Below are 72,089 nucleotides of genomic sequence, written 5' to 3'. Positions count from 1 at the left end.
AAAATAAATCATAAACTAGCACATGTTTCTGAGAGAAATATTAGAAGATATTAGTCTAATGAGTGGTCACCAACCATTCATATTACACAAAAACAGGGCACAAAAACTGATGTTCTTCCAAAGACACCAACAGCTCTACCTTTTAAATGGTTAACAGACAAGCCTGTATGGGTTCATCAATGGCCTTTAACAACAGAGAAACTCCAGGCTTTAGAATAACTGGTAGAAGAACAGTTAAATGCTCAGCATATTGAAGAATCTACTAGCCCATGGAATTCTCCTGTATTTGTTATTAAAATGAAATCTGGTAAATGGAGAATGGTAATAGACCTTAGAGCAATTAACAAAGTAATTCAGCCAATGGGCTCTCTCCAATCTGGAATTCCTTTGCCTACTCTGTTACCTAAAGGATGGCCTCTCATAGTTATCAATTTAAAAGACTGTTTCTTTTCAATACCCTTACAAGAAAAAGACAGAGAAAGATTTGCTTTCATGGTGCCTACTTACAATAATTCTCAACCAGTTAGAAGATTTCAATGGAGAGTCCGCCCACAGGGAATGTTGATAGTCCAACCATGTGCCAATATTTTGTACAACAGCCCTTGGAAGTGATATGTAAAAAATTTCCTAAATCTATAATTTATCATTATATTGATGATATTTTACTAGCTGACTCAAATGCAGATACTTTAGAAAGAATGTTTGAAGAAGTAAAGAAAATATTGCCTTGCTGGGGATTACAAATTGCTCCTAAAAAGATACAAAGAGGAGATTCTATTAATTATTTAGGATATAAAATAGAGCTACAAAAAATTAGACCTCAAAGGGTGCAAATTAGGAGACATTGCCTACAGACTCTTAATGACTAACAAAGATTATTTGGGGACAATTCTCATCTATGAACTATTGTTGGGGTAAAAAATGATGAACTAAATAAGTTGTTCAAAACCTTAGAAGGTGACAAGGACTTAAATAGTCCAAGAGAATTATCACCTGAAGCTGAGAAAGAATTGGTCTTGGTAGAAAAAAAAGTACATGAAGGACATGTGGATCGTATTGATCCAAAGCTGGATTGCATTTTGGTTATTTTACCGTCTAGGCATTCTCCTACAGGAATATTAATGCAGAGAGAAGATATTATATTGGAATGGATATTTTTACCAAATAAACCAAATAAAAAATTAAAAACTTATGTGGAAAAAAATCTCTGTCTTAATTTTGAGAGGAAAATTGAGACTTGATCAATTAGCAGGAATAGACCCAGCAGAAATTGTTGTACCTTTAACTAAAGAGGACATTGAAAAATTATGGACAGAAAGTGAACCTTGGCAAAGAGCTTGCAGTAAATTTTGGGAGAAATCAACAGCAAATATCCTAAAAGCAATAGAATTGATCTTATAAAGAGAGCTGATTGGATCTTGCCTCGAATTGTACATGAAAAACCCATATCTGGAGTTCGGACATTTTATACAGATGCCAACAAACAAGGAAAGGCAGGTTACAAATCAGAAAATTTAAGTAAAGTGATTTAAAGTCCTTACAAATCAGTTCAAAAATCAGAATTGTATGCTATTCTGTTGGTAGCAATGGATTTTTCAGAACCTCTCAACGTAGTTACTGACTCTCAGTATGCTGAAAGAGTGGTATTACATATTTAGACTGCAGAATTTATGCCTGATGTTTCAGAATTAACTTCACTATTTATTCAATTACAAGATACAATCAGGGAAAGGAGTTATCCTTTATATATAACTCACATCTGATCCCATACTGGTCTGCCAAGCCCTCTAGCACAAGGTAATGATGAGATTGATAAATTATTGATAGGAAATGTGCTGGAGGCCTCAGAATTTCATAAGAAGCATCATGTCAATAGTAAAGATTTAAAAAAGGATTTTTCCATAAACTGGCAACAAGCCAAGGAAATTGTAAAGAAGTGTTCTACTTGTTCCTTCTACAATCAGACACCATTAACAGCACGATGTAACCCAAAGGGTACTCAGAGGAATGAAATCTGGCAGATGGATGTGTTTCACTTTGCAGAATTTGGAAAATTGAAATATGTACACCATACTATCGATACTTATTAAGGATTTCAATGGGCGACTGCTTTGAGTTCTGAAAAAGCTGATTCTGTAATCACTCATTTGCAAGAAGTTATGGCCATCATGGGTATACCTGCACAAATTAAAACTGACAATGCTCCAGCATATGTCTCTATTAAAATGAAACAGTTTTTTGCTTATTATAATATAAAGCATATTACAGGTATACCACATAATCCTACAGACCAAGCACTTATAGAAAGATCCAACAGAACTCTAAAGGACATGATAAATAAACAGAAAGGGGTAACAAAAACCCCCAGAAATAGACTGCACAATGCTCTATTAACTTTGAATTTTCTCAATGCTAATGAGAAAGGAACAACAGCTTCAGAGAGACATTGGTTGATAGAAAAAACTAAAGAATTAAATCAGCCTATATACTTAAAGGATGTGCTGACCTCAGAATGGAAACCAGGGTATGTGTTACATTGGGGATGAGGTTTTGCTTTTGTTTCTGCAGGAGAAGTTAAGCTGTGGGAACCATCAAAATTGATTAAAGTTCGATTTGAACAAGAGAGACCCCTTAATTAGAGGAGGTGATAGTTCATCAACCAACATGACCATCCAGTTTAAACTCACTTATACCATTAATACATGCCTTTTCATTAAATCAGATGTAACTTGCCAAAAGGGAACCTCCCCAAAATTAGTCTTGGGGAAAGGTTATTGTTTTTGTCTTTTAGGAGAATGAAGGTTAAGGAATCTGAAGAACACTGGACAAATGAGACAACTGAAGAAAAAGAACAAATCATCTGTCCCAGGAAAAAGAGTAAAATGTCCTAATGGTATATTATTTACAAAATTTCACAAATCTTCCTAAATGTTTGTTTCTGCTCTTCTCTAAAAAATTAATACTATTGGTCTTCTTGTAGTCCCAGTTCAATTACAGTTTAAAGCTGACTTTTGAGTTGGAGAATGGCTCTCTCCTCCTTTAAACTCAAGCATGTTGTTAAAAGGAAAATGAAAACCCCCTGTATCATACCAGAAGAAAGAGCCATCTTCTGACATGGGACAGGAGAAAAACCAAATTAATTAAGGGACTATTCTATTACTAATCTCAATTCTTTGATTCTATTCTGATTCTTTAAACTTTTCTTAAAGTATGAATTTTATATCAAAATTTACAAGAATATATATAAGTATATATATATTAAACTTTGTTAAGATAATGATGGTCATATAGAGTACTAATTAATTCTAGAGAAAAGCCTTTGATTAGCTGCTTATATATGTTTTTGTGTTTGAGTCTCTTTTCAGTTTTCTGCAGGAAATCATGGCCAGGCCTAACATCAACTGAAATCTCCAGGAAGAAGATGGGGCCCCACAACGACAATTCCATGTGGAAAATAATATCACTAAGCTGACAAACACCATCTACAGATCAGCTTTGGACTACAAAGTGCTTAGAGCAATTCTGAGATAGCTAACTGAGATGATCCAGTTTCAAAGACTACTTGAATAAGGACTTGAGTTTAACCCTGAACTTTGACATTATGGATAACAAAGAATATAGTTACCTTTCCTACAATTTGTCAATTAACCTAAAATTTTTCTTTTCAGAATAAAGATAGCTTCACCCATACTCAGCAGGAAGCAATTTTAAGAATATGACACCCACATTCCCAAAGGGGTGGTGTGGGGTGGGTGGTTTTTTGGTCTTTTTGTGGGTTTTGGATCTGGGATAGTCTTCATTGTTTAGGAAGGTTGGTTACAAGTTGTTGATAAGGGTTAGGAAAAGGGCTAGGCGAAAGGTGCTTGTTTAAAAACAAAAAGAAGAAAAAAGAAAAAGACAATTACTAGTTTTAAATACTTTACATTGGATTGGATTGTTTTATATTGTATACAAATTATTATTATTATTGAGATTGAGATTGTTAGAATATACCATACACATATTTCTAATCTTGCAGGAGATATTATATTTATACCATTCATTTAACAATGTAATGCAATTTGCTAATCCTTGAATGTTAGTATTACCAACTATTAGAATGTATAGAAATGAAGGTTAGTGGTTAGACATTACAATTGAACTTGTAGTCATATTAGGTGTGTTTTCAAGATCAAACATATGTTTTAGATAGACAGGTCATCTTCAAACCCTTCAGAGATCTACAGAGTATGACATTTACAATGTTTTAATAACTTAGGAATTTTTCTTTTTTGCTATGACTATGAGACATGACGGCTCCTGGCAATACCAATCTACTTCAGAGAAAATATGGGCATTGAAGAAACTGCATATGGAGTTAACTTTCATTGTGGCAAAAATTAGCCATTGGACAACAAAGTAGCCTCGAATCAACTGCTGACAAACAGGACAGACAGGACATGAAACAAAGCCAAAACAAGTGTGGTTGTGGCTTTAACAAAAGGCATCTTCTGAAGCCAGGACAATATGGCACCATCCCTGGAGTGAGTAGCCTTTGCAATCTGTAAAAGGTACCATGCCCTTTTCTTCAAAGGCAGCTGAACAGGGAGTGGGCCGATGGCTTCTGATGTGCAATGGAACAGCAGATGAAACAGTTATTCTTGAAGAATAACTAAGCTCACCCCTCTCAATAGTAGACTTACATTTAATAGCGGGATGTGGAGAAGAACAGGATGCTGAGATGAAGCCACATATACACAGCCAAGGAAAATGGACAGCTGAATTGAAAAAACATCAATAATTTCCAGAATTTAAAATCCTGAATCATGACATGACACTAATGGAATTCAGGTGTTTCTGGTACATGGACTGCTCTCACCAAATGTGAGGTCAAACTGTTGATCTTGTATACATCCTAGTTCACAAAAGAGTCTGTCAGATACACCAAGCCTATAGGCTGAAGATGATGCCCCAACACTCGGAGAAACCTCAGGTGACTGTCCAGGCAGCTGGCTGTTTCTGTCAACTCACATTTTCTTTCTTTTTTTTTTTTTTTTTTTTTTTGGAAGCTGCTTGCATGCACTTCCTGTTTTTATTTTTTATTAGGTAGTATTATTTCCTTCTTGGGTCTCCGAGGGAGTTGAAGATCAGCTAGTTATAGTTATAATTATCTCTGTTAAGGATTTCAGAAAAACTCATTACGAGCTGTAAGTGTATAAATTTGAAAGACGTTATAAGACAGTTCAGTTAGCAATATAAGTTAGGGATAGAAAGTGAATCAGGTACATTTTGGACTTACCAAAATAGGATAGATAATGGAATTATTTTCTCTGAATTTGTCAAATGCAAATGGACTAGACATTGTTTAGGTATTTATTGTTTGTATATATGGTATATATAGTTATTGTACTTTTGTATATAGTTTTTCTTATATTATAACTTTTTCCTTTTTTTTCTTTTTATTAAAATAGAAAAGGGGAAATATAGTGATATTTTATTTGTATTGAAATGTGATTTCATTTGTATGTTAATAAAGTTGCCTTGAGGTCAGAGCAAGCCAGAGCAGAAGCTGGGTGGTAGTGGTGCACGCCTTTAATCCCAGCACTTGGGAGGCAGAGCTAGGTAGATCTCTGTGTGTTCAAGGACACAGCCAGCATGGCAGACACACACTTTTAATCTCAATAGCAACCATAGAAGACCTGGAGGTCTGTACAAACAGGCAGTGACGTGGAGGTCATGTGGCTGGGTTTACAACCAATGAGAAAACAGAACAGAAAGGCTATAAAAAAAAGATAGGACACACAGAGGTAGCTCTCTGGCGGAGAGGAAGAACAGCAGAAGCAGTGAAGGGTAAGGTTTTCTGCTCTTGCTCTGACCTCGCGGTTTTTAACTCTGCAGTTGTTTCTCTGTTTCTTATTTAACAAGCTGGTTACATCTACAGATGTGCTAACATCAAAGGAGGATATCTCATCCCTAGACAAAGATTGCTAAGAATTGGAGAAATACTGTTCCCCAAAGAAGACTCCTACAAAATGGTTATCTAATTCCAAATAGTCAGTCCTAAAATCATGTGTGTGTGTGTGTGTGTGTGTGTGTGTGTGTGTGTATGTGTGCACGTGTAGATGAATTTCTACATGGTCTTATTAAATAAAAAACACAGAGCCAAATATAGGGATGAAATCCTTAGAGAGATCAGGGAAATATGGAAAGCCACCAGCCAACCTCACCTCACCAACTCTGCAGCTTCCAAATGTGAGTTAACTTCCTGTCTACCCACACACATATGCCTTGTTGTTGTGCCATCTGATTTGCTCTCTGTTCAGCTACATCACTTCCTCTTCCTGCCCAGCTATGTCACTTCCTGTCTATCTGTACATACCTCCATAGTTAACCAGTGTTTGGAATTAAGGCATATATCATGCATCTCAGACCACAAGCAGGATGGTAGTGACATAACTAGGAATGGTCCCAGTCTGCTGAAACTTGGGAGATATATATATCAGGTTGTATTGATCTATGCAGGATCTTTATATGAATATAGAATCAGAATATAGGCTTTGAGAGCTCAAGGGTTGTGCATGAGATAGACTGGAGGGAGGAAAGGAAGGGCAAAACAATGTAACTATATTTTAATTTCAAAAGTTAAAAAAACATATTTAAAAGATTTTGAGCTTCTCTTTTTCAGTTGGAAGACTTCAAGAATACTTTAATTTTTTTTAATTCATTTTACATACCAACCACAGATTCCCACTCTCATCCCTCCTCCTCCTCACACCCCCACTGCCACCCCTGCCTTCTCCCCTACCCGCCTTCTCCAACAGGTTAAGTTCCCCCATGGGGGAGGCAGCTAAGCCTGGCACATTCAGTTGAGGCAGGACCAAAACACTCCCTTCTTTATGAGGGGTGAGCAAGGTGTCCGACCATAGGTAATGGGATCCAGAAAGCTTGCTCATGTACCAGGAATAGATCCCGATCACATGGAATGTCTCCCGTATGCAGAGGGTCTAGTCTGGTCCCATGCAGGTTCCACAGCTGTGGCTCAGACATTAAAGGCTGGGCTCACAACAACAACAAAAAAAAAAAAAAAAGAGAGAGAGAGAGAGAGACTTTGGACTTTTAAATAGTATTGATATTGAAAGACGAAGGTGACTTCTGGGGGTGGACTAAATGCACTTTGCATCATAATATAGCCATCAGACTTTGGGGGCCAAAGAATAGAATGTAGTGTTTGGAATGAGATGCCCCCATAAGTCTCAGACATGAATATTTGGACCTCAGTTGTATCTCTGTTTCAGGAGGCTTTGCAGGGAGGAAGTGTTTCACAGCGGGAAGAGGATTTGAAGTTTCAGCAGACTCATTCAGACGGCCCATTCCCAGTTATGTCACTTGTGTCCTGCTTGTGGTCTGAGATGCATGCTTTCTTTCTGTTGCTGGCCCAAATCCGGCTGTCCACTCCCTCAGCCATGCCATTGTGGACTGGAACCCTTCTAGAATCATATGCCAAACAGACCCTTTCTTCTTAAAGCTGCCTTGGCCTTTAAGTTTCATTAGAGCAATAGAAAAGTAACTAAGAAAATATGTAAAACCACCCTTCCAAAATATTTTACACGAATTTGCAAAATATGGGGTGTTTTGTTTTTGTTTTTGTTTGTTTGTTGTTAGAAACACACTTGTTTGGAATAAATCTATGTCTGAGCTAGGAGAAGATCAGTGTTTGTACTCCTGTATATAAAGGGCTGATTTAGATGTCAGACAGCACCACTTCTATGTGCTGACAATCACACTGGTATGAACTTTGTAGGAAAGACTATGAGTACCCTCTAAAAAGAATCTGAGTCAGAGAAATTTAGAAAGCTTTAATGATTTAAGACATTCAAATCTATCTTCTAATGAGTGAATCGTGGGAGGTGGAATCTATATAAGAGAAAGGATGAGTGTGAACTAAGGAAAATAATGATAATTAAAATTTGAGGGTTGATTTTCATAAAAATTGGTACCGCGTGAGTCATATTATGAAGCAAATATATATATGTATACGCATAAATATATTTGCATATATACATATACATGTGTATTATACAAATTGGAGTGCTTTATTCTACACACACATACACTACATACATACAACAATGTAGCTCATAATTACTTATATGTGAGCACAAACAACATGGAAGGAGAAAACAGGAAGTGAGTTACCTAGGTCTGGTGAGCAGCAATTAGGATTTTAGGAAGTGGTGTGTGCATGACTCATGATAAACACATGGACAGAACTGCATGGGGAAGCTATAAAATGAAACTGTGAGTTCCACATTGGCTGAGACACTGCAACTGTGAGGTCATAAAATAGCCAAGGAAACTAAAGAGTCCGAAATTGGAATTCAAATGGAGAAGTTGCAGTTCCAAAAACTGTGTTCACGTGGGGCAGACTCAAGTAACGGTAAATGGGAGGGAGGCTGTGTTAGAAGCAGTTTGAGATAGGGATATCTACCTCAAAGGAGAAAGCCATAACTCTGTCTGCCCAGGCAGGTCAACTTCTTTTTGCCTGTCCATAAAACAGCAGCTACTATTGCAATGATGTTAGTGTAGGAAGCCGTTATTTTGGGTAAACTCTTGATTTTTATATGTCTTTATTCAGAAGCAAAACTTTGTTATGGGGGTGGGAATGATATTTTAGTTCTTCCTGAAATAAAAATAGTAAACTTATAGATGTTAAAATAATTGTATGAATCTAGAAAAGCAATACAAAACAAATCAAATGCTTGAACTTGGCCATGCGACACCTGTAAATACTAATGCACACAATGGGCATCTCATTCTAATCTTCAGTAAAAAGTCTTGGACAACAGGCATAGAACAATTGAACAGTTTTACCTGTCATCTATGATTTTCCAAGTCTGAGACTAGAGCTGTTCTGCTGTTTGACTTTATCAGTCACAGCTGCAAGAGAAACGCTGTCACATTCCTTCTAAATCACTGCATCTAAGATTATCATAATGGACAGATACTGCACTCTGGAGTAAACTCACCCACAGTGAGCATTTTGAATCTGGCCATTAGTATATTTGTCATGGGGATATAAGAAAAATGACAAGTAACATAGCTTAGTTATACTTACACATTCACATTCGCTTACAATCAGAAAATTCACATGAATGTTTAGTAAAGACTTAATGGAAAATAGGGTGACAATAGAATCCCCTGTTTATCTTTAGCAAATCTTCATGTTATCAAATAAGAAGTTTCATTGTGAGAACATGTCCTTTATAAATGTAGGGCTTTCTCTAAGAAAGCTTGCATTGGGATCATTTCTTTTTGAGTGTGACTATAGCTACTTTTAAATTCCATTTTATAAAAGTTTGCAAATCTCTTATTATAATAAAATATAATCCAGTAAATGGAGCATTCTAGGATACTATTATGTAAAGTCATATTGAAACATCAATTCAAACACAGAAGTGAATAAAGAAAGATGGAAAAATACCATTAGGGATTGTTTTTTAAAATAAAGATTCTGAATATATTAATTTTTCCAAAATTACTACAAGCTGATGAATATAAGAATGGAAAAATATTCCACATATTTGAACATAATATTTTTAAAACAAAACATAATATATCTTCTATTTCATTTTCCACTATATTCTTATAACCAGCATTTTGCTAACTTATGGCCTATTTTTATTTCCTTGTGTATAGTGTCAATGTAACAAAGATATGAACTAAAATTTTCCCAATTCATGTGGAATGTCCATTTATCTCATATGTTGGTCCTTTTCATCTACATAATTACTATTCTTTAAAACTCTGAAAATCTAATTGCATATTTCCAGGTCCTCCCTCCTAGTGGGATGCCTATAAACATAGTTTGAACACTCAAAATGTCCCCAATTAAACAATTCAGAGCCATCATAATTGTTGGCATCCTGTTTTCACACATTCTATTTGAATAAAATATGAATGCAATTATGACATTTGCTATAGTTGATCAAGGTTTGTTTTCGGATGACTGTGGCAGAAAATTAGTAGGATACAGACAGAAAAGCAAAGTACTTCATTGAAACATGCAGAAAAAGAGATGGAATTCTTTATATATTCCTTAGTTTATTTTTGCTTATTTTTATTTTGTAACTGAAACAGTCACAGTTGTAACTGTGAGGGCTGCACTATGCACAAGATATAAAGTCTATGGCATGGAAGGACTGGTAAGTAGCCAGAAAACAGAGTACAGCTTTATTCTGTGTATTCTTCATCCACCGGGGACTGTTATCCGTCATAGTTTATTCTGCTGTTTTTTGTTTTGTTTTTGTTTTTGTTTTTTCCATTTGGAGATCATCTCAGAGTTATGCTTGGATTTTATTACAGAAGCTCACTGCCCTTCCCTAAACGGAAGAAAAACCAAATAGTTTCTACGATCAAGTATAATATTTAACATTTCTCTTTCTAGGGTTTGCATCACTTTTATTTTCTCCCATAAAATAATGGTCATTATTTAGTAAGGACAGAAGAACCTCATGAAATTTGACAAAGCTCTATGGGTCATATTGACCTCTTTTTGAGCTCATTTTCCCTTACAGTCCTCAGCTTCATCACACACTGGCTTCAGTTTCTATTTACCTCTGCCCTTTGCATCTGTTTGATATTAAAGGGAAGGACCAGGCCTTGACCACATATTCTGGCAGCTAGCAAAACTATATACACTCTGATTAAATGAGTTGCCCTCCATCATGCCTTAACATTTTTTAAAGCATTGAAAATGCTAAGCAATTTCGATGAGATTCTCACTGTTCTTTTTCTCCTCTTAGACGGTAATAAATGCCACTGATGGGAAGCTCTGAAGGCTCCCTGTCTACTCTTTGCCCGTGAACTGGACCTGATGCATTAGCAAAGCTGTTCAGATAGCCGAGGTAGTTTTAGAAAGATATTATTTGGTCTTCTGCCTTTATGATCCCGCTATTAAGGCTAACCTTGTTATCCACTTCATTCCCATTCCTTTCCACTCTTTTCACAAAGACTTTAAAAGCATGCTCACATTCCCCCTAATGTATCCTAAGGGGTTAGCACTTATTTCCCCTTTTCGCACTTCTCTCCAATAGTTCATCAATGTTTTAAGGAGATAATTTATGGAAAATTTTGTGTGCAATGATGGACTCATTGCTGGACTCAAATTAAATAGTTTGTAGCACCATTTATGTTATACTAAGTATGATAACAAGTGCAGTTTACTGAAGCTTTATACATCAAAAGCATTCCAACCAGCTACAGTTTTAACTCTCGATCTCTTGCAGCAGTAAGAGGATCGTTAAAGAAATAAACAGATGACTGGATTAAAGTGCAAAGCACCAAGGCTGGGCAGCTTCTATTTCAGTGCTTATCACAGCATATAAACACAATAAAACACTGTCTGTTGATGATGAACTTTCTAAACAACAAATACTCCATGGTGTAAATGCTAGAAAATCCCGAACAATGATCCTCTAAAGGACACACTTAGCTTATAAGAACTACTGAAGTGACTCTGAATTATTATTTTTAGTGAAGGCCTTCATAGTTCTTATGGTATTTCAGGATAAATATTACAACTTCATGTGCAGCATATCTTTTTCCAAGTGAAGATATGCATTATGACTTATAATTGAGTCAGTAAATTTTATTCTTGAATTTGAAATTTTACATACATAGCCTGAAGTCTCATAATTTTTATATAATTATAAAATTAGATACATTTATCAGAATATGCTATCTAAAGACATGATCCACATCATTCCCTGGAGTTTAATGTCAAAGTGGTAATCTGATTATCTGAGAAACATTCAGCTCTCAGGAGACAAGCCTACATGGTTTCAAAGATGAAAAAAATTGCAATTCTGACTTCATAATACTACTGAAGGTGCTCATGTACATTGGGATATTACTGGAAGTATTTCAATGTGTGTGTGTGTGTGTGTGTGTGTGTGTGTGTGTGTGTGTGTGTTGCACGTGAATACAGATGTGGTATCAGGCATGCACATGATTAGGCAGGTTTGTGACAGCTTTGTAAATGCAGAGACCATATGAGGATGTATACATTTCTACTCTATCACTATCTGCCTTATTTCCTTGAGACAGGGTTTTTCACAAAATCAAATGTTTCACCATTTTTTGTTAGGTTAGTCGGTCAGTAAGTCCCAGACATTCTTGTGCCTCTCTTGCCCATGCACTGGTATTTCAGGGACACACTTTTTTTTTTTTTAATTTGATTACTGGGATGAGAACTTGAGTCCTTATGCCTGTGTAGAAAGTGTTGCTAGGTAACTATATCTCCCCCCTAGCATTACTGTTGAGTTTTGAATATTCATCTTAATAGGTACTATTTTGAATTTCCAAATAAACAGGTCTGGGTTAGAAACAGATTAATTAATAAATTAATTAGTAAGGGACTGCATACCTGGACCTTCCTCTCACACCTGCCTATTTTCCTCATGTGCTAGCCTGAGTCAGTGACAAAGATACAAACAGGTGACACACAAAGGAAACTGCTTTGTTTCGAGTAGTTGATGAAACAGAGACATCTACAACTGTGTGTAATAGGATATCCACAGGAATATAATAAATCTGAGCTCTAACTACAGGCTGTCATGGTAAATTGAGCTTCTCCAGGTTCAGATAGCTGCAAGAGATTCAGCTTTCAAGTATTCCTGTCCAGAGTGCCATCGCTTTCAACTCTCAAATACCTATGAAGACAGTGATCTAGCCTTGAGTCTCCCAGGATCTAGTCCATCCTAGAAGCATATGGCCCCATCAGAAAAATAGTTTGATTTCTCTCTCAGTCATACCCATGATGACAGTTACTGTTAGATCTTGTGAAGAGGCTGTGAAAGACAAGAATTTCACAGGAATATCCAGAAATCCTTGTTTCTCCATAATATCCCTTATTATTAACAAACCATATTTAATAGACCTAACTCTATTAGAGTAACTAGTGACAGCTATTCTTATTTACTTAAATCACTTCATGCACACATTTAAAAACAAGTCAGTTAAATATAAGAGGAATTCAACTTTTGTACTGAGGGATCCTTCCAAGAACTTCTGTAGTTTTAGCCAATATGAAATTAAACATAATAAAGTCATATTAATGTCACTCCTACCCTATTTTTGAAATATTATACTAGCTTTTTATTATACATGAATTTTTCCATTTTATTAGTTCATATTACAAATCTACATCTTTACAGAAAGAATAACAATAACTATGCTGTGGATATTGCTCTGTGTAAATAAAGTTCTGATTGGCCAGTGGCCAGGCAGGAAGTATAGGTGGGACAAGAGAGAAGAGAATGCTAGGAAGTAGAAGGTTGGAGAGACCACCTACCGCCGCCATGAAAAGCAACATGTAAAGACACTGGTAAGCCACAAGCCATGTGGCAAAGTATAGACTAACAAAAATGGGTTAATTTAAGATAGAAAAGGTAGATAACAAGAGGCCTGCCACGGCCATATAGTTTGTAAGCAATATAAGTTTTTGTGTGCTTTCTTGGTTGGGTCTGAGCGACTGTGGGACTGGCGGGTAAGAGATTTGTCCTGACTGGGCCAGGCAGGAAAACTCTAACTACAAATGGTGTCCAACGTGTTGGCAAGAATTTCCACCTAAAACCTGAGAAAAAAGATTCTAAAACAGAGCTAAAAACAGCTTCCTAGTTGTCTCTCTCAAGTTAGCGGCAGCCTGCCTGTTTGAGCTACTCTGGCAGGTTCCTGGCGTGTGTGTCTGACCTGCAGTGTGGCGGGAATGAGGAATCTACAAGCAGCACTTTACTCTGCTGCATGGTGGATTTAGCCTTTGGTAGTTAAAAAAAAAAAGTTTCTGGATTATGCACTGCTTTGATAGAACTGCTTCTGAGAGTTGATGGTACACATGGCTCCAGACCCAGAGCCAGAGCTGGTGGTAAACTATACCACCGCCATGTTGCAAAGCTGAGGTGGGCGGAGCCAGCAGCCACAGTGGAGTTTCAGTCTTACAAAGATGGATATTACACAGAGAATCTGGTTTGTCTTGTCTTTGGGATTTTTAACTGCAAAAAAAGATTTAACCGTAAAAGCTGTTGAGTTAAACAAATATGTAAATTTTAAAGGTACCTTGACTTCAAAATTTGGATATAAGGATATGTTGCTTTGGAAAAGAGTCTCTGCTTTTGTTTCCACAGAAAGCCAGAGGCTGTGGATTTGTTCCAGATTAAGATACATCAGGTTTGATCAGCCAAGACCACCTGAAAGGTCTCCGATGACACCATGGCCCAGATGATCTGACATCCAGAATGGTTTCAAGGCAACTGGATCAGAGGTTCACCCTAATGGACTACTCTATAATCCTAAAATTTTCTTTGTATCCCCATAAGATACAGCGCCCCCCTCCAGCAGGAAGTAGTAAGAGAAACTACGCCCACATTCCCAAAATTATCAAGCTGGCTTTGGAGATGGAATTGGCTCACTCCTTCTCTAAACCCAGACATATTGCTAAAAGGAAAGGTTAAGCGATTCTTGTGTCCCAAATCAGAAGAGCCCTCTGGTGTGGGACAGACAAAAAACAATATTTTTCTTTAAAACAGGTGTATTATAAATGTGATCTCTTTCTAAAGAAAAAGAGGGGATATGATATAGATATAATAGGATAAAAGGGTAGATTAAGGAACTTACTTCTAAAGAGCAACAACTTGTTTAAAATGTTTTACATTGGTATAGATTTTAGTTTATTGATACAAACTTAAAGTTAATTTTGTTATACTGTGTGTATATTTCTAATCGTGTTTAAGGTATTATGTTTGTATAGCTCATTTTAAATTAAAATGGATAATTAAAAATAGATTAATAATTAGTCATCTATGATAATTATACTCATAGCCATGTTAGTTAAGTCTTCTAGATATACATAGACATATTTCAGATAGATAGGTAATCTTCAAATACTTCAAAGACATACAGAATATGGCATTTAAAATACTTTTAAAATTTAGACTTTCTGGACAGTGAGACATGTCTGCTCCTGGCAGCACTGATTTACTTCAGAGAGGAGGATGGGCATTGAAGATATTTCATATGGAGTTTATCTTCACCTTGGCAAAAATAGCCATTTGGGCAAGAAACTGTTCTTGCCTGGACTGCTTGATCAACTAGACATACAGGACCCATAAAAAGATGACCACTAAACTTTACTTGACAAAATGGTCCTTCAGGTTCCTGCTTCACAGAGGAAACTGCCAGACATTCTACAGGACACTGAGAGAAGTGACCGAGAGACTCTAGCCCTGTGGGCTAAAGAGAAATGTGCCAACTTTACAAAGGATCATTAGGTGACTGTCCAGGCTGCCAGCTGTCTCTGTCTACACTTGCAAGACTCCTAAAAAATGCTTACATCCTTCTCCTGGTTCTCAGGTAATATTATATCCTTCTGAGGTCTTTGATGTGGTTGAAGACGAGATAGTTATAATTTCCTCAGTTATGATAAAAGATAAGTTAGATATAAAACCTTAGACTCACAAATATAAGATAGGTAGGATATCTTCTTTAATAATGTAACTGTAATTCTTGCTTGATAATTGTTTTGTTATATGTAATTGTACTATGTAAAAGTTAAAACCTTCCTAAAAAAAAAAAAAAAAAAGAAAAGGGGAAGTGCTGTGGATATTGCTCTGTGTAAATAAAGTTCTGATTGGCCAGTGGCCAGGCAGGAAGTATAGGCGGGACAAGAGAGAAGAGAATGCTAGGAAGTAGAAGGTTGGAGAGACCGCCTACCGCCGCCATGAAAAGCAACATGTAAAGACACTGGTAAGCCACAAGCCATGTGGCAAAGTATAGACTAACAAAAATGGGTTAATTTAAGATAGAAAAGGTAGATAACAAGAGGCCTGCCACGGCCATATAGTTTGTAAGCAATATAAGTTTTTGTGTGCTTTCTTGGTTGGGTCTGAGCGACTGTGGGACTGGCGGGTAAGAGATTTGTCCTGACTGGGCCAGGCAGGAAAACTCTAACTACATAACTATGTGGTGAGTATAATGTAAGTACAGAGTGTTTAATGTGCTTTCTACATTAATTAGAACAAAATCTGGAGGAGTATGATAAGGATTCCAGTAAGTACCCCATCAAATGTCCTGAGCACTATGCTCAAGTTTCAGGCAGATGCTTTGCTTTGCCAGTGGCAGCACAAACACCTATGGTTGATCACAGAGATCAATAGTTTACAAGATACACACTCACATCTCTCACTAAGCTCAAACTCCTAACATTACAAGTTATTCTGTGCTCTTTGGCAGCATGCCTCATTATTAGAGATAATATATGTGGAGCCATTGCATCGTGCCTGGCATATCATTAACACATAATAAATTGCAGCGTCTGTTAACGTATTGTTTGCTCATATCCTCTACAAATGTCAGGGGAAAATGAAGCCATTTGCAGAAAAAGGAATGTTTCTTTGCTGGAGAAAACATAGCTTAGGGTCCTAATGATATATCATCTAATTAGGTGAGTCATTAACACCTCATGGTTCTAAGACTTACCTACATAAGTGTTAAATGCATCTTAAAAATATCAGGGCACTGTTCCTGTATAGTAAGGTAAGATAAAGAAGAAAACAGTTCAGAGTTGCCACATTCTAAAAGTATCCTTAGTTGCTAAGTGGGGTATGGAAAATTACCTGGGAATTCAGGAACAGTGTATCTGAAAACAGTGAACATGCTCTGAAGGGGGAGGGAGAGGGAATACAGAAGGGCAATTGGGAAGAAAGACATATTTCAAATATTCTTTTATATACAGGACCTATCTATCATATATCCTCTTGTCTGCCTATCTTTAATCTGTCCATCTAGCTGTCTCCTACAGAAGTAAAAGGATTGGGGAACAGGAAAAAAATGGAGAGCGGGACAAGCATGAGCAATGGGGTATAAATATGAACAAAGTATAATGATACAAATATATATAAAGAATCATAATGGAGCCCAACATTCTGCACTAATTGAAACAAAAAAATTATGCCAGCTAATGAACATAGGTTGAGTTTTCACTCTTTATTTTCATTTATTTATTGAGACAGGTTGAGACAGAATTTTCCTATGTAGCCTTGGCTGTCCTGAACCTCACTCTGTAGACCAGGATGGCTTCAAACTCTCTGCCTGTCTCACAGATGCTTGGATTAAAGACATGCCACCACTGCCCAGCTGTGTTTGCACTCTTAACCTATTACTGCCTACAGACTGAACTTTGCTGTTTGAGACATATATTCCTTACTGCACTACAGATTGCTCTTCTGACTCTAGATCTCACTGAACTCATTTAGAAATAAATATTTAATGAAGGCTTCAATGAGTTATGTGTGTTATTAATGACCATTTTCAAGAAGGTATTATATATTACCTAGGAATTTGGCTTTTCCTAATTTAGAATCACAAATTCCAAACATACATAGTTTTGTTTGTTTGTTTGTTTGTTTTTGTTTTTGTTGGGGGGGGTTGTTTAACTACACAGACACTTCAAAGGTGTTTTTGGTGCTTAGAAATGCCCAGTTCACCCACCCACACCCACCCCACCCAGAGGTCACTGTTACAAAACTGGGTTAAATGCTACTAGAAAGAATTGTGAATTGTTCTAATTGAAGATAGCACATTGAGGCAAAATCCACTGTAGAAATAGACTTCACACCTGTGCATGTTATTATACTATGTCACACTTACCTTTCTTTTTGCCATAATAAAATATCCAACAAAAGTAATTGCAGAAAGGAAGGGCTTATTTCGGCACCCAGGCCCACAGTTTGAGAATAGCAGGAGGTTGTGTGGCTGGTCACATTGCATCCAAGAGAGTAGTAACTGCTTAGCTAGCTTTCTCCTTTTTACCTATTCCAAGACCCAGACTGGGATGGTACCTGTGGTAATATTGTGTTCCCCAAAATATTGTGCACCCTAATAAACTTATCTGGGGTCAGAGAACAGAACAGCCACTAGATACAGAAGCCAAAATTGGTGGCACACACACCTTTAATCCTAGCATTCCGAAGACAGGGATCCATCTGGATCTCTGTAAGTTCAAAGCCATACTGGAAACAGCCAGGCATGGTGACTCATATCCTTTAATCCCAGGAAGTGATGGCAGGAAGCAGAAAGGTATATAAGGCATTAAAACCAGGAACTAGAGCTGGTTAAGCTTTTAGGCTTTTGAGCAGCATTTCTGCTGAGATCCATCTGGAGGAAGACTCAGAGGTTTCCTCAGAGGTCTGAGGAAACAGGATCAGATGAGGAATTGGCAAGGTGAGGTAGGTAGCTGTGGCTTATGTTCTGGTTCTCTGATCTTCCAGCATTCACACCAATACTTGGCTTCAGATTTGATTTTATTAATAAGATCTTTTAAGATTCGTACTATAGCACCACCCTCATGTGAATATTCCCATCTGATTAAGCCAATTTAGAAAGTTTCTCAGACAGGGCCCAGAGGCTTGTCTCTCTGGTGGTTCTAGACACTGTCACATTTACAATCAATCCTAACCCACCACATATCCAGGTTTTCTGCAGACTAGTCCACCACACACTGACATTTTTCATTTCTATAGCACTTCTATATTACTAAAAGTGGGAGGAAGGAGGTTTACCTTCCAGGATGGGGTTTCCAGGAGCCGCCCCCCTCCACAAAAAAAAAAAAAGAAACACTGTGAGTATCTGTCCACTGATTAATGCTCCAAGAAAATGTTTCCATTCATTTTAAGAAAGAGAAAATTTAGGCAATGCCACCCAAAGGGAATTGTTTTAATACCACATATTAGTTACATGCCCTAGTGGAATTTGGGGCTCCTGGTTTCTTGTTAGCAATTCTTCAACCAGGGAGCACAAGGAGCATCTCCCCTTCACATTATTCCCTTCTAAGAGTAATCAGCATCAGAAAATATGGTGTGGGGACCTATCAAAGACAAAGACTAGTTAGTGGTGTAAGCTTCCTTCGCAGAGATTAAGCAGATCTGCATAAGGAGGTGTGTCCTCGTTAGCATGACATCACATAAGGGTCATATGACAAGGATATCACCATCTAAGACAAGCTGACGAAAGGTGAGATGTCTATATGTCAACGGTATTTGATAAGTACAGAGGTCCAAGAGTTCAGGAAAATACATGAAAATTTAAAAAAAATAGATTGTGCTACTTTTAAAACTAGTTGTATAAAAATTAAACCTTGAGCTGAGCAGTGGTGGCACACACCTGTAATCCCAGCACTTGATAAGCAGAGCCAGGCGGATCTCTGTGAGTTCGAGGCCAGTCTGGGCTACCAAGTGAGTTCCAGGAAAGGCACAAAGCTACACAGGGAAACCTGTCTTGAAAAACCAAAACCAAAACAAACAAACAAAAAATTAAACTTTGGTATGTTTGGATTTTTCATTTTTAAATTATTGCTATTGTTTTTTATGTGCACTGATATTTTGCCATGGGTGTTGGTTCCCTAGAACTGGAGTTACATACCGTATTCAACTGTTTTGTGGGTTCTGGGACTTGAACTGGATCCTCTGGAAGAGCAGTCAATTCTTTAAGCCTCTGAGCCATTTCTCCAGCCCTGTATTTTTTCATTAAAAAAATATTTTTTGATTGAAAAGAGTCTATTCTCTATCTCACAGGATACACCCCAAGCACAGCTTCTTCTCCCTCCCACCCCTTTGATTTTTCATTCTTAAAATCTGCTCTGAATCTAAGCATGGTTGTTCATGGCTGAGACAGGAGGATTACCACCCCAAAGTCACCTTGTGATATAGTCTTATTTGGTCTCAAGAAAAAGATTCTGGAGCTGGAGAGATATCTCAGTAATTAAGAAAACATACTGAACTTGCAGAGGACTAGAATTGTGTTCCTAGGACCCATATCCACATCCAGTGGCTCACAACCATATGTAGCAGCAGCTCTGGAGGGATCTGATGCTTCTAGCCTCCATGGGCACCTGCTCACTCACACACATACACACACACACACACACACACACACACACACACACACACACACACACACACACACACACATGCACACATGATTTAAAATAAATTTAAAGTCAAACAAAATGTCTATGAAAATATTAAAGAAAATCATTGATGGGCAAATGTGTTTAGTTGTGTGCCACTGGTATTGCAAGCTGCATTCTCAAAATGAGAATGGCCTTGTCATAGTTTCACTGGGGGCTTTGCAGTGATAAAATAATGAAAATGATTCTTTCAAACTAGGAGGAAATAGATATGTTCTGTGTTTTCTTAATGCCAACAAGTAAAACACTAGCCAAAATTGAGTATTAAAATTATAGCATATCTATTTTTTATTTTTAAGTTATTTATTGTCCTTTTGATAGTTCCAGAAATCAGAATAAGTTTATGTTTCATATAACATTATGATGCTTTATTTGAAACCTGTGTAAGCTACATGAAGGAAATTCTGATGAGCTAAAAACAGCAGTGTGTGTTGGACATGGTTTTGTGTCTATACAAGTTTTAAGCTATATGTTGTATATATAATAGAATGATTTATGCTTGATTACATGTTTACTTCTTTGTAAAAAATGATCTTTTTAGGGATGTGAGCAATTTCTTAAATGTCTTTCAGCCATTTGAACTTCCTCTGTTGAGAATTCTGTATAGTTCTATAGCCCATTTCTTCCCCCCCCCCCCTTTTAAAATTATATTTGTGTTTTAACTTTACACATCCGCCATGGGTTCCCCTGTCCTCCACCCTCCCGCACCCACCCCCACCTTCCCCCATCCTCTCCCCTCCATTCCTGTCTCCTCCAGGACCAAGACTCCCCTGGGGATTCATTTAAACCTGGTGGATTCAGTACAGGCAGGTCCAGTCCCCTCCTTCCAGGCTGAGCAAAGTGTCCCCATGTAAGCCCAAGGTTCCAAACAGCCAGCTCATGCACTAAGGACAGGTCCAGGTCCCACAGCCTGGATGCCTCCCAAACAGTCCAAGCCACTCAACTGTCTCACTTATCCAGAGGGCCTGATCCAGCTGGGGGCTCCACAGCCTTTGATTGGGTGTATACCCAAGGAATGGTCAATCATACCACAAGGGCATTTGCTCAGCTATGTTCATATTATCATTGTTTGTAATAGCCAGAACATGGAAACAACCTAGATGCCCTTCAACTGAAGAATGGATAAAGAAAATATGGTACATATACACAAAGGAGTACTACTCAGCAAAGAAAAAACAATGACATCATGAGGTTTGCAGGTAAATGGATGGATCTAGAAAAAATCATCCTGAGTGAGGTAACCCAGACTCAGAAGGACAAACATGGTGTGTACTCAGTCATAGGAGGATACTAGATGCAAAACAAAGATGACTAGACTATAGCCCATTTCTTAATTGGACTGTTGGGCATTTTGTTGTCTAATTTCTTGAGTTCTTTATATATTCTAGATATAAGCCCTCTGTGTGATGTGGGGTTGGTGAAGACCTTTTCCCATTCTGTAGGCTGTCGCTTTGTCTTGTTGACCATGTCCTTTGCTCTACAAAAGCTTCTCAGTTTCAACAGGTCCCATTGATTGATTGTTTCTCTCAGTGTCTGTGCTACTGTGTTATATTTAGAAAGTGCTCTCCGGTGCCAATGCATTCAACACTACTTCCTACTTTCTCTTCTATCAGGTTCAGAGTAACTGGATTTATGTTGAGGTCTTTGATCCACTTGGACTTAAGTTTTGTGCATGGTGATAGATATGGATCTATTTGCAGCCGTCTACACATTGGCATCCAGTTATGCCAGCACCATTTGTTGAAGATGCTTTCTTTTTTCCATTGTACATTTTTGGCTTCTTTGTCAAAAATTATATGTTCATAGGTATGTGGGTTAATGTCAGGGTCTCTAATTTGATTCCATTGGTCTACATGTCGATTTTTATGCCAGTCCCAGCTGTTTTTATTATGGTAGCTCTATAGTATAGCTTGAGGTCGGGGATTGTGATATCTCCAGAGGTTGTTTTATTGTACAGGATTCTTTTGGCTATCCTGGGTTTTTTGTTTTTCCATATGAAGTTGAGTATTATTCTTTCCAGGTCAGTGAAGAATTGTGTTAGTATGGAGATTGCGTTGCATCTGTAGATTGCTTTTGGTAAGATTGCCATTTTTACTATGTTAATCCTGCCTATCCATGAGCATGGGAGGTCTTTCCATTTTCTGACATCTTCTTCAATTTCTTTTTTCAGGGACTTAAAGTTCTTATCATAGAGGTCCTTCACATGCTTAGTCAGAGTAACCCCAAGGTATTTTATATCATTTGTGGCTATTGTAAAGGGTAATGTATCTCTGATTTCCTTCTCATCCTGTTTGTTTATTGTATATAGGAGGGCTACTGATATTTTGAGTTGATCTTGTATCCTGCAATGTTGCTGAAGGTTTTTATTAGCTGTATCAGTTCCTTGGTTGAATTTTTGGGGTCACTCATGTATACTATCATGTCATCTGCAAATAGGGAAAGCTTGACTCCTTTCTTTTCAATTTCTATCCCCTTAATCTCCTTATGTTGTCTTATAGATCTGACTAGAACTTCAAGTACTATATTGAATAAGTATGGGGAGAGGGGACAGCCTTGTCTTATTCCTGATTTTAGTGGTATTGCTTTGAGTTTCTCTCCATTTAATTTGATGTTGGCTGGGAAATGCAAATCAAAATGACTCTAAGATACCACCTTATACCTGTCAGAGTGGCTAAGATCAAAAACACAGAAGACAGCTTATGCTGGAGAGGATGTGGAGCAAGGGGAACTCTCCTCCACTGCTGGTGGGAATGCAAGCTTGTACAGCCACTTTGGAAATCAATATGGCACTTCCTTAGAAAATTGGCAACCCATCTCCCCCAAGACCCAGCTGTAGCACTCTTGGGTATATACCCAAGGAATGGTCAATCATACCACAAGGGCATTTGCTCAGCTATACTCATATCATCATTGTTTGTAATAGCCAGAACATGGAAACAACCTAGATGCCCTTCAACTGAAGAATGGATAAAGAAAATATGGAACATATACACAATGGAGTACTACTCAGCAGAGAAAAACAATGACATCATGAGGTTTGCAGGCAAATGGATGGATCTAGAAAAAATCCTCCTGAGTGAGGTAACCCAGACTCAGAAGGACAAACATGGTATGTACTCACTCATAGGAGGATACTAGATGTAAAACAAAGATGACTAGACTGCTTCACAACTCCAGGGAGGCTACCTAGAAAACGGGACCCTAGGAAAGACACAGGGATCACCCAATGACAAAGAAATAGATGAGATCTACATGAACAACCTGGATGACAGTGTGAGTAATGAAGGGCAATATTTGAGGGAAAGAAAGTTTAGGGGAGCAGGAGATCCCAGCTGGATCAAGAACAGAAAGGGAGAACAAGGAATAACAGACCATGATAAATGATGACCACATGAGTACAGGAATAGGCAGAGTGCTGGAGAGGTCCCCTTAAATCCACAATGATAATCCTCTGTAGAGTGTCTGGCAATGGTTGAGAGAAAGCCAATTGTTGAGAAAGAGGAGGGACTGTAAGACTGTGAATTGTTGAGCCCAAGATTGGAAAAAAAATAAAAAGCACAGGGACAAATAGCCAAATGAATGGAAGCACATGAATTATGTACCAACGTCTGTGGAGCCCCAGCTGGATCAGGCCCTCTGGATAAGTGAGACAACTGAATAGCTTGAACTGTTTGGGAGGCACCCAGGCTGTGGGACCAGGACCTGTCCTTAGTGCGTGAGCTGGCTGTTTGGAACCTTGGGCTTACACAGGGACACTTTGCTCAGCCTGGAAGGAGGGGACAGGACCTGCCTGTACTGAATCCACCAGGTTTAAATGAATCCCCAGGGGAGTCTTGACCCTGGAAGAGATGGGAATAGAGGGGAAAAGATGGGGGGAAGGTGGGGAGAAAAATAAATTAAAAAAAGAAAAAAAATGATCTTTTTAAATTGTGTGTATGGTTGGGGCAGGGAAGCGCCTAAGAGTTCAGGTGTATGTGAATCCAGAGGCTAAGGGCACTGCTTTCCTGGAGCTGGAGTTACAGGCAGTTGTGTGCCAACAGATGAGACTCTGGGAGCTGAACTTGGATCCTCTGCAAGAGGAGCATAAGCTCTTAACCATTGAACAATCTCTCCAGCCCCCAATTGTAGTTCATAAAATTGGAACGAACTGACTATTGGGCAAAGTTAGAATTTGTATATTGTGTGTGTGTGTGTGTGTGTGTGTGTGTGTGTGTGTGTGTGTGTGTTGTAGTTTGGGTATTTCCACCAAAACTCATATTGAAATATAATCTCTGTTATGATGGGCTTATAATACACAAGAGGTTATGAGGTCATGGGGCCTCTGTCACCAGGAATTGATGATTTCATGTATAAATGAAATGATTAGTGGTTAGTAGGATAATGAGTTATTTCAATATGGGGCCTATTATCAAAGTCAATTGGAGTGTTTCTTATTTGGGACTCTGTAGAAAATTTCCTTCAATATGAAAACCCCACTTATACCTGACCACATGGCTTCTAGCCTCTTGAACTAGGTAAAGTAAATCTTTGTTCTATACAAACCTCCTCTGTCTGTTAAGCTGTAGCAGCAGATGGTGTCTGGGTAGCTTTCCCTCTAACTTCCCCTCCAGTTTCCAGCACCCCCTCCTCTCATTCCTCGCTGATCCCTTTTAACTGAGACCTGCTCCTACTCCCAGCTTTTGTGAAACTTAAATACCCTTTCTCTATCAAGTGCCTTAAAGCTAGAGTTAAATAACCTTTGATTTGCTCTGCTTCAGGACTTTCTATCATACAAAATTGCTAACACTTTATGGATACCATAATAATTCTAACATATTTAGAAAAGTGTTCCCAAACTACATCCTTAATGAACTGTGATTATGGGGGTCTTCTATATTCCCAGAATTTGACCCTAATTAATAAGTAAATAAACAGACTTCTTGGAATCTCTATTAAATTGTCAAGATAAATATCTCAGTGCTTGGTATTAATTTGGCATTGCATACTTGGCTCTAAAATAGCATTAAATACATAAATTAAGTTTAACCTCAGAGATATTTGAACTTGAAAATATAATAAATAATTGACTTATGGAGAAAACAGGGAAACTTTTGCAGCATAAGCACCTGGCCACAGTAATCAATTAGTGAGAGAAGCTTTCAGAGCTTATTGAAGATTTCTGATGCCAGCTTTCTCTGCACTCTATGATGTCATGATCTATTATAACACAGAATGAGCACCAGGCAGCCTGAGCTCAGGACAAGCAGCAGTAGCCAATCTTTGTGCATCCATTTCTCCAGCTGCAGAACCCAGAACAATGATTGAATAATAGAAATGACAGGAGTCATACACTTTAGGTGTTGTTGTTGCTGTTGTTGTTGTTGCTGTTGTTGTTGTTGTTGGTGGTGGTGGTGGTGGTGGTGGTGGGGTGTGTGTGTGTGTGTGTGTGTGTGTGTGGTGTATGTGTAATATATGTGCATCTTTATGAGGGTGTGCGCTTACCTATGTATATTTGTTCTGAGACCAGAGTCAGATTCATGTGTCCTGCTCTATCACTATACACCTTATTGATTAGAGACAGGGTTTCCCACTATGACCCTTGAGCTACTTGGATGGCCAGAAACCCCAGTGATCTCTTGTCTCGGCTCCCCTCCCCCATCACAGGCATTCCAGGAAGATGACAACACCTAGCTTCTTTTTATGTAGTGTTTAAACTCAAGTCTCCAAGCTTGTGGGACAAGTGCTCCTAGGTCAAACATTTAAATAGCAACCAATACCATGAACTTTCAACAGATGTTAGGCTTTTTTTTTTTTTTTAGCAATTATCAATTAGTTTCAAAGTAACAGAATTTTCATGTAGAAGGCAACAAAACAAATCTTATGTAGGATCTTTAAAATGAAAGAAAAGTATAAACTAGACTTGGTAGTTAAATTAAAATTTGGGGGGCATTTTAATATTATAAGTAATCTAAATTCACCATGTGATTTTTAAGTAGAGTATTCGAGATTACCTAAAAATATAGTACATTTGTGGAATTTCATAGTTCTCTGGCTTCCAGATTGGGATCACCATCAGCAACAGGAATCTGTGAGTCAAGCAGCAAATTAGATTTGACAAGGACAATTAAATTGCCATTGTAGCAGATTCAGATTTATGCTTTGGTTCTAAAATAGTATTTAGTTAAATGAAAAATTACAAAACTTACTAACCATATATATTGGTTTAAAATCAACCAATTCTGGAAGATGAAATTTGTTCAATTTGGTTGTGATGTTTCAAGGCTAAAATCTTCTCTCCCTTGTGCCTAGAGTCAAACTGTCCACCGATATTAGAAATGCTTGCCTTTTTTTAAATAGTGTCCTTTTTACAAGTAAGGGACTAAATATTGTAGCCGTAAAGTTTTCCTGTGTCCCACCTGGCCTGTGATCAGGACAAATCTCTCCCACTTGCATCCTCTAAGTAAACACATACAGGCTTAATAGTATTTTCAAACTATGGCCATGGCAGGCTTATTACTGACTAGCTCTTACACTTAAATTAACCCATAATTCTTCTCTATGTTTAGCCATGTGGCTTGGTACCTTTTCTCAGTTCTGCTTTGTCATCTTGCTTCATCTGTGTCTGGATGGCCACTTCTGACTCAGCCTTCCTCTTCCCAGAATTCTCCTTGTCTGCTTATCCCACCTATACTTCCCGCCTGGCTACTGGCCAGTCATCATTTTATTTACCAACCAATCAGAGCAACACACATTCACAGCATACAGAATGACATTCCACAGCCAAATATTTCAAATTGAAGAATATATTTATTTAGAGATACATTTACAATGGTATAAATTATACACATTTATAATTTACACAAATTCATAAATTACACAAAATTACCCAATTTCTATAATGTATTGTATATCCCACTAATTTGAAGTTAGCTCAGTCAAAACACCTCATAATTATAGTACACTTCTCAACCCAAGGCTTCGTGGTTTGTTTGTTTTTCTTTTTTCATTTTTACTCAGTTCTTCGCCCATTTGGGAATCTGCAAACCCCTTTCAGCAGCTCTTCTTTTCTTCCACTTCTGCCATCTACATTTTGTGCAAATTGTTGATAAACTATGCAGTCCCAAACACAGTTTTTATTGCTATATTTATCATGGAAAAAAACTGTCCTTGCTTATTACTGTGAGATTCTTATTTTGACTTGAAAATACCCAGACAGCTGAAGAGAAGCAAGCACTGAGAAGGGTGAGGAAATCAAAGCCTGAACAGGATTGGAGGGAGCAGTCTGACGCATGTGCTCCAAACCAAAGCCAAGCTGTCTTCCGTCAGCCTTGGTATATCCTTACTCTGATCTCAGGCCAACACACATGGAAGTGTGAGCACAAGATCACAGGCATCCCATTGGCATAACTTCATCCACCTGTTCCAGCCTTCCTAGAATTATTAGTTTTATTTTTTTCAGCTGCTGTGATAGAATGCTCTGACTAAAGCAACCTATGGGAAAAGAGTTTATTTTTATCTCACAGATTACAGTCCATCATGGCAGGAGACGGAAGGCAACAGAAGCTTGTAACAGGAGTCACCTTACATCCACAGTCAAGAAACAGAAAGGACGCTTCCTAATACTGTTGTCTTGCGTTCTCTGTTTTATATAACTAAGATCCCCTGCTAATGGAATAGTTATGCCCTTGCCAGTTGAGGTAATCTAGGTAGTTCCAGACAGGCATGGCCAGACAGATCTCCCAGGTGATTCTAGGTTCTGTCAAGTTGACAATGGACTCCAACTCCTGGCTGCTGAAATTATAGTGACTTCATCCCTGTACCCAAAAATAGGAGAATGAAGTCCAGCTTTCACAAGTAACCACACTACTGCAAAAAGTAATGTAACTAAAAATATATCAGCATTTGTAGTGTTGATACATACCTTGTTATGAAAATATGGAAGGGTAAATGATATGTCATTATGAAGTTGACACAAAGTTAGTTAAACTGAGTCCAAAAAACTTAAACTTAATTTGGGCTGGTGAGATGGCTCAGCTGGTAAAGGTACTTTCCTTCAAGCCTGTCAACCTGAGTTTTATCCCTGGGGCCCCCATGGTGGAAGGAGAAAACTGACTCCCACAACTTGTCATGTGACCTTAACAAGTATCCCTTCATGTGCGCGCGCGCGCACACACACACACACACACACACACACACACACACACAAATAAATAAATATAATTAAGTAAAATTTATTTTGAATAAGTCATTTTTAAGCTGCAATATGATACCAAATTCAGCATGATATTAAAAGAATTATTCATTGAATGCTTAATAATTAACTAAATGATTATGCACATATATATTTTATGTAGATGAATTTTCATGTTGTAAATTTTTATGAAATACTTCCATTAAATGTCAAACATAATGATTTTTTTTTCTAATGTAGGTATATTAAACATCTGAGAAAATCCAAATGGTACTTCATATAATTTTAGAAAAATTATATGTATTTCTATAATAAATTAAGTATGGTTGTTTGATCATTTTTATTGTCTTGAGGAGTGACTATAGAACTGTCTCTCTTTCTTTAAATTCTCCAAGCCTTGTTAAACTCTTCTCTTTCTTCCCTTCATACCTACAGTGACTACATTCCCACTACTGCCTCCTTTGAATTTTCTGAACTAATTGCACTTACATCAATGAAATGACAGTGTCGAAGTTTAAACCCCATAATTTCTACTAGACTGCTGTCACCTTTCCTCGTTTCTCTATTATATGATTCTTTCCTTTTTAAGGGAATCTATTTCATTCTAATCTTCTTAAAGAAAAATCTCCCCCAAATAGCTAGTAGACAAATATGCAACGTGCTAGAAGCAGGAGATGTTTGGGAATCTTTAAAGCAGACACAAACGTAGAGCGTCATCAGTACTCTGTCAAGAATCAGAGGCTTGTTGATGTCAACCAGGCCTATGACTTCAGGAGATTGACCTTCTCCTAGGAAAATCAACTGGCGAGCGAAGGTAATGCTGCCTGTGTATGGTGTGATCAGATTAGATTCGATATTCAGTTATTAAAATGAGACGTGAAGTGAACCAAGTCTCACAAATACTTGTTTCCAGTTGCTGCATTAGCACAAGCCAGGACTGCAGTATCCAGCACTCAAGACACAGCTTTGGTTTGGCTGCAATGCCTGCTTCGAGTGTTTTATAACTCACGGATATTTAGCCTTGGTTGTGGTGAAGCCAAAAAGTACATCTGCAAAATAGGTGGAATTTAGTGGAGAGGTTTGTTCATTTTGGGGGAAAGACAAATAGTTTGCAGGAAGTCCTCATGACTCAGGTGTTCACTGACACATTCCTCATCTAGATCGCAGGGTTTCCTTGTTCTGGTAATCCTTAGTGGAACCGCCCAATCAGCCTGAACCCAGAGAGCTCACATAGGATAACAGTCAGAAGCACAGCCTAGAGGAAGACTGTAAAGTTTCAATCACAGCTCCCAGGATTCTGTCATTTTAACAAGGGTCAGTGATATTGTCTATTTGCCTGATCTTAAACTGTCAAAATTGAAGAAAGTACACTAATAATATATATATTATACTATATCACTTATTACACTGGCTGCTATAAAGTCCTACTAAATAATTTTTTATACTCAGCACTGTGATTTACCTGAGTTATTGTCTTTTTCATCAGTTACTCAGAAGATTGATGTATTTTGTGATTAATTTACTTGGAGAAGATTGCCATATTCAGTGCTTTTCTTCCTTACTTATTCAATATTTTCAGACATGAGATTATATTATAAATATGACATAGTTTATGTTGTTGTTTGCTTTTGCCCTTTTGGAGGGGCCCTCCACCCCACTCCCAAATAAGTTACACACAGAGGCTTATTCTTAATTATGAATGCCTGGCCTTATCTTGGCTTAATTTCTTGCCCGCTGTCCTTAACTTAAATTATCCCATCTACCTTTTACCTCTGGGCTTTTCCTGTTCTCTTACTTCTGTAAATCTTACTCTTACTCTGTGACTTGCTGTGTAGCTGGGTGGCTGGCCCCTGGAATCCCCCTCCTTCTCTGGCTGCTAGATTTATCTCTTTCTTGCCTCTCTTCCCAGATTTCTCACTCTATATATTTTTTCTGCCTGCCATCCCGGACTACCCTTTCTCCTGCTTTGCTATTAGCCAGTTCTTTATTAGACCATCAGGTGTTTAAGACAGGCAGAGTAACACAGCTTCATAGAGTTAAACAAATGCAACATAAACAAAAGTAACACACCTTTAAAATAATATTCCCCAACAGTATATATGTATATACACATACACAATTAAATATAAATGTTTTCTACACATAAATATCTTATATACATATACTTACCTAAATACATGCTGTATAAAACATGCATTAATTAATGTCTGCTTTGTAATTTTACTAGGTGTCAGAATATTTGTTTATTAATGATATGCATGTTTTATACCATAATGGGAGGTGAAGGGTTGATATAGCAGGTATGAAGAATATTATAATGGGGGTGGAAAGAGATAGCTGAACATTTATGACTATAAAGTAGAGTTAGAGAATCAGGAAATAAACATAAAATTCCAGGGTTGGGCTGTTGTTGATAAAAGTGATTTCAAGGGCTTCTTGTCAAAAGTCAGCTGACGATTGCCATGTGATGGCTCAGAAGATCTTTACTTACTTTACAAGCCTAGATAATCTGAATTTAATCCTAGCTACCAGCATGGAAGTTGAAACTGACTTTCAATATTGTCCTAGGACCACCACACATACACTATTACATGTGCACTCTTACACACACACACACACACACACACACACACACACACACACCACATACACACAAGCAGTAATATTAATAATGAATAAAAACAAATAAAAGTAAAAATCAGCCAAAAAGAATAGATTCTAAAGAAAAGAGATGATTAATTACATCAGACACTTAAGTTGATTAGCTATTCAAAGAGAAGGAGACTCTCAGACTAAGCAGAGTTCCTGCTACAACAGGAATTGAGGGCACAGATTTAAATACTGAATCCAAGGATAGGACGTCAAAGGGAAGATGGCCCAGAGGTTCCTGTCCACAGATTTGTCAGTCCTTGCTCTATTCAAAGAAGAAACTTTCTTTTTGTTTCTGAGGATCTTATATCCCTCTCTACAGTCATGAACTTCAGCAATTCAGTGGTGCCTCTTTTTAGAACTCCCAGGTGACTCTCAAAGCTCAGAAACCATGCCAGGATTAACGTGCAAATCACATGTGTTATATCTTGCAGATTTGGATGACATCATTCTTCTTAAGGACTATTGAACACTCCAGCTTTATAGACCCTGCCAGAAAAGCACATCTCATAATTTACATTTCAAGGCTGGAGATGCTGCAAACCTAAATACTTTTTCCATGAGACCTCTGCTAGCTTTTGCTTCAAAAAGTTAACCTTTGATCTGAAAGTGACTATATCTGAGCCTGTGTATGTCATTTTCAAGCTTCACATCCCAGGCAAATCCTTGATTATGTAAGAAGTTTTTTTTTTTTTTTTTCCAGTTATGTCTCTTATAAAGAAGACAGATTCCTACTGAAGTGTAGTTAGAACTGTATTGCCATGAACAAAAGAGACTGAATAAAAGATTCCAAATTCTGGAGGGATTAAAATACTCAATTAATTGTTTTCATAAGTCATAAATACAGAGAGAAGCAAAGTGTATTTGCTATATCTAGAATCTAGCCCCTTGAAAAGGCAGACATGTTTCAAACCCATACCTTCATGGGAATGATAATCTCTCATCAGGTTACTCAGTCTTCTATAGCTAACTATTGTCCTCCTTACTGCTGAGTGAGCAGCCTTCTAGATCTATCCACCTCATCAGAGTTTAAGAAAACTACATGGAGATGGACACTATGATCTCAAAGTTATGTCAGAAGTTATCATTGAAAGGCCACATCCTGGAAGTATTAAATGACTTCAGGAGGTGGAAAAAAAAAGTGCATGAAGTTCGGTACAGGGAAGGGGGAGTGGAGCGGGGGAAGAGGGGAGGAGTTGGAGGGGAGAAATGAAGGAGTGAATTTGGGCACAAACATGATGTACTAATATAGGAAATTATCAAACAATAAAACAAAGAGCTGTGCCATTAAGCACAAGCCCTTGTTAGGTTTTCCCACTGGTCCCCTCTATGGAGGAAGAACTTCAGTGGAAGAAATGTGATCCACGGATGATACTGATGTATCATGTCCCATTTTTGTTTGTTTGTTTGTTTTTGTTTTTGTTTTTCAAGACAGGGTTTCCCTGTGTAGCTTTGCGCCTTTCCTGGAACTCACTTGGTAGCCTAGGCTGGCCTTGAACTCACAGAGATCTGCCTGGCTCTGCTTTCCAAGTGCTGGGATTACAGGTGTGTGTCACCACTGCCCGGCTCATGTCCCATATTTAAAGAGCTAACAAGAGAGGCTTCTGGTGTGTGTGTGTGTGTGTGTGTGTGTGTGTGTGTGTGTGTGTGTGTGTGTGTGTGTATGTGTCTATCTGTCTGTCTGTCTCTGTCTTTGAAACAACACACCAAATTGCAGTAATAACACTATGTAACAGGCATATCGTAGAGAGTATTGTAGTAACTATGAACTTCACAAACTTACTTGAATATTTATAGAAATATTTACCATACAAATGGACCATAAAACAGCTGAGTTTTTTCTATTTGAAATGTTTTCCTTACAGCTGGACAGATCAAATAAACTCCATATCAAAGATGAAATACCAAATCCTTTGAGATTTTCCAGGGATTAGTGTCAATATGATTGTGATGGGATTTTATTTAGGTAAGACAAAATATAAGAACTATTACAAGGGTTGAAACTTTTATTCTAGGTCATTTTAAAACAATAATTAGCTTCCTATGTAACCAGATTGAAAGTATAATGATTATTAAAAAGTAATTTTCTCAAAAATTAAGAATATCTGTGGTTAGAGAATGGTTTATCAATTAAGAGTGCATACTAAATGGACTCAACCAGTTTTAATTATATTTTTGTGCATATATATGTATATATATAAAATCATGGAAGAAGGAACTATCAAGTTAAAAGTGAGGAGACATACATGGAAGGAGTTACAGAGGAAAGGACTTGGGAAGGGCCTCAGAAAAGGAAGGCAGAAAGCAACGTAATTAGATTTTAATTAAAAGTGTATAAAATAAAACAAGAATAAAAAGAAAATTATAATTACTGAAGTCCAGGTTCCACTTAGTTCATACTATAACTTTTGTGCTAAGTAATAAAAAGCCCCAGCCCCAGCGACCCAACACAGGCTTTGTGTCCTGACAAAAGGGAAAGAGGAATATGGGAGGCAGAGAAAAGAAACTTAATAAGTATGATTATGTTAATGAAACATATAAAGAAATTCAGTAACCCCAAGTCTACCTTTCAGATGAAAACACCATCTTTAAAATTTATTTTAGAAATCTGGCACCAAAAGAGAAGCGATAACCATAATCTAGCCAGTTCTAACAAAGGTGTGGGCTCCTTAATCATTTTCTCAGTTTTGCTTGCATGGGGTAGTACAAAGGCATCCCAGTTTTCCAAAGAGATAGACTGATTCTCAGAAGAAGTTTGCTCTGACTACACAGTATAACCTTGATCTCAAGAAAACCACCTTTTCTGAGGACAGATTCCTGAGGAAGTTTTGCTGTTCTAAAGTCCAAAGCAAACACAGACTAAGATGGTGACCTGTCTCTGCAGTTAATGGGCTTTTTTTCTTTTTCACAGACTCAAATAAGAAGTTAATGTTTCTATAAAAAAACAGTTTGGGACTTAGTTCCTCAATGATTGTTGGCTAATTTAGGTATGTTGTTCAATGACTATTCTCAAATTTCTGATGTTTTATTTCTATTTCAGATTCAGTTCATTGTTTTTATTAAAATGTGGTTAATTCATTTTAAAAGGGTGTTTTTGGCTTGGAGAAATGGCCCAGCAACCAAAAGACCACACTGCTCTTGCAGAGAATGAGTTCTGTTCCCTAAATCCATGGTGGCTCAGGAAACACCACAGGTGAGGAGTCAGAAACATTTAAGATCCAGAAAATCAAAAAGTTTACTACTTCTAGATATAACATGCATAATATTTCAAGAATAGGGCATCTCAAACAAGACACAAGCAATGATGATACCAGTTTATATTCCAACATACATAGGAAAAATATCAAGTGACTGATAATACCAAATAACACGCTAACACACAAAGAGAGAATCCCATGGGGCCCCATCTGTAGCTAGAACGTAGACAATTAACAACTGCTGGGAGATGGACATTCAGTCTTTCTCTGGGATGAGACCCCTAATGAGTTATCCAGTACAAAGTGGTTAGTCCTAAATAAATAAAAATAGGAGCAAACAAAACAGACTCAGTGAGTTGTATTTATATATTTATTCATGTGTGTGTGCATATGCATAAAACAGTAATTAAAGGGAAAGATAACATGAATTTGAGAGGAAGGAGGAATGGGAGAGCTTGAAGAAGGAAGAGGAAGGAAGAAAATATTACAATTACATTTTAATTAACACTAACCTCAGAAAGCTTATGTGAAAGAGGAAGACTATGAAGGGAAGGAAGGCATCTTGAGGAGTCAGTTGGGGAGTCTATTTCCCAAGGAAGCCAAGAATTTTCAAATAAGCGTTAGTCAAGTCATGACAATGAGTCTTATGTAACACAGACCTCTGATTGAAGGAGATGCAAGCACATGAGAGCACACACATCACACACACACACACACACACACACACACACACACACACACACACCTAAATGTAATCACACCCATTAAAAAGTGACAAAGGGAGCAACAGAAACACCATCATACTAATGGGGGATTCAGTGGGGGTTTGAGGTGGAAACAGGAGTGGGAGGTGGAAAAGTTCAAGGAGAAGATTCTATGTTGTTACCAGTTGGTAAAGAGTGTAGTTGGAGTTTTCCTGCCTGGCCCAGTCAGGACAAATCTCTCTTACCCGCCAGTCCCACAGTTGCTCAGACCCAACCAAGAAAGCACACATAAATTTACATTGTTTACTAACTGTATGGCTGTGACAGGCTTCTTGTTATCTACTTTTTCTATCTTAAATTAACCCATTTCTGCTTATCTATACTTTGCCACATGGCTTGTGGCTTACCAGTGTCTTTACATGTTGCTTCTCATGCCAGCGGCTGGCAGTGTCTTCCCAGACTTCTACTTCCCAGAATTCTCTTCTCTCTTGTCCCGCCTATACTTCCTGCCTGGCCACTGGCCAATCAGAACTTTATTTACACAGAGCAATATCCACAGCAAAATGGTGCTACCTAGGAGTCTACCCTCCCCTCTCTATCTTATGAATAAAAAAGGCTCCTAATTCAACCTCTTTATTTTACAAAAGAAACCTAGACTCATAAACCAACTGCTGATGTGGCAGCCTCACATTAAAGCCAGGAATGTCCTGCTTAGAGTCCAGGGAGTAATTCTTGTTTGGAAGATACAAGAAGTGTGGCTGGAGAGAATACTCAGCATTTAAGAGCACTTATTCATGCAGAGGAACTGGATTCAGTTCCTGGCACCCACATGGTGGCTCACTGCTATCTGTAACTGTGGTTCCAGGGGACCCAATGCTGTCTTCTAACTTCTGTGGACATTGGCTACACATGTGGTGCACATACATACATTCATGAGAACTATTCATACACATACAATAAATATTCCTAATGATCCAAGAAGATCCTATCCATGCCTCCTCAAACACAATTTGAGACAAACTTAACAGTACACTCAGAATCTTAATCAAAATTGTCCTCATTGTGCCTCAGGAGACTGCCACAGCTCACAGGATGGGACCAGGAACTGAACTCATCACTCATTAAATGCTGCATGGACATTTAAGGTTCAAGCTATGAATTCTCTGGGTGGGTTAGAGGACAAAGACCAGCTAGAGGCTTGAGAATATGATGAGAGGATGCTGTGTGGGATATTTGTATGCTGTGTGAAGAGTGTGTGTGTGTGTGTGTGTGTGTGTGTGTGTGTGTGTGAGAGAGAGAGAGAGAGAGAGAGAGAGAGAGAGAGAGAGAGAGAGAGATTGGTATGATAAAAAGCTGATTGGTCAATAGCTAGGCAGGAGATATAAACAGGACTTCCAGGCAGAGAGTCTGGGAAGAAGGCCAAGTTGCCAGCCAGAGGTGGAGGAAGGAGCATGAACAGTAGGGAGAGATGAGGTAATGAGCCATGTGACAGAATTTAGATAAAAATAAATGGGTTAATTTAATATATAAGAGATAGTGGGACAAACCTAAGCTATGAACAAGTTTTCACAATTAATAATAAGTCTCTATATGGTTGTTTGTGAGCTGGCAGTTCAAAGAAAAATGTGTCTATGTATGGCACCCAATGCAGGACATTATTGAGCCACACCAAGGTAATAAACCTGCCATTTCTCTACTGCCACCACTGCCACTGCCAGCTTTGTCTCCCTCCCCACAGGCTCTCCATGCCTCTTTTTCCAGGGCTTTTCCATTGCAGTCTTTCTACAGCAGCCTCCACCTACTGTCTGTGCTGGCCCTAAATGCCCTTGTGGTTAACCATCCCACTGCCAGCCAGTGCCCTCACTTCCCACCATACAGGCCTTCCCTGGACCCTATCCCTGGGCCTTGAGACCCACTGGGGCTCAGGCTTGTACTGCTGCTTTCTCCATGTCTGGGGGCAATGACATCTTTGGGGGACCCTGAGAAAATTGAGATAATGTCAAGTCCTGGGGGAGCTGGCTGTGTCATTTGCTGTCCAGTCTCTGAGTAATGGGAAAGTGCAGACCTTATCTGAAGTCCTGGCTGGAGTAGTGTGTGAAGCCGGACCATATCAGCTAGCAGCCTTGAAGGGATCACTATATACATCACCTGTCCTGTAGTGTTTCTTGGCTTTTCTCCTTTATGTCTGTAGCCAAGATTTTCAGGATGTCTCCCCCAGTCAAATCTGATCTTCATTAAATTTAAAGAAATCCATAGATTTTCATTTCCTGTGGAAACAAAAGTACAACCTTTCCCCCAACACAACACATGTCCTGACTCCTATTCTGAAATTAACACATTCTTAAACTGTATAGAATAGTTTAATTTAGGACTTTCAATAATCTAATGTCTCTCAGCAGCTATTGATTTTTGTACATTAGCATTTAAAAAATTCAAAGTCAACCATACAGAATCCAGACACCCAGTTTATTTCCCATTTTTATATAATTTATTCTTTTCTAATTTTTTGTTTGTTTGTTTGTTTTTTCCAAGACAGGGTTTCTCTGTGTAGCTTTACGCCTTTCCTGGAACTCACTTGGTAGCTCAGTCTGGCCTCAAACTCACAGAGATCCACCTGGCTCTGCCTCCCGAGTGCTGGGATTAAAGGGGTGTGCCACCACTGCCTGGCAACTTATTCTCTTCATATTACTTTACTCTTTCTTTAAATACTTCATTATTTTAAACTATTTATTTTTTCTATGACTGTCTATACCCATTTTTTTTTGTTACTGTATCTGTTTAAAGGTTTTCTGAGTCTGGATAGCTTTATTGAATGCCTGAAGGCTTCTTTGACCACAGGAACCAAACTTTAAACCCACCCTGTGCCTCTGTGATGACAGCTGGCCCTGATCAAGTCCATGAGAGCCAAATACCAGAGGGAGCAGCAGTTTCCTGCCACAGCTCTGAGAATTTGCTGTCTTGTAGTAGGAATCTTAAAAGTTCTTATTTATAAAATCAAACCCAGGCCAGGAATTGGGGTGAATGCTGGAAGATCAGAAAGACAGAACAAACCACAGCTTCCTCACCTCACCAGTTCCTCGGCTGATCCTGTTTCCTCAGACTGCAAGCTTCTGAGTCTTCATCCAAATGAATCTCAGCTGAACTGTTGCTCAGAAGCCTAAACTCTTAACCAGCCAAATGTTTAACCAGCCAAATGCTTCTAGTTTCTGGTCATCATGCCTTATATACCTTTCTGCTTTCTACCATCACTCCCTCGGATTAAAGGCATGTGTCACCATGCCTGTCGGTTTCCAATGTGACCTTGAACTCACAGAGATCCACTTGGTTCTGCCTCCCAAGGGCTGGGATTAAAGGTGAGTGCCACCATTTTCTAGCCTCTGTATCTAGTGGCTGTCTGTTCTCTGACCCAGATAAATTTATTAGGGTGCACAATATTTTGGGGAACACAATACCACACTTTGTCCCTGCTGTTTCTGCTTAGCCTGCTGACTGCTCAAGTACCTTGCTGCACAGCAGCTGTGCCTGTATAAGCCACAAGCACTGGGTCACTAGGAAGCTGTGTCCATTTTTTAAAAAAGATTTCCTAGGCCCTATGTGGAAATATGTTCCTAGAGCTGAGGCTGAGTCTCATAATTTCTAATATGTCTCCATGTTATCTGTGGGCTGTTGGCCACAGAAAAATCCATCTACAGGAACTTGACTAGAATATGTCTTCCTCATCCTCAAACCAGTGTACATGTAGTCTCCATCCATCTGTCCATCCATCCATCCATCCATCCACCCACCCATCCATCCATCCATCCATCCATCCATCCATCCATCCATCCATCCATTCTTCCATCCACCCATGCATCCACTATATCTGTCCACCACATATCTCCCTATTGTACTCATGTGCATACTTCTATCCTCAATTATCATAATTATCTTAATAGGCTTTGATGTATTTATGAACACTTGTTTCTAATAAACAAGAGTTCCTTAAAATTCTGAGTGTGTTTTTGAAGTTCAAGCCACTTCCACCAGGATATGGTGCAGTTTCTGGGAATAATCCAGAAGGGAGATGTCAGTCTTCTGAATACATGAATGCCAAAGCCAACCTGTCCCCTTTTGTGGTTTAAGCCTGACAAGACACATTACCTAGTGCTGTGTTATGGGAAATCTTAGATGTTTTCTAACTAAAGTAAAAACCACTGGAGTTGGCATAAACATAAACTCCTACCATGCCAGAATGCTATCAATAAACCACAGCTTCATGCTCTCCAAGTAAAACATTATGGAATAGCACTGATTATCTTATAGGGCAGTAAGCAAAAGTTTATAACATTTAAATTGAACAAAACTATACTAAGAAAGTTTGTAGAAAAACATCATTTTTTAAAATATTATATTATATTTATTTGGAACTTTACTTTAAACACTTCATCTCGCTTGAGAATAATGTGGAAAACAAATGGCCATTCAGTACCTAACCCCACTAATACATGTACTACACAACATCTACAACTAAGACACTGAGATCATTGAAGAAGAGGAGACTGAAAGATTTTAAGAGTCACAAGATATTGTAGAATATTGTTTTTAAGGTACATTACTTTTGTTTATGTTGCATTTGTTTAACTTGGTGAAGCTGTGTTACTTTGCCTATCTAAAACATCTGATAGTCTAATAAAGAGCAGAACGGCCAATAGTTAGGAAAGAGAAAGAATAGGCAGGGCTGGCAGGCAGAGAGAATATATAGAAGGAGAAATCTCAGAGGAAAAAGAAAGAAAATAGCCAGAGAAGGGGGAGGACATTGGGGCAGGCACTCACCTACACAGCAAGTCACAGGGTAAGAGTAAGATTTACAGAAGTAAGAGAGTGGGAAAGGTAAACAAGTAAGTTTGTTGTTTTTTGTTTGTTTGGTTGGTTGGTTGTTTTTTTTTTTTTGGGGGGGGGGGTTTGTTTTTTTGAGACAGGGTTTCTCTGTGTAGGTTTGTGCCTTTCCTGGAACTCACTTGGTAGCCCAGGCTGGTCTCGAACTCACAGAGATCTGCCTGGCTCTGCCTCCCAAGTGCTGGGATTAAAGGTGTGCACCACCATTGCCCGGCTGATAAGTTAAAAAAAAAAAACTGGCAAGAAACAAGCCAAGCTCAGGTCAAGCATTTATAAGTAAGAATAAACTCCCTGTGTGATTTACCTGGGAGCTGGGTGGCAGACCCCCAAGAAGAGAAAAAAACAACCAACAACAATAAAAACAAAGTTGTGTCTTCTACATATTGTAGGGAAGCTACACCCATGAAATCTCAAGAATATGGGTCCCTACACAAGAACTGAACAATAATGACAGCAGTGGACATGTCAACATACATGGAGGAAAAATAAGACCTCACCTTTAGACTAAGAGTACAGGCAAATCATTACTAGTGAGACACAGAGGATCAGTTTTTTCCAGGGATGAGTTCCCTAATTGGTTATCAGATACCAAGTAGTCCAATATAAAAGCATACACATGTGAGTAACATTAAACGTACTTAATAAGTTATATTTATGTGTTTATTCCTACATATGCACATATAAAACAATAATAATTAAAAGATGTCCTGAATTTGAGAGAATGTTAGAAGGATGTAGGAAGAGTTGAAAGTAGAAGAGGCAACTGGTATAGTACAAATATATGAAATTTAAAAAAATAAATTGAAAAGTGAAATAAAAGTTCCTTGCACTGAACTGTTCCACCTTAGGCTTGACTGCCTTTATGACAGTTAGTCTAAGTTATAGAGGGTTCTTCGTATGCCCTTCTCTCCCAGGAGTGGAACCAATGAAAGAATTCTTATAATTAGTAACATATAAACAGGTTCCTGTCTGTTTTATTTAACCACTAAGATGAAATTTATTCATTGTTTTTAAGATATTTTATTTTGTAATTATGCATATTTGTGCATGTATATGTGCTTGTGAGTGTGTCTGCATGTGTGTGTGTGTGTGTGTGTGTGTGTGTGTGTGTGTGTGTGTGTGTGTGTGCAGGTGCTTCTGCAATCCAAAAGAGGCTGCTAGATCACTGGAGCTGGAATTACAAGTAATTGTGAAACTCGTGATGTGGATGCTGAGAACCAAACTCAGGTCCTTTGGAGGAGTGGAGTGGCAAGCATTCTTGACAACTCACTCATCTCTCTAACTGCAAAATTATCCAAACAACTAAATAAAAATCCTTGTGGTTACATGTGACCCTTTCTTTTTGGGTGGCTATCTTATACCCCCCCTCCTTTTCATTTTTTCCAAAAAAAAAAAAAAAAAAAAAAAAAACCAACAAAAAAACAGCACCTTCAGGAGATTTCAAGAAGCAGACAAGGATGGGAAGAAAGTGTTTGCTGGGTTAGCAGGAGGACCTGACTTCAGACCGCGGAGGCCACATAAATATAATAAATCTGTTACCTCAGTGCTGGGGAGCAAAGGTAATAGCCTTGCTTGCTCTGGGTTGTCTTTCTGTATGCTCTGAATATATGTTGCCCCATTGGTTAACAAATAAAGCTGCATTGGCCTATGGCAGGGCAGAATGGAACCAGGCAGGAAATCCAAGAGGGATAGAGAGAGAAGAAAAGTGGGGTCAGAGAAGAAGCCAGCCAGCTGCTCAAGGATCAACAAGATGCCAGCAGATTGGTAATCCCATGGCCATGTGACAATACATAGATGAATAGAAATGGGTTAATTTAAGATGAAAGAGCTAGCTAGCAAGAAGCTCAAGTCATAGGTCATACATTTCATGATTAATATAAGCCTCTGGGTGATTATTTTATAAGCATCAGCAAGAGCTCGGGTGGGAGAAATTCTTCTGGACCATGGGGCTAGGCAAGACTGAGAAACTTTCCCCTACAATTCCTTACCAGATATCCTGTTCAAAACATTAGCTGCAGTTTGGGTGGGGGACTGACTGAAAGACAGGAGTTAGGCATGGGAATGGATGGGGGTTGAGGTAGGGAGAAAGGGAGGGAGAGAGGGAGAAGGAGAGGGAGACAGACAGACAGAGACTCTGTCTTAAAAAAGCAAGAAAGAGAAACCGAGGAAGCTATGCAGCCTCTGTCTCTGCTTTCCACATACATCCCTTACACAGATGAGCATCTCCAAACGTACACACCACACATATGTGCTTAAACCACTGTCTCTCTCTCTCACACACACAAAAAGTACTATATAAAAAGATCATCAGCAAATTTGAATGTAATGCTTCTAAAAATAAGCCATTATCTATTCCCACATTCATTCAGTTAATATGAATAACTTAAGTTAATAGCTTATTATTATATGCTACAAAATGAAGCACAAGAAGAAGCAGCTAAGAGGAAAATACATTTTTAAGGCAGAGATTGTAAGATACCTTTTATTTGCTTTTTTTACTTTGAACCATCTTTCCTGTGGTATAAGAATGTTCTGACACAGTACTGATGCCAGTTGTCACCTCTGAAACCTCCCCTTTTACATTATTTAATTGGTTTTAATTTTGTTACTTGTCTTTCAGAGCATATATTCTCCTAAGGAACTCCTTGCTTCCTAGTTATGAGAGTTATTTCTCCCAGCAGAGGTGAGGCTCCAAACTTCACAAACAGCTGTCAAGAGGCAAATTGCTCTACTCAACCTTAGATTACTCACTTCTTGCCCGCAGTTCTGAGGTTTCACTCAAGAATTCTAAACAGTGATCTGTGTCCTTTACAAAACATACAACACTGTTGGGTCAATGAGCTTTTTTGAGTATTGTGATATTGTCTTTACAAAGAGTTCTGGCAAGAAAAATAAAGGGGGAATGTATTGGCATTATTGTCTTCTACAAACACAATGAGAACCCAAATTTCACTGGTGTTGATATGCACAGTTTGATGAGTTTCTCTGTTACTGTAGCCATTGCAATATTTCAAGTAGAGATACAATAAAGCACTTTTATGCTTTCCACCTGTGAAACTAAATTGTCCTTTTTAAAGAAAATGGTTTTGTAGAAACAACTGTGATGCAAATACCTGACTGGTGATGATACATAGACTTACTTTATAAGATGGTTTTGTAAACCGTGTCTTTCATGGTGAGATGCAATAAATTCAATAGTTTAAAGATGAGCTCTGAAGTGAGGATCTAAGATTGAAATTTCAGATCACAATTTATCTGCTATATGTCCTTGTCCATAGCAATCATTTTAAGCCTCACTGTCTGCTCTTCAGAGTGGTATCAGTAGGGACTGCAGGAAAGATAACCACACAGTACTCAGTACAGTGCCAACCTAAATGTTTGTCATCAGCACTAGACAATATCCTTCTGGAAACCTGATAATGGGATCTGAATTTTCTCATAAATGTTAAGGAAGAGATTCTGTACAGTTTCCACTATAGAAACTTCAGGTTACAGTTTTAGCTCAGAGACCCAAACACACTAAATGAACAATTTGGGAAACCATCTCACATATCCTTCTGAAGAACTTCATTTCATTTATATTTCTATTTCACAGACAGTTGAAATAGGAACAACAGAGACAAAAGTCTGGACCACAAAACACCATGAAATATTTCTGAGGTTTTAAAATGGGACAATTATGCTGATTTGAATTGAATTAAAATAAAGCCACATTTTTTTTTTTAAATCTATCTCCTTGGGAATTCCCAGAGGTCTCTCTATGAAGCTTTTGCATACTAATTATGCAAAGGGCTTAAATCACAGCAGCAGCACCATCTATTGGGGAGGGTTTTTTGTTTATTTTTTAATGGGTTTTATATTGTTTTTACTTGACACAAATGTCTCTGTATTTCTGAAAGAAAATATAACAAAATAAACTTGAGATAACTTCAATCTTCCACCAAGATAAGGAGAAAAGTGTTTTTTTGTAATAATTTCTATTAATTAGCATAGTCAGCAATTGGTAAGAATCATAAGTGAAAATTGCATGACACCCACTGTGCAGTGGGGCATATTCTGAGGCACTAAGAATGTTAAAAAGTAATGGGCCTTTGGGAAGACTAAGTTTCCCTTAATTATCACAGCTTAATGAATACACGCCTTTTGGCTGCTAATGACAAGGGAGATGTGGCAATTTCTCTTTAAGACCAACCCCTTGTCATTCTTTTGCAACAAGGTAATTCAGATGCAAGGGATGAAGAGCAGACTAGGCTGGGATCCACTGATCATAACTCTGTATTGGATTTACAACACCAGATGGCCTAATTATTCTCTACCGTTCTCAATCTCTGTCTGTCAGGGAGACCAGACGTAATTTCTACCTTCTGGTGAAATACATTCCTCAGACTGAATACAAGAAGTGACATGTGAAAACACAAGCCCAATAATTGAGATAAATTCAGTAGATGTGAATCTATAAACATGTGCTAAAGCTCCTGGGCCATCAATTTCTACTATCAAAGGTCTATATAGCTCAAAATCACAGAAAACGCTTTAATAGTGGGTAAATACAGAATATACATGTTGTTTATGTCTACATGTTCACATGCACACACATATATGTGTGCATGATAACACACAATTAAACACTGGGTTCATTGTTTGATCAATGTCCTTGACCTCATGTTCACCTTCTCTTTTGTCTTAAAATCAGACTTTTGGATCTGAGCATACCACAGTTTCTAATTCTATGGTGATCAGATGTGGGTCACCACCTACTTCTAAAGAAGTTTATCTGATGAGGATTGAGAGATGCACTAGACTATGAATATAAAGACAACTTGGAGGCAGTTGATATCTATGTCCAAATAGCAGAATAACAACATTAGGTTCACCTTTGTGACCCATGACCTAGCCACCCCGTGGTTTGTATCAGGTGTGAGTTCCATCTTGTGAAGCATGCCTTAAATATGACATCACATGTACAAATAAGCAGCACTATTGAACTCAGTGGTTTTAAAAATAGCATCGAGTTAGGAGCAGGAGGTAAGGGGGATAGGAGAGAATGTGGGAGTGATTAAAACACATTATGTACATGTGTGAAATTCTTAAACACCAAAACTTTATAAAGGTATTTATTTATTAAACTGATATCTTGTCAAAAGTATTGAAGATCTGGGGAAGTTCTTTAGTTCAGTTCTGGTAAGACAGACTTCAAATCATGCCTCCTTGGCACCTAGCTGAAGATCTACTTCAAAGGGCTTGACTAGCTTTAGCATAAAGTTTCTATTTTTTTCTCCCTTCCAACAATTAGAAGACAAGAAGGAAGAACAGGACATCACATTAAATGCCTCCTAAATTTTTATCTTCTTGTTGTAAAGCGGTAGACATTCCCTGTACTTCTTTCTAACTGTGGTGCTGTCAAGATTATCAAAGGAACCCCATTCTGCTACAGGTTTGTAAAGATTCCATCTTGTTTACCATGGGGTGGAGAGACAGTCAAGGAGTTTGCAGCTGGGAAATCAGATCTACACTAAAGTCATTGTCTACATAACATTCTCTTCTTCATATGTTAAAAACAATGTAAACTACATTATTCACTTCTATGAACATGATTTCAATCTTCTGTGGTCCCTCACACTTCTGTGCTCTCTCCCCATCTTGCCATCAGTTAACTCCTCCATTCTGATTGTATGCCCTGCTGTCCACAATAAGCGAGTGTCTATTTTCCTTTTATCCCTATCTGCATCTTTCTGGCCCTGAGGCAATAACTGGTAAATACTGGGGTGTGATAAGGAAAATGCCTACACCCTATTCCTTAACGACCAGATCATTTCAATGAATGATACCATTTTTCTTGCTAATTGGCAGTTTATAGTACCAGAACAAAAAGTTTCACCATGAAATCCAGACATGGTCTTAGGAGCACAAAAAGACAACGCCATTACATTTCCATGACTTAACTTTCTTTTTCAGTAGTAAATCACTTTCTGGAAGTGTGGTACTTATAATCTAACAGTTGTAGGTAGTGAAAATAGTAATTAAGAGACAAATGTTTGATAGAATACACAAGCTTAGCTTGGATATTTAAAATCCTTAGAAAGCTACTGCAGTGAATGTATTTTAGAAGTAATTTCAATTAATTAACTTAGTTGCAGTTACAGTAATTTTATTATGTCTATTAGTGTGTTTCATAATAAAGATGTATCCAGAATCACAAGAAATGCTCATTTCTTAATCATAACATAAAGAATTTAAAGGGCATCCTATATCCCAGGCCACTCTGATGGTTAAAGAAATTGGTGTCAACTGTAGTTCAACATTCCAAAGTGTTGGCAACGTCCATGCCTCCTCGAAACTGACATTAAATCAAGCACAGTAATGGGCAGTCCTGAAGCATGAGATGGAACAGTCTTAAAGACCAAGGCATGGCTGTTCAGGCTGCAAGATCGTCCTGCCTCATTAGTAAGAAGCTTCCTTCCATTTGTTAGACTAGCTGGAGTTCGATGCAGCATTCTAACCCTGGGGAGTCCTGCTGTAGGCACTAAAAAGAGGGAATGAAGATTTCTTTTCCGAATTAAGTTGTCAAGTAGCTCATTTACACCACACACTGAGTGTATGTGGGCGATCTGATGAAGATGATGACATGTGAGGCTGCAGATGCGGAAATGATGCCAGAGATAGAGATACACAGCACAACCCACTTAGGGAGATGGAACATTACTTCTATTATCTGCAGGACGTAAAATCATGTGGCTTTTGTCCTTAAAATTTGCAAGTGATCCTACTGGGTTTGGAAATGTAAGAAAACTTCATTTCCTGAACATTCATATTTTGATATAATATTTGTGTATTAACCCAGAGACATGATAAGTTTGCTTGAATTTTTTTTCTCTGAATCTTTGAATCTTTTAAGTCTTATTATATGACTTTTATGTTTTGGGAAGAAGAGCTGTGAACACTGACTCTGTCCAGTTACCTCATGAATGTGTGTGTGTGTGTGTGTGTGTGTGTGTGTGTGTGTGTGTGTGCTATGTTTTGTTTTTTAATTGTTGGTCTCTATCAAGAAAGCAGTAAAAATACTTTTTGTCTACAAAAAATGTTTAAAATGAAAGGCTGATAAACAGTCTTAATTAATGTTTGTGGTTCATCAGCTTACAGTATGTCAGAGAAGAGTTATGGAACACAGGAAAATAGAAGTTTCAAACCAATATAACACTTGGATGTTAACTTACTTTAGGGTGTTTCATGTAATTCCTCATTAAATGCTAAGAAAAGTAACATTAAAATTCTCCAGAGAATTTAAAGAGTTTATCCTTAAATTAAAAAGAAATATTTATATTCTATTTTAGTAGTAATATCATGATAAAGAAATTTTCGCATAGACAAGGCAAAAACTCATTGCAATCTGTACTTAATATGCTGCTACATTTTTACAAGTACTTCCACGAGATTAAAAAGATCACCCTTTAGAATAACTCAGTGCAATCTGTTTCTATATTTACACCATCTTAAAAAATAGCAGAAGTTTTTCATTCATTTGCATATTTGGACTAATTGCTATATTATTCTTATGCTGTAGGAATTTAAACACACATTAACTATTTTATTAACAGCAACATCATCTTATTACAGTATTTGTTTCTTTATAATCAATAAAATATTATGAAAAATAATAATAGAGTGGAAAATACAGTCACATAACTGACAGAATATTATTTGCTCCTTTTGCTACAGTTGAAACATGATGCAGCAACCCTGCTTTGTTTTGCTTGTAGAAGATAATTTCTCAGATATTTCTCTTATATATTCCTACATCCCAGGAAAATACAGATAATCCATATATTTTTATTATATCATCACTAAAATAAAGTATATGTTACTGTGTTCAAAGGCAAAGGTATCTATGCTACATGACAGTCACTGAGTATGTGACCACGGTGGTTTCTAGGATATTAAGAAAACGTGACAGGCAACTCAAATTTCAGCAAAGGTCTTGTTTTGTTTTACATATTGTAAAATTCTTCTGAAGTTCAATATAAGTTGAGTTAGTTAAGTCTTTTTTTTTTCAAGGAAGTAAATAAATCTACAAAACTTCTATACATGGATGAGTTTTTATTCTAGTATTCAGTAGCTGTTTCCTTCATCAGCTTTGATATGAGGAGGTATAGAAAGTACATACTATAAAAATGTAGATGATCTATGTCGTACATTAAAGTTTAACAAAAATACTAGGGTACAAAAATGTCTCTGGAATCACAGATGGTAAATACAATCTTTCAGGATCTAGAGTTCAGTCACAAGGGTTGTAAGTCAACTGAGAATATATTTTAAGAAAGGAGCATTTCCTGAAAAGCATTTACAGCTTAAGAAAGCTAACATTTACCAGTGAAAGGAAGCTAACATTAAAAAGGTGTGTTGGCTATGCTGATGTTATCTATGCTGCCTTTGTAAGAATATTATCAATATATGTTTTATAAAATTTGGCACTATATACTAGAAAATGAGGGTCAGCACGAACCACAAGGGACAGCCAAACAACATAACTGAGAATGCAAATAGATTCAGATGTGTGGACTTTGATATTATCTTATCTCTAAAAAATTAAATTGAGGGAAACTTCAACATAACACTACCACTTTAGCAGTCTTTTAAGAATTTTGGAAATGCAATTCCAAGCACAATCATCTTCCTGTCAAATATTTAAGTGATCGACAGCACACTGAAAAAATATTTTTATGAAAACACTCTCCCAGCTGTAAACTCCCACCTATTGCCCCCATACTTTCCCTTCATTCTCAAGAACTTCTGAGATGTTATCTCAACAGCCTTGTGGGGTGGACTGACTATATGGAGTCTGAGTATTGACTCTGCAGAACACTGAGGGTAAGAGCCAGGAGTGTTGAGCTCTTTCTAGAAAATGTTAGACCATTCTTCTTAATCCAAACAAATAAAAAAAAAACACATCTTAACTTTTGATCTGATGTTTATGTTTCTTCTGGGACAAGTCTGCGAATGTCACATCTCTCAAGGATATCACAAGCAATCTGAATTTTCAGCAGTTATTGTTTTGATTGATGTATTTTATAACTCTTCTGATATTCAATATAGCTTGATTTAGCTAAGTTTTATTTCTCAAGCAAGTAATAGATCTACATAATCTCTATGTGTATGGCACAGGCAGATGCTGCAGTAGACAGCAAGCTACCCCAGAACATTACCAGGAGGGCTACGCACTAACGTGCTTTCTGGCTTTGCATTGCAGGGAAAGAAAGAAGGCTAAGAATACAACCATCAGGAGGAGTTGATTTTCTAATAGAAAACGAACTCCCGCAATACATTTATATTGGCTAATTTAATAACTTATTTATGAGACGGTACTACCCAGTGGCAATCTGTACACAATAAAGATATAAATACAATGAAATATGTGCATTATGTATTATTAACGGATGTAAATATTAATAGCAAAGGCTCCTACATCTTCCAATCTCTGCAGTGTAATACTGTCTTCAGATGAGGCTTTCTTTCTTGTTTTAAATTGAGCATGAAGTTAAGGAGATGAGGGAAAGAATTAAAATATCTAAGAATAACAAAACACAAGGGACACGTACTCCATCTGCCTTCTGTTTATGTTCCCAGCATCCATAAACACAGCTCACACTTAGAAATACATCTTCAAGCCAGAGTCAGAGTACCCCGAATGCTTTGTGGTCGATTTTCCCTCCTCACCAGACAACATCATTTTAATAGAATAAGCTTCTTATCCTAATTCCGTGTTCACATTAGGACAGAAAAGCTGAGGACTTTAATTCAATTATAATTATACAGTGTCTCCTGCACTTGACCTTTGACCATGAAATTCATCCTCACATACAAGTTGAAAACAACTGAGCCTTCTCAAATGTTCGAATCTTTGATATTATTAGTTACCTCTTAAGCTTTAATTTTGTCTTTTAGCTCTCTCCTCCAAAATCTTACTCGTTGAAAAAATATGTGAGTATAAACTAAATATATCTAAATGAGCAATACACCCCCAGAGACCTATAGCTGCATCAGTATTTGTGTGTGTGTGTGTGTGTGTGTGTGTGTGTGTGTGTGTGTGTCCTCTATAAAGAATCACAACATAAATTTAACATCCTCAGTCCCTTGGTATTTATCCTATACCTCCCCATCATTTTGAGAGAGACGATGAGGAGGGATTAGAGCAAGACAGACATCAAACCCGTTTATTCTGAATCTTAAATTATGAGTTTTATAGTCAATATTTTGGTTACATTGTTACACAAAGGACACATGGACATCCAGTTCGAGGTCTCATCTTTGATTGCTTTGGGATTAGTGACATTCACTTGGCGCACACATACTACACCAGCTCTCTCAGCTGCAACTGAACAGTGTTGTTGCATGAGATGCCAAGCAAGCAGGGTTTGCAAAACCACTGATGGGGTACAGCAGCCAGTACCTTCAATGGCTGTGACTTCCCGTCCAGGTGGCTTCTGGCCAGGTGTTCATCCACAGAGAGTCAACACATCCCTCTCCTTGACAGATCAAAGGAAGGTCTCCAGGAAGCAGCGCTGGTCCTGTTTCTTTGAAGCATCTGGTCATTGTGTGGTCACTCAGAAGCAGATCTAAGTCACCACTGAGACACATCAACAGGAAAAGCAATGGGGGGATTGGGTCACCTCAGCTCCACTTTTAAGGGATTCCTGACCAATGAGGAAGGCCAGGTCTTAAAGGATCCCAGAGTATAAATTAAAATAAATAAATAAATAAATAAATAAATAAAATCCTGGTTGCAAGTTTGAAGATGCATTTGAGAGAGACTCCAGGGAAGAATATGCAGAATGGTCTATTTGCTGTCCTTACTTTGAAAGAAGGACTTCTTCTTCTCCCACCCCCTGGCTTCCTCTCACTCAAAAGGAAGTATGCAGATTTTGTTTTGTTTTGTTTGATCTCATACAAGTACTGAACATAAGTTTTTTTGTATGTTTTTTCCTCTCCAGGACCCCCGCATGAAAACTAAGTAGGTTTGAGGAGCGAAACCTGAGGAAGGCAAAGGAAGCTTCCAGAGGAAAACAGAAAATCACTGACAATACAAAACAAAAGTTGCAGTTCAGTCGTGCAAAATTTGCTTCTCGGGGATAAAGCACTTTTGACAGGTCCCCAATGCCCAGATCCCTCCCCATCCTCCCAAGACCCCAGGGGTAAGCTACAGAATGAAAATGAAGCCATTCTTTTTCTTAAGGCTATACACACATACAGAACACAAGTCAAGGACTCTCTGGTAGGTGGTTCTTTGCTGGGCTCTTGCACTGAGCCCTAACTGCAGCGTGCAATCCATCTTAGGGTCAGCAGCATCTATGTCATCAGGACAAGGATACAGCGTACAAACAATAGAAGGTAAGTCAGTGGTTCCAACAATAAAATCCGATATCGACTTTACAATCACAGGTACAAATTGCTCAAATCGATAATTTCATTTCTCCTTAAGACCTTGTCGTCTAAAACTAATTAGAGGCCAGGTTCCCGAGGAATTGTCAATAGTCAAAGAAAATACTGGAGCTTTAGAAGAAAATCGTTCTTCTACCGCAACAATTTGATGGAGGTCAGCCCAAGCCATCCTATTCAAACAAGTTCAAGGTGTTACACAGGGCAGATCCCTGGTTCCTGATCAAAACCTTTCCACTGTCAGGGTGGCTGCACGTCTATAGAGGAAACACCAAGAAGCCCGAGAATGTGGAGTATTTCCAGCCTCCCATGAGGTTCCCTCTCTCCAGTTTGAGATGAACTTTGTCTTCTCGTTCCATAAGCAACAGAACACCATTGCTGGCTGCTTCCCTGGTAACATCCTGGTCTCCTGCGAATGCGGAGATCACCGGGTAGCCATTCTGCATTAAACTGACCTACAAAGGCAGAGAGGAAGGCTAAGCAGATCAGAGACCCCCACCCCACATCCTGATCTCTTCCTCCCCTAAGGATTGCTACCTCCATCTAACTTTTGAGGCCCACACCTGGAAGACAGGATTTTCCAATGGATCACAGCCCAATCCCCAGGTACCAAGCATCCAAGGGCTCATCTTTCACAGGGACTCACCTGGATTGTTTGTCTGTTGTACACTTTGACCACGTGAAAGCTGAAGCTGTAGATCCCCTTTCGTGGTGCTACAAATATACTGGAGGCAAGGTCGAAGTGGTTGCCGATGTTTACTAAAACCTGAAGAGGAAGAAGAGGGAACAGCATGCCTTAATAGGCTTGTTTGTGTTTTCTCCATACTTTCAGGGAACCACCAATGTTAGCTGGCTTATTGGTATTGAGAACAGGTGCCACTAAGTCCACAGTGTTACTCAAACAATGCCAGCAGCAGTGAGTACCAAAATCCAAAACATTCAGTAGCAGAAATGTATTCCAAAGGTATTCTCATGGTTTCTAATTAATGAAGACTTTGGAAGTATATTTTAATTGTACCTTCAAATAGTCTATGTAAGTTCTGTAGGATGATACACAGGGAATGGAGAGAGATGGGAGACAGTCAAGCCAAGAAGAAACCTGTAAATTCAGCCTACTTTTTTTTTTAAAGGGAGAGGGTCATTGGGAGTTCAACCTGAGGCTGTGTTTAATACTTAAAACTTCACATGGAATGGAGAGAGAAAAGGTGGTGGAGTAGCAGACCACTCCATTCCATGAGCTCACTTGAGTAAGAAAATGGCTTCTATGAGGTTTCTATGCCCAGGATCTCCCAACCTCTAGTAGTATAGAGGAGGTGTTTTATAGATGGTGTTGGATGATGAGTTTGCCAATAAACACTGGCTGCCCTGTTCAGATTCATTCTTCTCTTAGCAGTGCTTGCTCTGTTGGCTGAGTGTTGGGAGCATGTAAAAAAGCTTGGACAAACAAAGAGAAGTGAAGGGTTAGCTCGGACACTCCTAGTCCAAATGAAGGAAATTCCACAGCAGGTGAGATGAAGAACACAATTAGCCTTTAGCAGAGGATTATGTGGCCCTGCTGGTTTTCCTCAAATGAAAGAGGAGTGGGAGTTGCCGGTCATAGCAGAATGCGAAGAGAATCAAGCTCTTCACCTCACTCATGTTCTGTTCAAAATAGAACCTGGCTACTTTGTCCACATCCTGTTCCCATCTCTCCTGCAAAACCCCAAGTTCCTTAAAATAATGAAGTGACCTGCTGGTGTTTTATGCTTACAAAACAAACAGCTAGGAGCACCAGAACCCTGTATTGTCTTTTACCTGATCAGAAAGTAAAGCTCCACTACTCTGGCTGTTACTTTTTACAGGACTATACAGGCTACACAGACTCCCAGTGAATTACTGCAGGCAACCACTGCCAGCAAGCCATGGGGAACACTGCATCTTCATCATGCTGTGAGTACCACTTCAGGCCACTCCCGGGCAGGTGTCTCACCGGCACACACTCCATGGTTGAGGACAAAGCACCTCTGGTGTCTGTGCTGGGGATCCCCAAAGTGCTTCAGAAGCAGCACTCCCTTGCACGCCCTTTGAGCTGCCTGCACTCCCCTCTCCATCTCACCCCCTCCACGTGGGTTTTAAATTCTGGAAACATGTAAATTCAAGGCTTTATGTGAACAAAAAGACACCCCGCCAGGCCCTGAGCAGAGGGCCTCCCTTCCTTACAGTCTCCCTCATTTACAGTCAGGAACCAGGCAAAGGTAATTTGCCTGTAAAAGCAAGATTCCTGTTATGATTTGACCCTGTGTCGGAATTTCCCTGACAACTCCAGAAATCAGTGGATCTGAAAAGACTGTGAGTATTATCTGTAGTACACCACAATTGAAAAAATAAAAGTAAAATAATACTGGATAAAAAAGAATATGGGTTATATTTATGCTTCTATTACGCTGTCTTATTTGGAAATAATGAAATGAAATATTTTTTCTTATTAAAGCAACTTCCCTAAACCTTCAAATGCATGATTTTTAAAATGAATACAACAGTCTAAAAAGAGACCAAGTGTGTGCATTGGCTATAAATGGGTTTAGAAGCTGGCTCCTGGACAGAGGGAAAGCCAGTAGATAGTAACTTCATCTGTGTCTAGTGACGTTTCCGGACTCCATTTTACACAAAGCCCTTTGGCAAGAGCATTAGCTGATTAGAAAAAGTATGAAAACCACTCTCACCTTTTCAATTTCTGAAGACTGATAGGAATCACAAGAAGTAAGTGCACAGAAAAGTCACCACCCAGAGAAACATTTACATCTCCATCTCCCTAATCCTTGGTTGCTTAAGCGGCTTAAAGCCACTTAAGTCATGGGCCTCTGTCTTCTTAAATGTATAGTCATGCTATGCATTTATATTTGAACATCCTATACGGACATCCTGCAAAAGTTTTATTTCCTGTGTACAGCAGATACATGGACACTTTATTTTGGTAGATAAGCAGAGTAGAATCTCGGCTGTCTTTCCCATCCTTCCCACTTACTTTCGTTGAAAATTAACATTGTCACTGGATCCCAAAATATAGGCAATAGGTTCAGCCCTCTGTCAGACTCCTCTTTGAATGAGAAACTCTCTTACATGCAGCATCTTTAAGAGGAACCCCTCTCTCCAGGTGTCTGAAGATTGGTCACCACAAACACTGCCTTGCCCTCAGCAAAAGGGAAAGAGCGCTATGTTTTCTTTCGGGAAAATGTATTTCTTATCTCAGTAATACCAAACCCTTGGAAAGCCTGGGGAGCCTTACAGGGCTCTCAGTAATCCTTGCCAAGAGAACTAACTGGTGTTTAAAAACAAACTCTACAACGTGTTCAAGAGGGGACTCCAGGAAAGCATAGTAGTAAAAGAAGCCATGTAAGGGCAAGATTATTATATTATACTCTGTATACAATACAGAGGTGGGAAAATCAGCCTGACATTCCGCCTGGAGATGCAAGGAGCCCTAGTTAGCTGGGTACACGGGCCGGTTCTCCACCTATCCGTGCGTGAGCAGGTCAGCCGCTAACCTGGTCGAAGTAGATGGTCATGGTACGGTTGCTCATCTCTGACGGCTCATGGTTGGTGCTCCTAGTAGCGGAGAAGGCCACCTTGGCACTGCCTGAGCGCACAGATATGCCCAGGGAAGAGGTGACGGCACCGTCCCCCGATGGGCTGGAGTCGCACACCACCAGGCACTTGCCCTCTAGCACGATGGGCTCCGTGTCATTCTGAGCCCTCACAGGGCAGCAGGCGGGTAGCAGCAGCAACAACAGGGCCAGCGCCGCCCCCAAGCTGGAGCCAAAGTCGGCTGGCTCGCGCAGCGCCCCCCGGCGCCCGGGCATGTTCAGTGGTGGCCCTCGGGGGCCCAGGCCAGGCGCAGGCATCTGGGCTGGGGGGCGCCCCGAGGACGCCAAGGCCGGCCGGAGATGAAGGGATGCCCGGGTGCACACAGGAACACGCAGGACGGGAGCAGTAGCCTTCTCTAGGCTGGATCCTCGGCTGAGATGGTCAAGGCCAAATGGTTCTCAGAAGGAAGGCACCAGCAGACCTGTCAGGGCGAACAAGCCAAATCCTTAGGCAGGAAGGTGTGCTTAGTGCCTGGTGCTCTCTAGCCCCTTCGGGATGGCCATCCCTTTGGTCCCCCAAAGTTATCTCCATTCCAGATGCAGCATAATGGATCCAAGAAAGCTCTGTCGCACCAGTCAGCAAGTCCAAACAGATTCCTGAATCGTGCGCAGAACCTGGGGTTATGGGCTAAGATTCTGTAGGACCTTTTAAAATGGGTTGGGGACCTCTAAGACGCGTCATCACCGTCGTCCCCTGCCTACTCATTCCAACACAACTAGAGGAATTAAATGCAGTCAGAGAAAAAAAAAAATGACGTCTCTTTAGCTTAATTTCAGTGGCTTTCTGAACAGCCACAAGGAGAAAACCTTCCTCTCTCAGCCTTCCCCCCTTTCCCTCTATTTTTCTACCCAGGAAGTAATTTTTAAACACTCCTTATCGGATAAAAAGAATCTACCCCCACTCCCAAAGAAAAAAACTCCAGAAAGCTCCTTGGGCTTGGGCGGATGAGATTAAAAGGAAAAAGGAAAGCACAGACACCGAGAAAGGTGGGATGGGGGTGGGTGAGGAGCGAAATTCTAACACCCACTTCCAATGTCCCTGCAGCCACTGACGAGCCCTCTAGGAGAGCCTGGTGGAGTCCGTCCTCCGGCAAAGACAAGAGCCTATTCTAGCAACAGAATCCCGGGATTTTACTCATTTGCAGGCTCTTGTCTCTGTACCCCACTCCTTTTCTTCTGTACCTTTCTGCTAACTTACGCGGGTTGGCACTTTTAGCCGGTCCCCTCTTCTTCAGCTAACCCAGAGAAGCCATTCCAATACCCAGCCCAGGAACACAGACAGAAAGAGCCCTCCCCTCGCCGCCCACGCTCTCCAAGCAACTCTTCCAGTGTTCTTTCTAAGAAAAGAGAAGTTGGGTTTCAATAAATATCCTGTCTGCAGCTCCTTCACAAAGGATAGCGGACCACCTCCCACCCCCAACTCCGCTGCCCACTCTCCTCTCTTGAACCCCCAGCACTCACATTACTCAAGGTTCTGGTGAAGCATTACAAAAAGGCAACTAGCAACCAGATCCCACAGCTCAGGGATGGGTGGGTTACCTGGAACATCCATGATGGGCGAGCACCGAGGTCCGCGAAGTTGGTTTGCTTAGAGAAAATGAGGCAAGAGGGAGGAGGACACCTCGGAGCACGACCCTTCTCCCTGAGCTTGGCCAATAACCGCGCCGCCCCGCCCTGCCTCCTCTCCTCCGGTCCGCTCGGGCTCCGCAAGCACACCACGCCCCGGCCCCGCGCGCCCAGGGAGCCCCACACTGCGCGGCGCTCCACGCTGCTCCGCGCACCGCCGTGTCTGGAACCTACACGCTTCCCGCTCTGCAGAGCCGCGCCGAGCCCAGGAACCGCACCGCTGCGCGCGGCCTGCCTCTTCCGAGTCCCATGTACTCCAGCAGCCCGTGCGCCCTCCGCTCATCCTCCGTGCACCTCACTAACAGGATCCCTGGGTCCCTGCCTCTCCTCCAGACTCCAGAGGGCACAGCCCGGAGCTGCCTGCTACAGACTCCCCGCTTCTTTCGTCCTAGAATACACAGCCCAGCCCCTTCCCCCGGACTCCCTCCACGCACCTTGCCAAGCCCAGGTCCGGCTCTCACCTAGACACCCAGCGCAGTCTTCCTAGGTGCCTTCTTAAAACTAGGCGCCCTCGGATCTTCTTCCAGATTCCTTTTCTTTTCCAAAGTCCCTCCAAGTCTTAATCCCGAACGGAGTGGCCACTTTCATAATTAAAGAGGGCGGGGGAAGGACGTTGCGGGGGGGGGGGGAAGGAAAGTATTTTTTTGTTTTTTTTTTTAAGGGAGGAAAAGGCTTGGTAATTTAATGGTTTTAGAACTGCAATTCCAGAATCTCCGTTTGTGAAACGTCAGTTTTTGGCGCAGATTAAACAGGCGCTTCCTCGCCTCAGTTTATGTGTCTGCTTCTCTGAACCCCGGGGCTTGTGGAGCGCAGTGCGAACGCGCGCGCGTGTTTATTAAAACGCAGTCTCTGGGCTCTAAAGACCTGGGGAGACACGCAGGGTTCCGAGCTGCGCATGGAGAGCCTGAGATGCGCAAGCACGGACGAGGGGCGCCACCTATGGGCGCTAAAGGCTCCTGGCCTCGGGCTGCAAACTAACCTACTGAGAGTGGAGGAGTACATAGGACAAAGGTGAGGCTGAGGATTGTTTTCCTTCACGCCAGCCCCTAAAACAGCTCCGGAGGCGGCTGCTCAAATGCAACAAGCTTGTGTTTAAATATTCTTTCACCTCGCAATTTACAGTAGCCATGCTTTTGTTTTTAGCTCTTTACCCCTCTAACTCTGCCAAGAAGATGTATGGGGAAGTGGGTTATCATGGGCTATTACAACCCCCATAGTATTTGCAAAAACCTTTGGGCTGGGTAATACATATCGACACTGAACAAAGGCAAGGTGGCTTTTTAATGTGGACTCTATGATCTGATTTTTAAAAAGCAAATATGTTTGCTCTGTCTTGGATACTATGCCTTTCTGATAGGCCAATGAGCAGACAGGGAGGGAGGGGGGTGTCCCAAATCAGCCATGTAGTTCATTAGAGCATATGTTATTCTTCCAGACATCGCCACATCTTTCTCTCTTCCTTTTGAAGATTTCAGTCGCTCTGTTTCTGCTTTATCAGACCTGTCTTCTCAGATAGGTTTTGAAGACCTGTGTTATTGGCTCTTTCATGGCTGTTCTAGGATGGAAGGCCTATGCACTGAAGATGCTGTGCATGTCCAATCAGCACAATAAAAAAGGAGGAGGACCCGAATGAAATCCACAGCATAGGTTTAGTTGAGACCACAGGTTCCCCATGGGTATCAGGGTAGTGGCTGAAAGAGCCTCAAGGGACAAATGCATCCTGCTTAACCCAACCAGCAGAACACTACAGACGATAAAATGACTCCAAACTCCTTCAGTCCTACAGGACTGTCCCTGGAAATTGTCACTTGCAGGTGCCATGCGCTGCATTTCCGGGAAGCTTGTAAAAGGCACGCAGCCAGCCGTGCCTTCTATTGTTTTGTGATTTTAACTCGGCAGAAATAGTGCAATCTTACTTCAGAGTTATTTCACTCTAATATTGTCCAAATCTGGGTGACTCTGCCATAGAAGAACAGTTGTATCATGCCATCAAGATTGAATTGATGTAAACTTGTCAGCAGAGAATAAGAAAACACGAAAGAACCGTGAAGCCCCTAATTTAGAATCGGGAAGCCTTGCACACGTTTAAAATCTTTAAATAATTGTTTAACTAAACAGCTTTCTTAAGTACTTTGAGACATTTCTTTGGACACAAACATATAAACAGCCGAACCAGTTCACCACGGCCTTCCAAACAAACAACAAAATACAATCAAACCGAACAAAACCGCTTTTACATGTGGATGTGGCAGCACACACACGACACACTAAGGTAAAGGTTACATGCTGAACTAGGTTATGGTGTGAAGGCAAGTACATGTATGTAATGGAATGAAAAACATGTTTGAGTTCCAACCTGAGCATCATAGTTCAATAAGGAAGTTAGACATTGTGGAAAGTATCAGACTGACAGAAAAGTGGGTAGTTTACCTGCCAGATCTTTGGTCAAGAGCTAGATTTTTAGGTTGTAAGCATCTTTAGAAAGACATCCAGGACACTGAATTAAAAGGGGAAATGTCTGTGTACTTCAATGTTTATGTATCCTGCTCCGTATTTTTGTTACTAGTAATTGTTACTACTGTCATCAGAATATGGATAATAGATTCTGTTCTCTTAGGTGAAACAGCATTCCCATGGGCAATAATAATATCAAACATATAGTGAGCATTTGTGTTGTGAAAGATACTACCTTTGTCTATCGTATAGCAGAGAGCATAAGGCCTATGAGAAGCACCCTGAGTCAGTGACATACATCATACTTAGATAATGGAGAAATATTATAGTGTCAAAAACTGCATGTAAGGAATGCCTGGGGAAGTTAAGTTTTCATTTGTCCAAAATAGTTACCTCTCAGAGAGCTGAACATGATCTTAACTGGAGAGAACCCATTGCTGAAAAGTAATTCCACCTTGTATTGGTCTTTAAACCTACTACATCATATTTGTGGATTTCTTCTAAGTGTATCTTAAATATGGTCTCTCATGAGTCCCATATTCTTGGATGTAAAAATTAAAAACATCTTTTACAAAAGAACGCAGATATTAATACAAATGCATCTTTCTAAAAATATTGGAATATATTTAATGTGGGCTAAAGACTATACTAGAAGTTAATAAGGAATGGAATATCGCATCTGTGTATAAATATCATACACTCCTTCATATTTCACAGTGAAGCAACAGCCCTAAAGAATGAGTGAAAGGGGAAAAGAAAAAGAAAACACTTCAAGCTCCAGGGATGCTTTTGTCTTAACGAATTTCTAACATAAGTAGATTGGAATTTTAAAAATTGGAATTCACTCTAACTCAGCCACTGCTCAATAGAAAGACCAAGTAAATTTATTTATATGAGGTACTAGGTTGTATTTATTAACTGAAATCATGATGTAACCATATTATCTCAGCCAAATTAGATAAACCATTAGTTGACTAAGTTAAAACTCAGACTGGCTGAACTCAGACTGTCTACATTCTATAGTCACATTGAGCTAAGTAAGCTATCGCAACTGTCCAGGGACTGACTGGGTGCCTCAGATCATGTTTCAGAGACTTTGTGGCATACATTCCGAGATGTAATATCTATTCTGTTTTAGTCAGCAAAAGACAGCACACCACAACCATGGAATTGAGTTCAATGGTAATTTCTTTTGTTTTGTATTGTCTGTCTTTCTTTTTTTTTTCTCTCTTTGTTTCTTCGTTTCTCTCTCTCTCTCTCTCTCTCTCTCTCTCTCTCTCTCTCTCTTGTTTGTTTTCAACAGGGTCTCACTGTGCATGCAGCCTTGGCTGGCCAGGTACTCACTATGGAAATCATGTTGGCATTGAGCTAACAAAGATCTACCTACCTCTACCTTTGCCCCCCTGAGCATTGGTATTAAATTGTAAGTAAAAATTAAAACACATTTTTATTGTTTTAGGATTTTATCTCCCATTGAGGGGTATATTAGGACTTATGGGACTTTATGATGCAATAGTGTTGGAAATACAAAGTAATCTGCTTGATACTTCAAAGTCCCATAATATGTGATTCTTTTTAAAAATTATTTATTTTGTTTATGTGTATGTATCTGTGTTAGTGGATGGTATATACACTTTCTTTTAATTCTTTTAGGTCTTTATGTCTTACATAATCACAGTGTTTCTTTTCTTTAATTTCATAAAAAGAAATGTATCTACCTTACCAAATTAGGTTGAATGCCTAATGTCACTCATTTAAATCTGATCAAAATAAATGGGTTTATATACAAAGGAAACATTTGCCAATTCGTTTTGTCAATAGGAAAAAGGTGTTAGATAAAATAGTATCCTACAAATTTTTGCTGAAAAACCAAATGTTATCATTACAGAAGGATATAGAGAATTACTAACATATATAGTTAAGACATTTCCTAATTTTATGCTTAAATGCTATTTCTTCTAAAATAATGGTGCATTTTTATTTAGAATAAGCTGCAAGTATGTTCTCAAGGCTCACAATACTCACAATATTTTGAGTATGTGTAATAAATATTGCACTATGAGCACGTGTATGAGAGATTGTTTTCATTGTCTTAATGGATCTTGGAGGGCCAGCCAACTGTGAATAGCATCATTCCAGAGCAGGTGATCCTATGCTCTATAAGAAAACTAGCTAAGCAGGAGCCAACAATACAGATGTTTATTAATCCAGTATAGTATAAAATAAGTGGAACAACATATTGCCTGGATCTGAACATAACCATGACGATGTTGTTTCAGAAGATATTTGGCAACCTTGACTGAATTATTTTATGATTGACATTAACTCTTGATCTTGAGAGTATTCGATAGACATGGAGACCCTCAGGAAGTATTAAATGAGCATTCGCAGGAATGCTCTGAGCTGAAGACCCAAGCTAAGAATAGTATTGCTCCCTCAGGAGCCACTCTTTTGATGTAACCCACTATAAAAGCCGCTTTATACTGATCATGAGGTTTTTAAGAGAAATAGGATTTCTCTGAACAGAAATCAGAGTTTAAGCACAAATATCCTTAAGCATTGTCTCAGGTTGTGTCTTCTTTATTGACTCCATTTCAGTTTTGAAATCATGAACTATTTCCCTCACTTGTTTAATTGCTTTTTCTTGGCTTTCAAGGGATTTACTCATTTCTTCCCATTTTTTTGTTTGACTTTTCCTCGATTTCCTTAAGGGAATTTTTCATTTCCTCTTTTAAGATTTCTAATATCTTCTTAAAGGCATTTTTTATGGTAGATATCTTTTGTTTCTTCTATGTTGGGATGTTCAGGTCTTGCTGATGTAGGTTCTGATGGAGCCATATTGGTTTTTATGTTGTTGACTGTATTTTTGTACTGGAGTTTACCCATCTCTTTCTCCACTTCGGGCAAGCAGGGTCTGTGTCTGAAGGAGCCTCTTTTGGTCTGATACTCTTGATCCAGGAGGAATGGGGGATGAGAACATAGGGAAATGGGAGGGTCAAGCTAGAACAGGGACAGAGTGGGAGGGCTTGGAGGAAGATACCATGATAGATGAGGACATCATGGGAATAGGAAGAGGCAGGGTGCTGGGGAGGCGCTCAGGAATCCACAAGGTTGACCCCACCTTGGTCTGCTGACAGTGGTCCAGAGGGTGCCTGGACAGAGGGACAGCCTAGCAAATAACCTAGCTATCATCATAGAGCCTTTGTCCAGTGACAGATGGAGGCAGATACAGAGATCCATGGCCAGGCACCAGGCTGAGCTTCGGAAATCCAATTGATGAGAGAGAGGAGAGATACTGCAGGCAAGGGACATCAAGATCATGATGGGCCCATGAACTGTGGACTGGTGGCTGTGGAGCCCCCATGGGACTGGACTAGGCCCTCTGGATACGGAAGACGGTTGTTTGGCTTGAATTGTTTGGGGGGCACCCAGGCAGGGGGATCGGGATCTGTCCCTACTCTATGAGCAGGTTTCTGGAATCTGGTGCCTATGGTATGACACCTTGCACAGCCTTGGTGCAGTGGGAAGGGGCTTGGATCTGCCTAGGCTCAATGTGCTGGGCTCTGCTGACTTCCTATGGGAGACCTCGGTTTGGGGGGTGTGGGGATGTGGGGTGGCTTGGAAAGAGGGCTGGGGTGTGGGAGGAGGAAGGAGGGGGGGTCTGTGGATAGCATTGGAATGAGTAGAAAATTTCTTAATAAAGAAAAATGAAAAAAAAATTGTCTCAGGATCTGAACGTGAAGCTGTACTGCTTGGTCAGTTGAAAGTATTATCCAAGTTGGGGTTCACAACCTGTGCCCCCAGGCGGCTCTGGCCACCTGTTCTCAAAAGCCAACAGGAAGAGCCAGGATAATAGTGGGGAGCAGAAAAAGGGAATTTATTCAACATCATATTGTTAAGAAGGAAAAAGTCTCTAATGGACTTTCCGCCTCAAGTCCATTGTCAGGGTCCTGCAGGGAAATCAACGTTAAATTAGAGGGCAAAGGATATGCACATCTAAGCAGTTCCTGTCAATGTGTGGTCGATCTAACCAGCCACCTGACATTGTCTGTATCAAAGTCTTATCTGGTAAGGTGGTCTGACAAGTTGTTGGCACCTTTGCCTTCCCCTAACATGAGATTACCTGGGGAGAAGCCCCATTTCTTGGGGCTCCATTGTTTCAATAGTCCATCAGTCAGACAGAAAGACATGTATGTGGTTTTAAAACATCTAGGCCTATTATGTCTGCAGCATCTGCGTTCCATGGATGTCCACTGTCACACCCATCTCTACTTTATCAGAGACTATTCATAGGAACTGACACCAGTTCCAGATAGAAAACGAGGGCAGGCAAAGAGAGGAATATGCTCAAAGTTGTTTAAGCTCCCAAACTGTAATGAGTATGTGAATCATCTGGACTCTTGTGAAAAATGCTGGGCTGGGACTTGCCGAAAACTGGGTATGGAAACTAGTCTGGCTACTGCAGAGAGCTGGGCTTCTATTTCTATGGGGATGTCACTCAAAACCTGAAAGATATCTGGAAGGCTTACTATTTAAGCCATCTGTGAGGGGAGTGGGCTTAAATAAAACAAATGCACATTGGAAAAGGGCCTGGTGCTTGTCCAATAAATGTGGACATTGGTGGTTGGTAGTGTGGGTAGCAGCTGTGCAGGTTCACCATACCTGCAGAAGCTGCTTTCTTGAGTTTGATATGCTGTAGTCTATTTGCATTATTTCAAAGAGAAAAGAAATATATTCTTAAAATATGACAAAATCTTTTCTCTGGAGTTTCTGACTTGTTGAGTAAAACTCGGTTAAGGCACATCAGTGATAGCTGAAAAGGCCAGAGAAGCCATATTCTAAAATGATTTTAATTAAGAGATGGAGACAATTCACCATCTGTACTCAGCTCTTCTACCAGCAGTCACTTTATAATTGTAATGGAAAGAGTTCAGTCCGATTATGTATTGCCGAAGGTTTTATAATAATTTGTTTGTGTGGACGTGTGTGAAATAGAGAATAACCCTCTAACTCCTGACTCAAATGTTATTATGGTCCCTGTGAGCTATGGTGAAGAAGGGAAGATCAATGCTTAGATCTGCTAGAAGTGGTAGAAACACAAAGCTTTATGCAAATATAAAAACAAATATTTTCCTGGTGGTAATATTAAAATATTGTCTTTCTTATGAAACTGGGGCTTTGCTTACTCGCTGCCAAAATGATAGAGAGTTAAAAATGTACTTTAGAATCAGAATAATGTGTGCCCAAACACATCTCTTGGTAGACAGACTGGATCTTTGTCTGATATATCCTTGTGCTGATTTCTTATGATAATCTACATGAAAGAATATTGATTTTCCTTCAGGATTTTCATCATCTGCAATAAGCTTAAACATTTGTTAAATTTCTAATATGACTGAGGCACAACATCATCATTTTTTTCCTGAAGAATATTTATCCATATAAGGATGCAAGGAAGAACTCACAAAACAAAAATAAATCCAGGAAGGGTTGACTGACAGTGCTCATAAGTCAGATGATAGAGAGCCAAGTCTAAGACCGACAATCCAGTAGGGACTTTAAGGGAAAATAGCCCACTGGAAAGTGAAAGAAAAGCATTTACATTAGTGATATGATATCCAGATGACCTTTCTTAGAATATGAATCCTTAAGCAACCAGAAATATTTTCATATTACTTTCAAAATACTAAAATAAAAAGTTTTCACAATGAGAAACATTGTAGCACAAATTGTCTTACTTTACAAGGAAGGATTGTGTTAAAAGATTTTGTAAATCTCTGACTTTAATCTCCTAAAATAACATATGATTACATTCTTAATGTTAATATTGTCTTCATTTTTCTTCTTTATGGTGCTTATACTAAACCCTCCATTAAGAAGACTTTTTCCAAACAAGTGCTCTCAGGTTTGTTTGGCCATATCTCAATATGTGTATTAAGATAGTTTAGTGTATTAAGAATCCCGTGTTCCCAAAGTGCTGAATTGATTCCAGTGTTCATTATATGTTAATTTTAGGAAACTGTAACTCTCTGATTTTGAGAAATACATAGTGGGTTGAATGGTTTAAATAAATTCATCAACAATAAGAAATTAGGAAGAAATTCATTCAACAAGCACAATTTGATTAGCAATATTTTGCATGTGCATGTGTGTGTAGCTTGTTGGGCCTTTGCTTTGTATATATCCTCTTCCCTTTGAGGGCATTTTGATATTGTTCTTGCATTTGTTAACTTTTCTGTTTTCAAGAGGTCTAAATCTTGCCTGAAATAGAAATGAAGAAAATGATTGCTGAATGGGGTAGGAAATTTCACAAAGCCTTCCAAAGAGGAAGACCTTCTCTTACATGTGCCCTTCAAATGTACGCTGTCATTGAAGTGTGACTGTCTGCAAAGCCCAGACTGATGTACCAGTCTCTGCATCGACACACAGGTGAAGAATGTATTTCAAAGAAGAACAAGGAATTCTAAAACATTAATAATATAACAATGCTAAGGCCACTGAGCTCCACTAGGAATGTGAAATTATGGTAGTACCACTCCCTATGTACAATTTATTGTACAGGTTGATATTAACAGGGAGATTCTATTTATTAGAGACATAGGTTTTCTCAGACTTCTGGGTTTACTTTAGGAAGGGGACTGAAGCTCAGTTTATAAAGCAGCTATCTCTATTGTTATTTTCACCTGTGTGGATCTTTCGTGTCAAAACATCCTGCTCTCACTTTTTAATTTTTTTAAAGGTTTATTTAGTTGTTTTTGTCTGATTTGATTATTACTCAATTTTTTATTCACTTGAATTTTTTCTATTTTCTTCTGGCTAATTTTTCAGTATTTTCTCACTTTTACAGTACATAAACATTTCTACCAAATAAACTGACATTTTAATGGATAAAAACGTTTGAATTAAGCCTATTATATGCATATCTAAAAGCTTGTTTCTTTCCTAAATTCATAAAAATCAACAAGCTTTTGCTAGAACACATAATTCAAAACAACCTTTTCTGAAATACAAACATACATGCATACAAACCTGATGATGTGGAAAATTCATGTCAAAAAAATTAAAGATGCGTCTCATGAAATGTGGAGAGAGAGCCAAAGTACTTGCATTCTCTTTAACATTAAAGTTGTGGAAATACTTGCTAAAATGATGAACATAATATATTATGTCTAATACAAAGGAAATAATATAATTTGCTTATAACAATTATATTTTAACAATATCTTATATATTAATTGGAGAAAGGTGGAATAAATCTAACTCTTTTAAGTTTTATCTCCTGCTTTTAACTAGAAAACAACTGTACATTGAATAAAGTTGGTAAATTTGCAACTAGACAAAATCATATTACTTATTTTGATCTCAAGAAAGAAAGTAAAGGTGAAACATAACAAAAATGTTTTTCAAAAGTATTACAATAGACAAGTGAGCCTGGTGATGCACACTTTAATCTCAGCACTTTGGAGACAGAGGCAAGTGCATCTCTGAGTTCAAGATCAGCTTGGTCTACAAAGCGAGTTCTAGAACAGACAGTGCTGCACAGAGGAATCCTGTCTGAAAATATAAAAAAAGAGAGAAAATAGACAGGAGGCAGCTGTGGGGCAAGGCACTATTACTGGAATTACTTACTCCTATGTGCTTCTGTGTTTTCAATATTTAGTTAATTTATATTTATTTACATAGTAGGGGTGGGTGAGCATGGAAACACCATTGCAAGCTTGTAGAAGTTAGAGGACAGCTTGCAGGAGTTGGTTCTCCCTTTTGACCATGTGAGTTCCAGGGACCAGACTCAGGTTGGTGCCAAGAGTCATGACCTACTGAGTCATCTCACTGGCCATCTGTACTTTTCTTTTCTTTTTTTTTTTAAATGGAGTGTGAATGCAGTATTTTGAAAATTATCTTAATTAAGAGACATAAATAGTTTCCTTCTGAGATGAATGCATACTTGAACTTTGTGCAAAGCAGAACTGAGTAAAAGAGATCCTCTCTACTGGCACAGAAAGGATGACTTCTATCCAGCCTGAGAAGACAGTGCGATGTGCTCAGTGTCTCTAAGAACCACCGATTTGATTTGTTCACCCATGAAAACCTGAGAGTGCTCTCAAGGCCAGTGATGCCAGAGAGGACAAGTACAGACTGGATGTCTTCTCACAGCCAACAAGAGTTTCAAACTGCAAACCAGTAAATGAGAGGACAATGCAAACTTCTTTATATAGGAAGAAGGAAAATGAAACAAAAAAAGATTATTGCCAAGGGGAAAAAACATATGAATGCAATAGACTAGAAAATAGATTACAATCTCCAAAATACATAGATGGCAGTGAGATAGCTAGACAGATGGTAAGCCAGAGCGACAATAGGTTGTCAACATATAGATAGACGATAGATAGGCAGATAGATAGGTAGATAGATAGATGATAGATAGATAGATGATAGATGAATAGATAGATGATAGATAGGCAGATAGAGAGGTATGTAGATAGATAGATGATAGATAGATAGATAGATGATAGATAGATAGATAGATGATAGATAGATAGATAGATAGATAGATAGATAGATAAATAGATAGATTTCCAGGTATTCCCATCCACTTATTTTTCCATCTTAGTTTCCTTATACTTGAAAATAAAGTAGGAAATTAACTGAAAAGGGAAAATGGATCTTTTACAATTTTGCTAAACCAAAAATGGGGAATCTAATTTCTCTTTCTATGACTGAGAATTTTATACCTTATAGGACACATGAAACAAAGGATAGAAGAACTTTGAACTAAACTGTGAGGTTATGTAAGCAGTAATTTCCTGCAACAGGGAGCAACTGGTCACTATATTGCTTTCATTCTTAGTTACAGCGAGTTGCCATTGTTGTTCTTGTTGTTGTTTGTTTGTTTGTGTCTGTGTCTATGCTTGTGTGTGTGCTTAATTCAAATCTGGACCTGAAGAAAATGAGTCAGATACTCCAAAATAAACACCCCCAGTGTTTGAACGAGGACCAATCTTTGACTTCATGCAAGAGTGATGAGAGATTTCCATCTGCTCCTGGTCTGGCAGTCACTCACCTCCAATTGCATTTCTCTGATAGGTGTACAGTGTTTGAAATTTCCTTTTAGGTGATCAGTTTCAAGCTCTGCCACTTACCTCCCTGTTAAACACCACTTTTCTTAGAGAAAACTCGTGAATCTCATACCAAACAGAAGACAAGGTCTCTCTTAGGATTTAGAACATCTCTGATCATTCACAGCTCCAGCTAATTTTCTCAGCATGAGATCACTGTTACAAATCATGATGAGTTTGTAGAGATGTAATTTTATCTTCTAAAGCCCTCTTGGTGACCTGACTATGGCATCATTGAAACAGTGAAACCCCTTGCAAGAGACACCAAGTAGAAGAAAATTAGGTTCTGATTGTGTGCTTTGCAAGGAAATATTAGGGTTTGTCTCTTATCTCTCTCTTCCTTATTTCCCAGTTGCTGTAATGCAAGCAATTTTTTTCTGATATGTCCTCCCCACCATGATGTTCTACATCTTCATAAGCATTAGTCAAGTATAGACTGACACACCTATGAAACCATAAGATGATATAAACCTTTAATCTTTTTAATATGTTCTTACTAAGAACTTTATCACAGCTGCAAAAAGCTAATGATAGTTATGGATATACAAATATTTTCCACATATACTGTACCTATGTCAATGTGGTTTGGTTGTGATTTCTTTCAATTAATTAATACAAATTGTATGATGGTGATGTAAAGCTCACACAAACTTTTCCATTTGAATAATTTCATTAAAATTTGATAAGTTGTATGTGGAAGATATGTAATCTAATTTCCTGAGAACTACAAATCCCCCTCACAGGACTTTGTATAGAGTAGAGTAAGGATCTGCCTTCGGACATATGCAAGTCTAGAATGCAGAAGAGCAACCGTCGATGACAGAAAAACACACTGTTGGTTCTGATTGACACTATAAATGTGAGCAAAAAGCCCATATAGGGAGAAGTTTGCAGCAAGACTTGAGGATAACTGTGAAATCCATTCCCTCCTTAACAGTAACACTACAGTGTAGATTGTATTATGATGGAAGTCATATGGCTTCAATGAAAAAATATTCTCACATCCCATGGTTCTCAATACATCTGGGAAAGAATTAAGAACTAATCACATAATCTCTTCGATAATTCATTCTTTACAGTCCTTAAAGCATAACATGACTAACAATGCAAACAGAAGTACCATAATGATTATTAATGTTTGCTTATTGTTTTCATTACTCTCTTCAATTTTGCTTTTAGTGTGATAAAAGCAGCCACTTTGAAGTGAATAGTAAAAATTGAAGTCCATTATGCCTGGTTTACCTAGAGAATTCTCAGAAGAAAGTAATGATTTTTTTTTTTTTTTGAGAAAAATGAACTATTTTGTCACTAGCGTTTTGGATGCCTGCCAAAAGTCAACTATTGACTCTGAAACAAAGAGGTTGAAAGAAATTTCAGAGTCTATGTTATGTGAAAGTATCATTACTACCACTCCTGAGATTAAGCATGTGAATTTAATCCTGGAGCCTGGGCTTTCCATTTATAAGTAGTACATTTCAGGTGGTTTTATACAATGGAGTTATTCCACAGTGATAGCATTTATCATAAATGCCATGGTGTTTTATAAATATATACAATTCATGTGTGTCTGTTGGTTTTTTAAGTCTAAAATTTTGAAAATATATTTTATAAGGTTAAAAAATAAAAGAAGGGGCAGAGTGATGGATTAGTGGTTATGTTCACTTGTTCTTGCAGAAGACCTGGGTTTGGTTCCCAGCACCCACGTGGCAACTCAGAACCATCCACAACTCCAGGACTAATAGATCTAATGACCTCTTCTGATGTCCATGGGCACCAGCCATGCATGTGGTACACAGATATTCATGCAAGCAAAGTACTCATATACATAAAATAAATACGTATTTAAAAGAAAAGTACTTTTTCTTAATAGTTGATGTTAATTTTCTACAAGTGTATGATATAAATTGCATCCATTTATATAAAAGAAAAATGATATTATTGTGATTATAAGAAATAAATTATCATAAATCTGACATCCACTTAAAATTAGCTCTCATTTTTTTTCTATTAAAAAATTCCCTAACATTATCTACATTGGTGCAGAGCAACTCTAATTAAACTCAGTGGGTTGCACACAAAAAAACAGGAAAATCAGAGTGGGCCTCGGTGACAATAAGAAATATTTTGGTAGGAGAGAGTAGAAATAGAGAGGAGGATGGGGGATGAAAACATCTATAATGAGTTTAAATGAAGAGAAATTGCATTATATATTTGTACTATTCAGAATGAATTGACAATATTGATATCATTGTTTTTTTTTCTATTAGATTTTTAAGTAAAAATCTGAAATAAAATACTAACCACTTAGAAATCTTTTCCTCCATAGAAACAGGAACTAGGCCAATTTATATGACTTGTTCACTGTCTAGCATCAGAAAATGATGTTTATTAAGGTTCAATGAGTGTTCACTATGAGTTCAGCATTCAAACAAGTATCTTAATGAAGTCAGCATCTGTAGTCAGGAGATACATACTTCTGAGCACAAGAGAGCTTTGTTCCTGGCGTCCCCTTCTTGTGCTTGACTGGAAAATGTGAGCCGCTATAGGGAAGCAGTACTGTAGATGGCCCATAGCTGATGAGAATCACCTCACCACTGAGCCATTCTCACTATCACCCAGTATTGGACCACTGTCCCACCAGCCTAGGACCAAGGTGAGGGAATCCAAAAAGAACTCAGACTTGCAAGCATATCTAACCTACAAGAAATGAACCCCATGTTATGAGTTACTCAGGTTTTCGATTATTGAATACTCCCACACACTCTAGCTTGTATTGACTAAAGCATGTCTGTTCATTTAGTTGTTTATGTCTACTAAGAAATTTCAATTCTGATGTACTTTGTAATGAAGCAGATAAGAGAGAGTAAGGAAACACTTAGGAAGAAAGAATAAATTCCCTTACCAGGATATGCCTGATTTGTAATTCTAAATCTTTCCTGATCATTGTCAACTTCCTTTTATCAAACAGTGAATGTTCTGCCACATGCATATAAGTTTCAATCACTACTATAAATAAGAGAGAGAATGAGAGTGTAGCTCAGTGGTAGAGCATTTTCTTAGTGTATGCACAGACCTGAGTTTAATCTCCAATAAGCATTCTGTGCACCAAAAAAGACGATCATTTATGCCTGCTTTGAAAATCCATTTACTGTGAGTTTAGAGTGCTTTGAGAAAAGGCAGTAATTACAGAACATAATAAAATACTCCCTTTCTGTCTCTATTTCTGTTTCACAGCAGTAAACACACGGGAGAGTTACAGAGTAATGAAAAGGCCTTGCCAGAAGAAGTACAGGCTCTGGGAAGAAAGATAACTGAGGGTGAATCACCAGACTATCTCAAAGAAAAGGAGAAAAGTGAAAATTAAGCCAAGTTATAGGAAATTACTGACAGGTGGCTTCTGAGTGTTTTGTGAAGTTCAGGAGCTGAAGGTACAGAATCATAATGACACTTTGGAGGCAAGCAGGGGTCAGAGAAGAATCTTCAACCCACAGAGAGGGATAGTTAAGGACTTGAGATAAAAACCAAATTATACACAGATGTATGCTTTTAAACCATGACCATAAATGCTGAGGTGGTTTCAATCCTTTTTATACAGATATCCAAACAGAAACTGAAGAAAGAAAACATGCCATTTTCCTATCCTCAAACATTTCACTGTTTTGAAAGACTATATACCATTTTGTCCTAAGATATTTTCAATGTAGGACTCACCATTTTCTGTCATTTAAGCAAACAAAACATGGCAAATTTAGTACATGCTATTTGTTTTGAGTTTTAATCTGATTTTATACAATATTCATGTATGAAATTCTCAATAAAATGTAATAAATGTAAAAAAATCACATGTGATTTTCTTATAAATCATTATAAATGAGAATAAATTGTACCTAACCTAGGAACATGAATTGGATCCTGAGAATGCATGAACGCTGAGAAAGAGTGGACAGAAAGTTTGGAAGAGCTCCAGGACTAGGAGGGATTGTGTGAAAAGTTTTCTGGGTATGACAGAGATCTTGAATCCATGAGCTCTCAACCGTGTGGTTGCCTGAACAAAACTCACACAAGACAAGACTTGTAAACATTACAGTATGGATGAGGGAAGTTCTAACAAGCCCCTACCACTTTCAAAAGAATTCTAGGCATTTCATAACCACAGAGAAATAGAGTCAGTTTTCTTCTGGGAGCAGCTCCCAGCAAGACTGTTCATGCCCAAATAATGAATCCTATACCTATGTACATGCAAACAGCA

The 72,089-nt window shown here is 38.8% G+C and overlaps 1 protein-coding gene across 5 annotated transcripts; it reads right to left on the bottom strand.

Moving 5' to 3' along the window:
• Positions 1-47,044: 47,044 nt before the first annotated feature.
• Positions 47,045-57,117, bottom strand: Cbln2 (cerebellin 2 precursor). 5 transcript variants are annotated; one of them, XM_036204721.1, is made up of 4 exons: positions 56,705-57,117; positions 54,546-55,066; positions 51,668-51,787; positions 47,045-51,476 (listed from the first exon to the last, which is right to left on the bottom strand). In XM_036204721.1, exons 2-4 carry the CDS (start codon positions 54,900-54,902, stop codon positions 51,279-51,281), a joined length of 675 nt encoding a protein of 224 aa, XP_036060614.1. In that variant the 5' UTR covers positions 54,903-55,066; positions 56,705-57,117; the 3' UTR covers positions 47,045-51,278. The 5 variants fall into 5 exon arrangements, with proteins under 5 accessions (XP_036060614.1, XP_036060618.1, XP_036060616.1 ...); XM_036204725.1 differs by having other exon boundaries at positions 56,732-57,117; XM_036204723.1 differs by lacking the exon at positions 56,705-57,117 and adding an exon at positions 56,184-56,615.
• Between the last annotated feature and the right edge of the window lie 14,972 nt (positions 57,118-72,089).

Source organism: Onychomys torridus, chromosome 13 (genome assembly GCF_903995425.1).
Source record: "Onychomys torridus chromosome 13, mOncTor1.1, whole genome shotgun sequence".
Classification (NCBI taxonomy): domain Eukaryota; kingdom Metazoa; phylum Chordata; class Mammalia; order Rodentia; family Cricetidae; genus Onychomys; species Onychomys torridus.
Note: the sequence above shows the minus strand (reverse complement) of the source record. Positions and strands in the feature narration are given on the sequence as shown.

Excerpts from the sequence above, each read along its gene's own strand:
- Cbln2 (XM_036204721.1), bottom strand. The coding sequence starts at position 54,902 with ATGCCTGCGCCTGGCCTGGGCCCCCGAGGGCCACCACTGAACATGCCC. Across the intron at positions 51,788-54,545 it reads TGACCATCTACTTCGACCAG|GTTTTAGTAAACATCGGCAA; the intron begins GTTAGCGGCTGA and ends CTTCCTCTTCAG. Across the intron at positions 51,477-51,667 it reads ACAACAGACAAACAATCCAG|GTCAGTTTAATGCAGAATGG; the intron begins GTGAGTCCCTGT and ends CTGCCTTTGTAG.